Source organism: Ipomoea nil, unplaced genomic scaffold, assembly GCF_001879475.1.
Source record: "Ipomoea nil cultivar Tokyo-kokei standard unplaced genomic scaffold, Asagao_1.1 scaffold0876, whole genome shotgun sequence".
Taxonomy (NCBI): Eukaryota; Viridiplantae; Streptophyta; class Magnoliopsida; order Solanales; family Convolvulaceae; genus Ipomoea; species Ipomoea nil.
In genome coordinates this window covers 1,781,670-1,853,758 of record NW_017617304.1, presented here as the reverse complement: position 1 = coordinate 1,853,758, position 72,089 = coordinate 1,781,670, and the positions used below count along the sequence as shown (strand labels likewise).

General features: G+C 36.1%; 5 protein-coding genes across 6 annotated transcripts; 2 read left to right on the top strand and 3 right to left on the bottom strand.

Moving 5' to 3' along the window:
- Positions 1-4,401: 4,401 nt before the first annotated feature.
- On the bottom strand, positions 4,402-5,244 carry LOC109179064 (uncharacterized mitochondrial protein AtMg00310-like). Its single transcript, XM_019328634.1, has one exon. It carries the CDS (start codon positions 5,242-5,244, stop codon positions 4,402-4,404), a length of 843 nt encoding a protein of 280 aa, XP_019184179.1.
- Positions 5,245-6,619: 1,375 nt separating this feature from the next.
- On the bottom strand, positions 6,620-7,636 carry LOC109179063. The gene has a single exon (XM_019328633.1). It carries the CDS (start codon positions 7,634-7,636, stop codon positions 6,620-6,622), a length of 1,017 nt encoding a protein of 338 aa, XP_019184178.1.
- Positions 7,637-50,941: 43,305 nt separating this feature from the next.
- LOC109179098 (uncharacterized sugar kinase slr0537-like) lies at positions 50,942-56,193 on the top strand. Its single transcript, XM_019328663.1, has 5 exons — positions 50,942-51,599; positions 53,683-53,945; positions 54,235-54,352; positions 54,735-54,943; positions 55,629-56,193. The coding sequence occupies exons 1-5, from the start codon at positions 51,171-51,173 to the stop codon at positions 56,080-56,082; spliced, it is 1,473 nt and encodes a 490-aa protein (XP_019184208.1). The 5' UTR covers positions 50,942-51,170; the 3' UTR covers positions 56,083-56,193.
- A 4,607-nt stretch (positions 56,194-60,800) lies between these two features.
- On the top strand, positions 60,801-64,610 carry LOC109179099 (zinc finger CCCH domain-containing protein 56-like). Of its 2 annotated transcripts, XM_019328664.1 has the most exons (3): positions 60,801-61,352; positions 61,391-62,151; positions 64,218-64,610. In XM_019328664.1, the coding sequence occupies exons 1-3, from the start codon at positions 61,336-61,338 to the stop codon at positions 64,487-64,489; spliced, it is 1,050 nt and encodes a 349-aa protein (XP_019184209.1). In that variant the 5' UTR covers positions 60,801-61,335; the 3' UTR covers positions 64,490-64,610. The 2 variants fall into 2 exon arrangements, with proteins under 2 accessions (XP_019184209.1, XP_019184210.1); XM_019328665.1 differs by having other exon boundaries at positions 60,801-62,151.
- Positions 64,611-65,085: 475 nt separating this feature from the next.
- On the bottom strand, positions 65,086-69,404 carry LOC109179101. Its single transcript, XM_019328667.1, has 5 exons — positions 69,221-69,404; positions 68,196-68,331; positions 66,265-66,358; positions 65,590-65,670; positions 65,086-65,488 (listed from the first exon to the last, which is right to left on the bottom strand). Exons 1-5 carry the CDS (start codon positions 69,252-69,254, stop codon positions 65,351-65,353), a joined length of 483 nt encoding a protein of 160 aa, XP_019184212.1. The 5' UTR covers positions 69,255-69,404; the 3' UTR covers positions 65,086-65,350.
- Positions 69,405-72,089: the final 2,685 nt, after the last annotated feature.

Here is a 72,089-nt window from a genome sequence, read left to right as displayed (position 1 = left end):
GCTAACAATAAACACGGAAAAGCGAAATTTTCAAAAAAAAAAAGTATAAAATGACGTCGTTTTGCACCGAGGCGCACAATGCAATGTGCGCCCTGGTGCACGATATAAATTGCCAGGAAAAAAGAAAAAGAAAAAAAAAATGAAACCCCTATGACTAGTTGCCTTCAATTCAATATGCATACTTAATTTTAGTTTTGATTCGGTTTTACTTATCCAATTCAAAATCGTTCAGTTTTTTTTTTTTTTTTTGGTGGAAAAAAGACCCGTAGCAACGGAAGAAAAGAGCAAACTACCAAACTCTAGCTGCGCTTGCCCCGAAGGCGTCGGCTGCGAGAAGAGGATTTAAACTTAGCGGCGGATGATCCAACCAGGTGGTTCCCCACTATGCGTTTTGTCCCAAATTTGCCAGATGGTCAGCACATTTGTTCCCCTCCCGTAAAGTATGTATGAAGGTAACATGATCCATGCTAGCGACCAAGATTCGACAGTCTTTAAGCAAGGTTGATGAGCAATCTTCAACAATTTTATCTTCACTCATGGCAGCCACGAGAGCTTCTGAATCAAGTTCCATGACGACCCTTCTAACCCTCCTGTCCTTTGCCAGCTGTAGACCCTCCCTTAGGCCCCACATTTCTGCGACAAAGCTGTTCGAAACTCCAATATTGGTAAAGAACCCGAAAAGCCAACTTCCATTATGATCCCGAGCAAGGCCACCTGCACTTGCAAGGCTTGTGTTTCTCTTAGCAGCACCATCGGTGTTTATTTTAATCCACCCCGGTTCTGGGGGGTGCCAAGAGATCCATCTGAACTTCCCCACCTTGTTGCAGTACTTGGCGAACACGTCAACCGTGTCAGCGGCCAATAACCTCCATAGGAGCCGTGAAGTTGTTTTCGAAAATAAGAGTGTTACGAGCCTTCCAAATTTCCCAGCAAAAATAGATGAAGGTGACACCCCAAGGACCACCATTTATCCATTCTGTCGAGTTGCAGTTCTTCTTCAGCCAAGCATGCAGGTTCATGATCGTGTTATACCGGAAGGAAGCCGGGTGGTACGTCCTCCTCCAACACTCCTTAGCGACGTTGCAGTCTACTAGAATATGCACCATCGTTTCTTCAGCCCCTCCGCAAGCTTTGCAACTGGAATCTACGGTCAAACCCTTCCTCCCCCTTTCCATGTTGGTGAGAAGTCTGTCGTGCACCAAGAACCACAAGAAGAGCCGGCATCTAAAATCGATCAGTTTTGGTTTCAAATTATTATAAAAATGTTCGATTTTAGTTTTCAAATATATCATTTAACAAAAGAAAAGAAAATTGCTATATATTTGAATTATAAATCAAATTTTATTAATTGTGAACATGATGGCTGAAAATATTTTTTTAAACATGTAATAATCAAATAAGCAAAATTAGAATGAACTCATAGAGACTTTGTCTATTTCATTTTATGTGTCTATTTGGCAACAAGGATTGACTCAAGTTATTTATAATTTAGTTGTTTTTATTTGGTAATATTTAGTTTGGTGTTAATTTATACGGAGTAAAATTTATATATTTAGAAACTATATTAAAATTATAATTAATTTTTTTTAAAAAAATAAAATCGGTTTAGGTCCTTGTGGTCTCCCTTTGAATATTATATTACATCAGATGTTTCATTATTCTAACGTGTAGTATACATTATTTTAACACATAATGTATATTATTCTAATACGTAATATACATTATTTTAACATATAGTGTACATTTTCCAACATAACTTATTTGAATGTTATTCCCAACAATTATAACATATAATGTACATTACTTTTACTCATAATATTCACGACAATAATTTGAACCATGTTCCTCAGAATAATTTGCAGTTTATCATGACATGCAGATGAAGTACAGCTCCCATCAATTGTTCATTTATGCATGTGTATAATTATTCAACAAACATGGGCATGAAACTATCGAAAGTTTTTGTCGGATCGGGGTGTGGGGGTCCTTAGAATTGAGATTCAGCCTTTTGGAAAAATGAAACTATCGAAAGACAGTGGGGCCCATTGGTAAATATTATTTAATCACATGATAGAGATTAATTATATATTAAATATTTCATATTTTACTTTTAAAAACTTATTTTTAAAACTTTTTTTTTTAACTTAATCTAAGAAAAATGATAAACAAATGTAAAGACTATCTATGGATTAACTAATAAAATTTATGAATATGAATTATAAAACATACTTTAATTTACCCAAATCAGTAATTCATAAATAACTTAAAACCCTTATCATTGATTATTCATACATAATTCATAAGTATAAATTATTTAATCATGATCAATAATCAGTAACAAAAGTAATTAATATTACGTTTTTCTACTAAAATTCTCCCTAATATTTGCTCATGAAGTGTAATTATTGTATTGAATTATTTTGGGAAAATGACACTTTTTCCCCTTGAGTTATATACTTATAGCACTTTTTCCCCTCAATTATTTAGGTAAACACATTATCCCCTCAATTATTTAAAAAGTGGTGTTTTTCCCCCTGATATATTAAATTGACATTTCTACCCTTAAAGTAAACATTTTATTTATTTTACTTCTCCAACAAATTATTGCGTATACGTAGGGATGACCACGGTTCGGTTTGAACTGAACCGGACACTAAAGCAATCGAATTAAAAGTTTCCGGTTATGATTCAGATCTAGAACCCAATATTTAGATGTCAATTTATTAAAATTATGTATCAAAAAAATTAAATCTTGAACCGTGAACCGGCGGTTCCAGATCCGGTTCGCGATTTTGAACCGTCTTTATTTTAAAATTTAATTTTTTATTTTAAAATAGTCTAAATTGAACAATAAATGTATTTTATTTTTTCAATTCGGAACATGAACCGTCCGTTCCGATTCACGATTTTAATAAACTCTAAATATTGGGTTTCGATTCTAAATTGTAATTGGAATATTTCAATTTGGTTGCTATAGTGTTTGTTTGGTTTGAACCAAATTATGGTCATAATTTGTTGGAGAAAAAAAATAAATAAAATATTTATTTTAAGGGTAAATATGTCCATTTAACATTTTAGGGGGAAAAACAGTCACTTCAATAATTCAGGGGGAAAAAAATGCTATAGGTATATAACTCAGGGGGAAAAAGTGTCATTTTCCCAATTATTTTTTATAGTATTTGATTATTATGTAAGACTTTAATTACGAGTATTTATTAATTTGTGATCAAGTCGATATATTTAAGATAGTTTCCTTTTATACAAAGTACAAACATATTGATAATGTCGTGTGCGATAAAAAAATAATAATATCATAAAGTAGAAAAATAATGCAAAACTCATGACAGTCCAAAAAGTAAGTTAATTAGCAGTAATAAGATGGAAGCATGTAGGTGTATTATTAAATTCTGCACATTGGAAAGTGCAAACCACACAAAGTTCAAAATGTAATAGAAAAAGTTGATATGTAATCGTGCTTAAAGTGGGAAATTAATGCTCATTTACTCACTCAAAAGCAGAACAAGCACCACAAACCCCTTTAAGGTATATTCACATAATCACATGGTTCTAAAAAAAAAGTATATTCACGTTTTTTTTTTTTTTGAAAGGAAACTCGTAAAATTACTCAAAGCAAAACCGCAATACAAGGTGGTGGGATAGTCTCCCACACGGCAAGACCAGAGTGTGAACCTGTCACTCGAGCTAACACATGAGCTACACGGTTCGCTGACCTCCTGACATGGCGAACCCGGACATTCCCAATGTCAGTTGCAATGACTCTACATTGCTTAACTATCATACCAACATAAGACAAATCGAGATAGTTTGAATTAAAATTAATGCACAAATTCAAACAATCTAAATCAACAAAATAGACATTCATGGGACGATTCTTCAACCAAGATAGAGCCTCCTTGAATGCTAGGGCCTCGGCAAGATAAGCTTGTGTCACACCTGGTAACCTCCCGGCATAAGCTGCAATAAAACCACCGTTATGATCTCTTAGCACCACCCCAAACGTCGCAAAACCCCCATGTATTGCAGCATCTATATTACATTTTAATGCACCCTCTGGTGGCGCCACCAAACATGAGCAGTAACGTGTTGTTGATTCAAAAAAGAGGCTGCCAAACAATCCCATGCTCCTACCTCACTTGCAACATAATTATGAAGCTGCGTCATAGTCCATTGAATACCATTCCACACCACATCATTTCTAACCTTCCACATAACCCACAGCCTTGCCGCCATAAGCACTGCCTGCAATTCATCTTGATCATTCAAAAACAAGTCCACAAACCGTGCCACACTCCTACCATTCAATAAATTAGTGACACCCCATAGTTGAAGAGCCATAGGACAATCACATAAAATATGAGAAATGGTTTCCTCCCTAGCTGGTCACAGCGGACAACCACCCCCAATAAACACCCTCTTCTCTTTCAGAACCTCTTTCACAGGCAAGATCCCCCTTATGCACCGCCACAAGAATACCCTAACCTTCGGTGGCACCTTTAGCCGCCACAACTTATGCCAAGAGACAAGACTAGGCACATGCGTTAAAACACTGCTCTCGGTTAGGAGCCTGTACCCATGCTTCACCGTATATTGGCCCCGTATGTCGTTTCTCCAGTACCATACATCACATTTATCCAATGCCACCGGCGTAGCCAAGACCCTATCAACATCTGTAGGCAGCAAAAGATCCCTCAGCAAGTCTTGGTCCCATAAACCGTCATTAGACATGAGGTTAGACACCGTGACATATCTCAACTCCTCATAACATTCCGTGTCCAGCTTTGGATTCTCCACATCCGCCAACCAACAATCACCCCAAACGAATGTGTCCCTTCCATTCCCAATCCTTCTACCCACCCCATCCCTCAGCAGATTCTGTGCAGCCACAATGCTTCTCCATAAGTAGCTGGGATTATGACCCAATGAAGCCGAAAGAAAGCCCCCATTAGGGAAGTACTTTGCTTTGAAAACCCTGCATACAAGAGAGTTTAGAGAGGTGAGAATACGCCAACCCTGCTTAGCCAATAAAGCCACATTAAACTCATGCATTCTCTTGAACCCCATCCCCCCTAAGTGTTTCGGCTTGGCCAACCGTGCCCAACTTAACCAATGAATCCCCCTCCTATCGGACTCCCCACTCCCCCACCAAAAGTTACTCATAGTACTCTCAATAGCATTACAAGTCGCTCTGGGCAATAGAAAGACAGACATAGCAAAAATCGGCATTGATGATGCAACACTCTTCAACAAAACCTCCTTCCCCGCCTTGGACAGCAGTTTCTTTTGCCATGCAGAAACCCTATCCCTCACCCGTTGCTCTATATAGCGGAACACTGACCTCTTATCACGCCCCCAGAAAAGACGGCAACCCCAAGTAATTCCCAAAGTGCTGGACAATTTGGACACCAAAAATACCGGCCACATGATCCCTCATATGAATAGTTGTGTTATGATTAAACAAGATGCTGAACTTACCAAAATTGATAGCCTGACCTGAAGCTGCACAATAAGCCTGTAAGCAATTCTTAACCTCGATGGCTTCGGTCCCAATGGCTCTAAAAAAGAGCAAGCTATCATCCGCGAAGAATAAATGAGAGACAGATGGTGCCCCCCGAGCCACACGCACACCATGTATTGCTCCACTCGCCTCTACCTGCTGCAAGATCAAAGACAACCCTTCAGCACAAACTATAAACAAGTATGGCGATATCAGATCACCTTGCCTAATGCCCCTAGTGGGGACCACCGAACCTGCCTCAGCACCATTTAACAGAATATTATACCGAACGGAGCTAACACAAAGCATTACAAGGTCAACCCACCCACGGGCGAACCCTAATGCCAGCAACATACCCTCCAGATAACCCCACTCCATCCGATCGTAGGCTTTCGCCATATCCAGCTTCAAAGCAGCCCATCCCACAACACCCTCTCTTTTACGCCTTAGATAATGGCCAATCTCCCCCGCCACTAATATATTATCTGTTAACAACCTAGTAGGCACAAAAGCACTCTGACTGGGTGAAACAACCTGGTCCAACACCATTTTCATTCGGTTAGCAACAACTTTTGCAATGACCTTATAGGCCACGTTGCAAAGGGCTATAGGCCGGAGATCCACGACAGTCTCGGGGGTTTTCTTCTTCGGGATTAAAACCACATTAGTGTTGTTTAGAGCTGTTGGGAAATAACAGCCATCTATACAACTTATCACAAAATCCGTGAGGTCCCTACCAATTATAGACCAAAAACTTTGATAAAAGGAAGGGCACATACCATCCGGGCCCGGAGCTTTTTCCGGAGCCATTGAGAAAACCGCATCTTTTACTTCTTCAGGAATTACCGGCGCCATTAACCGGCCATTCATTTCATCCGTTACGCGGCCCTGTACCCGATGCAACAAATTTCCACTCGTAGCAGATGCATGAAAGATATCAGTATAATATCTTATTACTTCCGGGGCCATAGCCGTACCCTCGAGCCACACGCCCTCGGGGTCCCTCAACCTCCTTAACTCATTTATTCTGCGCCTACTCGAAGCAGATTTATGAAAGTATCGCGTGTTCCTATCGCCATCCTTAAGCCACAACTGATTTGCTCTCTATCTCCAATAAACCTCTTCCTGCGCTAACAAACCAGACAACTCCTTCTCTAACCGCACATAAAGGTTAACATCATGTTGCACACGGCTACTACGCAAGCGCTCCAGCTTTGCCCTCAGGCGCTGTATCCTCCACCCAAACTTCACAAAGTAATCCCCACCCCAACGGAACAAATCCACACCACACTGCTGTATACGTTGCATGAATGTCCTCCCTCTCGTCATAGCCCAGGACTGCTCTACCACCTGCCGACACTCCCCATCCAGTAACCAACCAGATTCAAACTTGAACCTCCTGATTACCTGACGGATAGGCCTTACTACTAGGTCTAGAATTATGGCGCTATGATCAGAGTTAATAGTAATGAGGTTCCTAACTATTGCCTCTGAAAACATAGCACACCACTCAGTCGTTGCCACAGCCCTGTCCAACCGTTCTTGCACCCAACGCTCCGTTCCCTTCCCCTTCTCCCAAGTGAACTCATGCCCTTCCATTCCCATATCATTAAGCCCGCAATCACGCAACGCTGCGTTGAAACCCCGAATTAACCTATCTGAATGTACACTGCCACCCCACTTCTCTGTATGACTCGCTAAGTCGTTAAAATCCCTAATGACTGCCCACGGTAGCCTTGATCGTACCTTAAGATCCCTTAATAAATCCCATGATAAATGTCTGTCAACTTGGTCAGGGAAACCATAAAAGCAGGTTAGGCGCCACGGCTCCTGCCCCGGAAGATTAACCAACACGTCAATATGGTTCCCCGAATACCCCAGCAACGTCGCCATGTCACGCTCCCTCCAAAACAATGCAAGGCCACCCCCCCTTCCGACCTTATCCACCACAAATAACCCTTCAAATCCCATCCTTATTCTCACCCTTTCCACCGCTGCTTTTATTGACTTAGTTTCTGAAATAAAAACAAACATAGGCAACTGCTTGGTAACCAAGCTCAGTAGCTCACGAACTGTCGGCTTGCTGCCCAACCCCCGACAGTTCCAGCTTAACACGCTCATCTTAGATGGCGGGCCTGACTTCCCAGACCCACCGAAATGTTGTTCACTGCTGCCTCAGTCATATCAGAATCCCCTAAACCGTTTTGACCACCCTGCACGGATTCCTCCCGACGCCGCTTCAACTCTCCGTGCAACACTACCGCATCTTCAGTTTGTTCGGGGGTCACATTTGGCACATATACCGTCCCTGCCACAAAAGCCGGCTCAGTGGGTAGATCAACCAATAACCACTAGGCCCCTACCTGCTGCTGCTGACGTCTACCACCAGCCCTCAACCAACCCCCATAGGGATAATCTGCGGGCAATATGTTCTCACTGTAAGCTTTCTTACAAAACTTCTCCGAGTGGCCAAGGAGACCGCAGCAGAAGCAAAATGTTGTCAACCTCTCATACTTGAACATTATCCACGTAAAAGATCCATCACGCTGCCGCACTTTCATCCGCCTCTTTAAGGGCTCGGCCACCTTCACAGCGACCCGAACTCTAAAGAAACTCCGCCAATTGCCTCCAAAATTGTTTTGATCTAGGGCTATGAAAGTGCCAACATGGTTCGCAATCTGCATCAGGAATTCTGTCGTTGCATGGCGGCCCGGCAGATCGTGAACCTGGAGCCAAAAATCTACCGTGTCCAACACAACCTCCTCCGGACGAATTTCGGACGTGATCTCCTTACAGACGAGTGTGTTATTTTCAAAAGACCACGGACCATCGTCGATTACCCGCTGCAAGCCTTACGATGTGGAAACTGGAACAGGAACAAGTTTTCATTAATTTGGAGGACTCTGACCCCCATCATAGGTTTCCACACGGATGCTATCACCTGCTGCATCTGTTCAAATTTTATCTGTCGCGTGGCTAAGAAATGCCCAACCAGATCATACCGTGTGGCACTACTACCCGCACCATCCTGGACTGGGGCATCCAAACCCCCATTCTCCTCCTCCTCCAGCGCAAGATCAGCCCAGCTCTTCTGTAATTGCTCGACATCCATGGACCCCGATGTAACACAAAGGGCAGAACGAAAAGGAATGACAAAAAACACTGGAAAAAAACCCTAGAAAAGACTAGGAGAAAACTCTCTAAGGAAACCTAGAGAGAGAGCCGCTTTTCTTTTAATTTGTTGTTAAAGTATATTCACGTTAATATATCCACACATGGTAAATTATATCGTGGATTATGATCCACCTTGTATGATAGATCTTAGTCTAAAACGATGCTATTTTATATTAAGTGTCAACTAATGCATTATGTCTAATAGCAATATCATGTACTATATATGTTCATAATATTTGTTATATATGTTCATAAACATAAATCTTAATTTTTTGAAAACATAAATCTTAATTTTTTGAAAACATAAAAATGGTTGAAATAGATTACTGCAACAAATCAAAAATAAAGTCTAGAGGGACAGAATCCCAATACAGAGAACTAACCTGTCGAGAGGCTCTAGCAGCTAAGGCATGAGCAATTGAATTAAAATGTCTAGCAACTAAGAGTAAAGAACAAACTGGAAACGAAGCCATAAGGTTTAAACAATCATCAAATGCCCACGCCCACGTATGACCCGGGTCTGGCTTCCGAGCGACTAATATAAAGGTGCAAGTTCAAACAATCCTTGTGTAAGGCAACGCTACCAACACCACGATCTTTCAACGATGAGAGAGCCTCTTTAATTTGCAAGCAAGGGATTCCGCCATGAGAGCATTGGTGCAAAATGGAAGACGATCGTTCATGGCTGTGATGAACTCACCTCCGGCCGAGAGCAGGACTGCACCAAAAGACACATCCTTTGCTGGAACGTAGCTAGCGTAAAAAAAGAAGCAAGGGGAACTAACTGCTGCTCTGGCATGCTGGAACGACAGTGTGGGGGTTGTCGGCTTTTGTCTAAGCTTCTCATTCGGTCGCATGATTAGCCTTCGCTCGTGGAACATCTAAACCCTCCAACCTAGTCGCCTTTTTGTTGCGTATAACACCCCCACACCTAGTAAGTAGCTAGGGAGAGGTGAATGCGGCATCTATGTGAACCACCATCCAATCCTCCTGCAGTTCCTCCCAAACTGTAGAATCATTACCCCATTAATGATGTTGGTACTGTAAAGATTATAAACTGTGCTTTATTGATGTAAAATAAAGAGCTATAAATAGTGTACAAGAGAGGGAGAATAGTAGGAGGTTGTAACAACTTGTTCAACACACCTATTCTACAGGAACATAACTACCACAAATATAAAGAGATAAAATGTCAGCCACACATATCCTTAACACGCCCCCGCAAGATTGAGGATCCGTCAGAGACTCCAATCTTGGAACGGAATAGAAGAAACAAAGAGCGGCCCAACGGCTTTGTGAGGAAGTCAGCTAGCTGAGCTGACGAAGGAATGTGCCGCACTACCAGTGAACCATTAGAGACTAAGTCACGAACAAAGAAATAGTCCAGCGCCAGATGCTTCATACGTGAATGGAAAACCGGATTTCTGCACACATATGTCGCACTAAGGTTGTCACAGAACATAACTGGTGGTTTCACTAGTTGCACCCGCAACTCGTGAAGCAGATTCTTTATCCACAAGACCTCTGCAGCAGCATTCGCCAAGGCTCGATATTCAGATTCCGTCGACGAGCGTGACACGGACTTCTGGCGGGTAGACTTCCAAGAAACAAGATTAGCACCAAGATATAACAAGTATGCGGTGGTGGAACGGTCATCGGTAGTGCAACCGCCCCAATCAGCATCTGTATAAACACTCAGTGACAGTGGTTGCCCAGTGCGGAGAAACAGCCCATGACAAACTGTTCCTTTTAGATAACGTAGCAACCGTTTGGCCGCCTGCCAATGCAGCTCTGTTGGTGAATGCATGAACTGCGAGAGACGATTAACTGCATAGGATACATCTGGCCTAGTGATGACCAAGTACTGCAATGCACCAAGGAGACGCCGAAATTGAGTGACATCCACCGCAACACTACCAGACTGCGCAGGTAGTAACTTGCCCATAGTAGCCAATGGTGTCGAAACAGACTTTGCACCATCCATCTTAAACCGAACCAGAAGATCTGTGATATATTGACTCTGAGACAGGAACATGCCATTAAGAGTCGAGACTACTTCAATACCCAAGAAATGATGCAAGGGACCCAGGTCCTTAAGAGCAAACTGAGCTGACAGAGTCCCAACAAACTTGTCAAGTCATGCAACATTGTTTCCTGTTAGGATAATATCATCGACATACACCAGGAAATAAACAATAATATCATTAGCAGAATAAACAAACAAAGACGCATCTGCCTGTGACTTCAAAACCCCACAACGCAACAAGAACTGGGAAAGTTCTAAGTACCAAGCCCTGGGAGCCTGTTTAAGACCATATAAGGCTTTGATCAGTTTGCATACATGAGATGGAAATGACGGATCAAAAAACCCGGGAGGCTGCTCCATAAACACCTCCCCGTGCAATGTTCCATTAAGGAACGCATTATTGAAATCTAGCTGGCGCAGACCCCAGCGATTACTCAAAGCAATGGTTAGAACAATACGGATCGTGACCGGTTTCATAACCGGACTATATGTCTCAAAATAAGCCCGTCCAGTAGTCTGCAAGAACCCCTTAGCGACAAGTCGCGCTTTAAAACGATCAACCGATCCATCCGATTTGCGCTTAACACGGAAGACCCATTTGCAGCCAATTGGAACAGCTGCGCCACGGGGAACCAATTGCCACATGTTGTTACGTTGCAGCGCTTCGAACTCCTCATCCATTGCTTTCCTCCACCGAGCGTCTTTAAGAGCCTGGGCGACGGCAGAAGGTTCTAAAGTGGGAGGCAAGGGATGGGAAGTGGCTTGATTAATGACATAATCGGAATATCGGGGATTAGGACGACGCTCCCGGGTGGAACGACGAACATTATGCAACGGTTGAGACGTGTCGGAGGTGGAGATAGGTTGTGAATCAGACACGGATTGGGCTGCAGGTTGATGATTGCTATAATATGCAAGCGCACAGAGTCAATCACAGTATAAATTCCTGGAGTATTCCAGGTTCGATCCCACGAAGAACACTATTAACTGTTATCTTGAATAATCAATTTTGATGATAAGGAAAAATACAAATAAATAGTATTAATGTAATTAAAAAGAATAATTATGAATCTAAAGTTAAGAAAAATTCCAATTAAGAAAAGACTAGGGATTTGGGGTTCACCTATTAGATAATTAACTAACTTTCCTAAGTATTGATTCTTCTGACTATAGTGATGATTGCTTCCAATATATCCTAATACTTCGTCGAGCTACTAGGTTGTGTCCAATTAACTGTGATCATCCGTCGATATCTCACCAACATTAATTAAACCCATTAAGCAACAATCAAATTTCACCACAAATACCTAAAGCTATGTCTAGTTTAGGTCAATTGTGTTTATCTTGCAAGTTCTAGGTTCATAATTCACCTGTCAGTTCTTCTTATGAACCCTAATATTAGAATTATGCAATGGCCAGTCACACAATCCACAATTAAAATACATAAAATAAATATAAACAAGTTCAATTATTAAATTGAAATTGAAAGAATCAACACATGAAAAATAGTCAATTAATCTAATCAAGGCTAATCCAAAACCCTAATTAAGAGTTCTAGCCAAGAATCATAATAAATGTATAAATTATTCAAGAGAATGCAAAGAATAGTAATTCAAGCCTAAGGAGATAGCTGCGGTTGAAGCTCAAAATTCCATTCGAAGAACCCTTTCTGCTGTAATTTCTCCTCGCCCAAGCTGCTGCGCACCCTGGACTTCCTTTTCTTCCTCCAATTCTTTTCTTCGTTCCCTTCGTTTTTTTGTTCTGCCGTTCCCCCTAAGTTAAAACAAAAACAACCCAAAATTAATAAAATCCCTTTCTTTTTCCTTTTTCTTACTGCTGCGCCAAACCTAAAAAGAAAACAAAACAAAATAATATAAAATAAAATAATTATAAACTAATGACATAATAACTCAATTAAACTTAAATATTAAAACACTTATTCAAAATAGAATGAATAAAACTAACAAATAAATTTAATAAAATAGATAAAATAGAACTCTTCTTTATATATTAATAAAAATGCAACATTAGCCTAATATTTATTAAAACTCATCTAAACTAGTCTAAACTAGTAACATATACTAAATATACTATTTATAATATAATTAACGCTAAAACTTAATTTATTTAATCAAATCACCAACTAAAATTACTCTAAATAATCCCTAGAAATTAAGCTTATCAAACTTCCCCACACTCAAGGTTTTGCTTGCCCCAAGCAAACTTATGCAATGAAATAAAACTACCAACCATAACCATGTCAACTAGGCATTCAATTCAAAGAAATTTGTGAACACATAATACTTCATGAGAGTTCAAAGTCATACGCACACAAGACAATAGAGAATAGTAGTCCTCACGGTTGTTCACTCAATCTATCACAAATATATGTATAAGAAAGGTACAAACCATCCCCTATTGAGAGTGCACTTGCCATAGGCTTGCTTGTCCACCAAAACTTCACTACCAACATTATATGAAGAACACGAGTCAAAAGGTCTTTATTTATGGGTTGTAATGGGGCCAAAGGTATGTGGTTTAAGAAAGAAAGGATATAAGGAAATACAAATAAAGTCCAAGGAATCAGTAGAGCCATAATTTCACCATATCAAGAGCGAGAACTTGTAAACCAATACAATGAACTCTACCAAAACAAACCATCGTTTCTTCATTCTTCCTCATCCTTTTCGCTATAAACTCCCAAAACAACTTCAAAGTCTCATTTTCCATTTTTTTCCTTTTTCTTTTTTTTTTCTCTTTTTTTTTTCTTTTTTTCTTTGGTAAAACCGAATAGATTGCTCCTCATTTTCACACAACCCTCAATGGTACTCTTCCCATAATCACCAAATTTCTATCATGCCTTCATTGCTCACAAAATCATTTTAAGAATAAAATGAGCACCAAAATTTGGACTATCAAGATTTTCAACCTATAATTTAGAACATATCATTTTGTTCTTTTTTTCATTTTCACATCCTTTGATCACAAACAATTCTTCACTCAAAGAAAACCAATTGTACAATCATCTTTCAACTCCAATCTCACCCATACTTCATCACTTTTGGTCATCTTGCACAGATAAATGAAATAATGACTTCTACTGACTCAAGGACGGGTTAAAAGGCTTCTTTTTATGAGCTAAGGTTCTTTGGAATTGGCTAATGAAGAAAAATGTCTTATATATTTTAAAGCTCAAAAATGGTTCACTAGGGGAAAATTAAAATGTATAAGGATGTGGTCATTTTTAAGGCTATAAGGCTAAATCCTAATGCCTAAATCATTCTCGTGTCAACATATAACATGTAGCTCTGAAATGGTATGAAGCAAGTTCTAGAAGTAACACCATCAAAGAGGGCAAATAAACACTCAAAATGAAAATAAGTTGCAGTGGGCAACCTCTAGGCTCAAAAGCTCACGGTGTGACAGAATTTGACTACTAACTCTATGCAAGCATACATATAGCCAAACACATTCATTGATATTATGCACTCCCAAAACACTAGAACTTATCTCCCAACAAACATAGTCATTAGATGGCAGTTTTTAAACTTAATTTTGCTGAAAAATTGCAGAAAAATGAAAGAAATGACGCTGAAAATCCCATAAAATGCAGAAAATTAGTGCAGAAAAATGCAGAATTTTACTGTAGCAAAATGCAGAAAAATAGAGAAAATGCAGAAAATTGCAAGGAAAATGCAGAAATTTTTTTTTGATATTGCCTATTTTGCATAAAACTTGCAGAAAGCATCCCCTAATCTTACTTTCCCTTCCCCACACTCAAACTCAACATTGTCCTCAATGTTAAATATAAAAGCAAGTATGAGAAAATAAAATAAACAGGAAACTTCCCTGTTAGTTGCCAGTTTCTTCCGGGGCTGCCTTTTGGTGAAGCAACCATGAATGGTCTCTTTTTCTCTCTTGCAATCGCTATGGCCTCATACGAACCAACTTTAGTGACCATGAAAGGACCAAACCATCTAGACTTCAACTTCTCTAGAAAAAACTTAAGACAAGAATTAGACCAACAAAACTTCTTGCCCTACATTGAATTCTCTCCAAAAATTATTTTTGTCATGCCAAGCTTTAGTCAATGTTCTCCACAATCTCTCTTCTTTTGCATGAAGTAAATGAGCATAAGAAAACATAAGAAAAGTATCATTGTTACTAAAAAATTCGTATTTGAACCGCAATGAAGGTGGTTTAAGTTCAAGTTGATGTGGTGTTCCACTAGGTGAATGCTTAACAAATTCTTCTTCTGAAGGCTTCTCAATAACATCAACAAAAAGACATGATTCATCAAAAGTTGGTAATTTTACAGCTTTAGATATAGAGAATTCCTCTTTTTCTTTACCTACTCTAAAAATCAATTTCCCTATCAATTAATACTCCTCCTGTCAACAAAAATGGCCTACCAAGTATAAGAGATGTATCTGTGTCACTACCCATATCAAGAATCAGGAAATCAGCAGGAAAATAAAATTTACCAACTTTTACCAAGATATCCTCCACTACTCCAAGCGGGTACTTGACTGATCTATCAGCAAGTTGAAGAGAGATTGTTGTTGGCTTCATTTCAGCTATTTCCAACTTATTGAAAAGATTTAAAGGCATAAGGTTAATACTGGCACCTAGATCACATAAGCATTTATCAATGACAGTATTACCAATAGCGCAAGGAATAGAAAAACTTCCTGGATCCATTAGCTTAGGAGGTAATTTGCTTTGCAAAACAGCACTACACTCCTCATTTAGGTGCACAGTAGCAAACTCTTCCAATTTCTTTTTATTAGACACAATTTCCTTAATGTACTTGGCATAAGATGGCATATTAGCAAGTGTTTCTGCAAAAGGAATATTAATCTGCAATTTTTTAAAAACCTCCAAAAATCTTTTAAAGTTATTGTCCTGGTTCCTCTTTTGTAACCTTTGTGGATATGGAATGGGGGGTACATAAGGTTTTACTATAGAGGAATTGAGGTTTTGATCACTAGAATTCTCTTTAGGCACTTGATCCTCTTCTTTATCACTCTCTTTCTCAACCCTCGTGGGTTCATTTTCTTTCATAATTTCATTCAATATCTTACCACTTCTTAATGTGACAGCCATAGCTCCTTCCCTAGGGTTTATTTCAGTGTTACTAGGAAACTTACCTCGATCTTTTTCTGCAACCAATTTAGCCAACTGACCAACTTGCACTTCTAAATTATGAATGGATGCTTGGTTAGACTGTGCAACCTTATCAATCTTTGCATCCATTTTCTTCATCATCGTGTCCTGGCTAGCCATGTATTGCATAAACATCTCCTCCAATTGAGGCTTCTTCTCCTGAGCAGGAAGTTGAGACTGTTGTGGTGCAGGTGGTTGCTGGAAAGGTCTGTATTGCTGATTCTGGAATCCTGATGGTCCTTGTTGCTGAAATCCGGGTGGTCCCATTGGTCTTGCATTACCATTACCTTGATCTCTCCATGAGAAGTTAGGGTGATTTCGCCAACCTGGATTATATGTATTAGAAAATGGATCATTTCTTGGTTGTTGCCTACCCATGTTGGATCCCATGTAATTAGCTTCCTCATAAGATGGTTGTGATGACTCTGCATTCATACAAACAGAAGAATTATGACCATATGTATTGCAAAAAGCACAAAATTCTCTATTCGAACTATCACGAGTCATCAACAAGGCAATCTGTTTAGTCAATTCAGCCATTTGTGTTGTCAACTCAGATTGTGTGCTAATTTCATGCACAACAGCTCTTCGACCTCTCATTGCCTTTTGTCGAGAATTAGTAGCTAAGCTCTCATAGATAGCTTCTAATTCATCACTATTTTTATCACCTGTGTATCCACCTGCAGCAGTATCTACAAGAGACTGACAATTAGGAGTTAAACCATCATAAAAGAATTGTGTCAACAATAACAATGGGAATTGATGGTGTGGACATTGGGTCAAAAGCAATTTAAAATGATCCCATGCTTCATGAAATAATTCACCCTCTCTTTGAGTGAAAGTGCATATCCTACTCCTATAGTCCATTGTCTTTTGAGATGAATAATATTTAAACATGAAAGCATTGTAAACATCATCCCAAACTCTTAAAGAACCCTCTGGTAAATTTAACAACCACTGCCTAGCATCTCCCCTCATGCAATATGGAAAACATTTCATTCTAAGCTCTTCTTCAGATAAATTATTTAAAGGTAAAGTTTGTACCGTACTATAGAGCTCTCGCATGAAACCCAAAGCATCTTCACTTCCCAAACCGTTAAAGGTAGGGAGCATATTCAGATGGAAAGTCTTGAGCTCATAATTTCTAGTTGCATCAGATAATTGAATGCAAGAAGGGTTAATAGCTATTACCGGTCTTTGGATGTCACGAAGACGTGGTTGAGCTACTTGATTTTGAGGAAGTGGAGCTATCGGTGGTACGGGGTCATCCAGTTGACCCACTCTATTATTTTCAGCCATTTCAAGCCGCCTTCGTACCCTGTTTTTTCTGCAAGTACGCTCAATTTCAAGATCAACAGGAAATAATTCCGCGTTTTTATGCCATAGTGAACGCCTTAAGTTCATAAATAGAATAAAATAAAAATAGAAAAACAAAAACTAAATAAAAATAAAAATAAAATAATAACGAACCTAAAACTAAAATAAATTTGAAAAGAAAAACTTAAAAGAAAACAGTTTAATAAAGTGTCCCCGGCAACGGCGCCAAAAACTTGATTGCTATAATCTGCAAGCGCACAGAGTCAATCACAGTATAAATTCCTGGAGTATTCCAGGGTCGATCCCACGAAGAACACTATTAACTGTTATCTTGAATAATCAATTTTGATGATAAGGAAAAATACAAATAAATAGTATTAATGTAATTAAAAAGAATAATTATGAATCTAAAGTTAAGAAAAATTCCAATTAAGAAAATACTAGGGATTTGGGGTTCACCTATTAGATAATTAACTAACTTTCCTAAGTATTGGTTCTTCTGACTATAGTGATGATTGCTTCCAATATATCCTAATACTCCGTCGAGCTACTAGGTTGTGTCCAATTAACTGTGATCATCCGTCGATATCTCACCAACATTAATTAAACCCATTAAGCAACAATCAAATTTCACCACAAATACCTAAAACTATGTCTAGTTTAGGTCAATTGTGTTTATCTTGCGAGTTCTAGGTTCATAATTCACCTGTCAGTTCTTCTTATGAACCCTAATATTAGAATTATGCAATGGCCAGTCACACAATCCACAATTAAAATACATAAAATAAATATAAACAAGTTCAATTATTAAATTGAAATTGAAAGAATCAACACATGAAAAATAGTCAATTAATCTAATCAAGGCTAATCCAAAACCCTAATTAAGAGTTCTAGCCAAGAATCATAATAAATGTATAAATTATTCAAGAGAATGCAAAGAATAGTAATTCAAGCCTAAGGAGATAGCTGCGGTTGAAGCTCAAAATTCCATTCGAAGAACCCTTTCTGCTGTAATTTCTCCTCGCCCAAGCTGCTGCGCACCCTGGACTTCCTTTTCTTCCTCCAATTCTTTTCTTCGTTCCCTTCGTTTTTTTGTTCTGCCGTTCCCCCTAAGTTAAAACAAAAACAACCCAAAATTAATAAAATCCCTTTCTTTTTCCTTTTTCTTACTGCTGCGCCAAACCTAAAAAGAAAACAAAACAAAATAATATAAAATAAAATAATTATAAACTAATGACATAATAACTCAATTAAACTTAAATATTAAAACACTTATTCAAAATAGAATGAATAAAACTAACAAATAAATTTAATAAAATAGATAAAATAGAACTCTTCTTTATATATTAATAAAAATGCAACATTAGCCTAATATTTATTAAAACTCATCTAAACTAGTCTAAACTAGTAACATATACTAAATATACTATTTATAATATAATTAACCCTAAAACTTAATTTATTTAATCAAATCACCAACTAAAATTACTCTAAATAATCTCTAGAAATTAAGCTTATCAGTTGACCATTTTCTGAGACTGTGGGAGACGACGAATTGGACGTATCTGACGGTGATGGTGTTGGAACTGGACTCTGAGCTGGAGTTGGAGCTGGTGTTGGAACGGGTGTTGGAACTGGTGTTGGAACTGGAGTTGGAACCGGTGTTGGGATTGGTGTTGGAACACCCACGGGCTCAACCTATGTAGACAAAGGAGACGACTTGCACAAAATAATGCGTGATTCTGAATCATGAGAATCAGAAGGTAAGCTGTTAGATGACTTTTGCAAATTGTTATAAGGAAACACATGGGGCACAAATCTCACATGCCTAGATACATAAATACGATTCGAACCAAAATCTAGACACTTATAACCGGATTGGCTGTTCGAGTAGCCAAGGAAAATACATGGACGTGACTTTGGTTGTAGTTTCTTGGTGTTATAGGGACGCAACCAGGGAAAACATAGGCAACCAAAGGATTGTAACTTGGCATAATTAGGCAATTGTTGAAACAAGACAGAAAACGGGGATTGGTTACCTAAAGTCGGAGTAGGGAGCCGATTAATAAGATATACGGCTGTCTGAAAGGCGTAGGTCCAGTATGAGGACGGCAAAGACGCGGAGTGAAGAAGAGACATGCCAGTTTCCACGACATGCCTGTGCCGTCGCTCGGCGACACCATTGAGCTCAGGAGTGTGTGGCGGGGTGGTGAAATGAGAGATACCGTGAGTATTAAAAAATGGCCCAAGTCTCATGAACTCGCCCCCATTATCTGAGTAAACAAAAACAATTGACAGGCTAAAATATTTTTCCACTAGCTGTTTGAACTGAATGAATATTGGAAACACATCCGATTTACGTTTCATGGGATACAGGCAAATGTACTTTGAGAAGTGGTGTACAAAAATGACATAATAGCGAAATTCATCAATAGAGTACTCAGTAGGTCCCCACACATCAGTATAAACAAGTTGCAAAGGTTTAGTGCTAACAAGTGTATTTTTAGAAAAAGGCAGTTTATGGCTTTTATGAACATTGCAGGAGGAACAATAAAAATTTCGCAGAGATGACATGGAGACTGGAACATTACAGCGTTGCAACACCTTATTCGACGGGTGGCCGAGTTGTTGGTGCCACTGAGACAAATGACTCAACTGCGTAGCATGAACTGTTGGGTGAGAGACAACTGGTCCAAAATATACACCATTAATGTTTACCCCCCGTAGCAGCAGAATCCCCGTTCGAAGTTCCTTAACCAAAAAATGAGAATCAAAGAATTCAACAGACACACGATTAGTCTTGCATAACTGGGAAACAGAAACTAAATTAGTGTGTAACTGTGGGACACGCAAGACATTATCTAGAGTGAGAACATTAGAAGGAGTGGGAATGACAAACTGGCCAATGTGGGATATTTGTAAGGAATTACCGTCACCCAGGCGTAGTTCATCCGATCAACTGTACTCGGTGAAAGTCTGCAGAGGAGCGAGGCTTGGTGTCACATGGTGCGACGCCCCACTATCAAACATCCAGGGAGGAGACGCCCCAGTCACAACATTAGCTGTAGGAGACATATACGGTTGCATAGGGACAACATTATGCTCTTTAAAAAATCTGGCTAGCTTGCGACATACCTTGGTTTCGTGACCTGTAAGATGACAAAGCTTACAAATAATACTGGAACGATTGTTACCCCATTGTTGCCAATTTTGTTAGTGGGCGCCATTATTATAGACATTATTGTGGGCCCTCCGGTTGGAAGCTGACTGCTGGTTAGACCATGGGGATGGCGAAGCACGGTGAGTCATATTGGCAGTAACCAATACCGATTGCCGCGTCTCATCCGCTGCCTTCAGCTGACATTCATGGTCAGTCAGCACGTCCGCCAATTCACCAAAGGAAATTGGCTTTTCACGAACACGGACGTCAGATATAATAGAGTTGTACTCCTCCCCTAACTGAGTTAATATATAAACAATTAGATCTTCATCCGAAACTGGACACTGAGCCAGCGCAAGATCATCAGCTAAGGCTCGCATGTCATTGAGGTAAAACATAATGGACCGAGACCCTCTCGGATTTTTCGTGAGCTTGGCCTTGAGGGATATGATACGTCCTCGAGAGGCACTGGCGTAACTAGCAATCAGACGTTGCCACGCATCGTGGGCTGTCGTAGCCGAGGAGATGAGGGGCTGTATGGTGTCAGTATAACTACCGAGAAGTGCACTAACAATGATCTGGTCTTGACGATACCAAATTAGATGGGCCAGGTTAACGGCAGTTTGAGCAGTATCACTGAATTTGGCGGGTTCCGTGGTGGTACCATCGATGTAACCCAGAAGATTAAACCTAATAAGTGTGGAATGGACTTGACGTCTCCACACTGGGAAATTCGTGGTATTGAGTTTAATGGGAAAGTTTGTAGGGGCATTTAGTTGGATTATATCGTTTGTGGCTGTAGTAGTGGAAGCCATGTGGGTAGAGAAAAAAAACTTCGTAGGAGATTCAAGGCTCTTGATACCATGTAAAGATTATAAACTGTGCTTTATTGATGTAAAATAATGAGCTATAAATAGTGTACAAGAGAGGGAGAATAGTAGGAGGTTGTAACAACTTGTTCAACACACCTATTCTACATGAACATAACTACCACAAATATAAAGAGATAAAATATCAGCCACACATATCCTTAACAGGTACTAAGGTGCTTCCTGCAAGCAAAAGCCTTCTTTATTTCCATCTTCTGCTCGAACAACCAATCCACCTTTTTGTGCCACTCCCACTCTTTTCCTTTGAACGCCATGTTGCGCCTCCATTTCCATATCCACTAAGCGGTCAAGGCAAATGTCTCACCCTAGTCTCTACCATTGTTGGTTCCTACCTTGCCCTCCATGTTCACTTGTAGCCAAGTGTCAAAGTTAAGCCCATAAAACTTGGTTCCTTCCTCATAAGGTAACAAGATATCTCAGATTTCAAATGCTTTTGTGCATATTCTAAATAGGTGGTTAGCATCGTCCTCCATGCTATTATAGTATGTGCACATAGCATCCGTCGTGAAACCCCTTCTTTTTCTCTTAGAGTTTGTCATCAATCTCTTGTGCTTAAGTAACTGAATGAAAACACATATTTTGTTCAACATCTTCAGCTTCCAAACATTTTCCTAGCCATCTTTCGGGTTACATTTGGGAGCCTTAATCGAGATGTTGTATGCTGAAGTAACCGAGAATTGTCCAGAACTTTCCTTATCCCAAAGGATGTCATCACTCTCTGAGGGATAGACGTCGAAATCATAGTATCTCAGCTCATTCTTTACATTGTCTGGAAACAACCTATCTAGAAGTTTCTAGTTCCATCCTCTCCAATGTATCCAATAGTCTGCCACCGCCTTGCCTTGATCACCATTAACATCATTCTCAGCTTCCTACAAAAGATTTTTATTATCTCTATGATCCATTTGTCTTGCCAGAACAATGTGTCTCGGCCAGTCCTCATGGCTTTTCTAATCCCTTCGCGTAGAATAGGTGCATCCTCTATCACATATACCTCTCCACAGGTTGGGCCCGCCATTCTTCCAAACAAAGCCATGATTAACGTTCTTCTCATGCAAATGTTTCGACACAATGGTCTCGACCCAAAGGATATCCTTCTCCTTCAAAATCCTCTAACCCATCTTGGCTAAAAATGCCATATTGGAGCTTGCGATTCCCAAGTCATTCATTGCTCTTTGGCATAATGACTTTCTTCCAATTGATCAGGTGGGTCCCCTTTCCCCAAAGAATGAATCTTCCTCTCCAGGTTGTTGCAACCCCCCCCCCCAAAGCGGTACATGGTCTGCATAGTGTAATACGGCATGGGTTTCAGCAAGTTCTACGCAAGGACCCTTCGACTAACAAGGGTGAGGTGATGAGCCTTCCATCCTTCCAGTTTGTTATCAACCTTACACATCAACAAAGAAAAAATGCTCTAGGTGACCCAGCCAAAACCGTTATCCAACCGCCCCACAAGAATAGGGTGGGCGGTTGGGAGGTTAACTAGTATAAAAAGACATGCTCTTGTCTTGTTAGGACATCTACTTCTTGGTCTGAATATTACATTTACCTTGAAATTCTCCTACGAATCATTATCAATACAAAAGTTGTCCCCGCAACCTATATTCATTACCCTTTCCTATTTATTCTCTATTAATCGGGTTTAGTAATTCGGGTTACCCCCAGTTAATTAAATGCATCATTGGTGCTCTTGTCGAGAGTTGACATACAAGCTCGAGCGTGCTCCATATTCCACTAGCTATGGCAAGCTCGAGCGTGCTCCATGAAAGTGGGTGCACTTGTAAGTGATTTTACCTGCACTTTTCACTTGCAAAGCTGCATCAGCTACTTGTACTTATAACACATTTACATGCACCAAAGTTTGAGTTATTTATGAAAATGCCACCGCGTCGTTTTTTTTAAATTACATCTGATTCATTGATCTGGACCACGTGGAGGGCGCTGAATGATTCTTATTTCTCTCTTGGGCGCTATTCACACCTGAGCGCGCCCCTATATATATATATATATATATATATATATATATATATATATATATATATATATATATAAAAGTTTTAGTGCGGGGTGCATGTTTCCCGTGCGGTTGTGCGGTGAGTAATGTGCGTGAGTTTTGTACTTAAGGTGTGTGAGACTTGTGCTTAAGGTGTGTGGGTGTGTACTTAATGTGAGTAGTTGTTGAAACTTAAGGTGCATGAGTTTTGTGCTTAAGGTGTGTGAGTTTTGTACTTAAGGTGTGTGAGTCTTGTGCTTAAAGTGCGTGAGTCTTGTGCTTAAGGTGCGTGAGTTTGTGCTTAATGTGAGTAGTTGTTGAAACTTAAAGATGCGTGTGTTTTTGTGTTTAAGGTGTGTGAGTTTTGTGCTTAAGGTGCGTAAGGGTTGTGTTTAAGATGCGTGAGTTTTGTGATTAAGGTGCGTGGATTTGTGTTGTGAAGGTATTTTGTTTGTGTGCTTAATATGCGTCAATTTAATCTCGCACCTATCCCTTCCATATATATATATATACTATAATAATAAGAGTCCAAGAGAGTGAATTAGGCTTATAATGGGTAGAAAAAATGGCGGTCAAATTTTTTAATCGAATTGCTCAGATTGATCATATTTTAATTTTTTCTTGAAATTTCCTAATTTATCCTTAATGAATATGATTATCGGTTAACTTTTCGTTAAATATTATCTTTTCTGTTAATTTCTGTTAGTTCACCGTTAACTTACTCATTGATTTCAATAAGAAAGGTCTTAGGTTCGAACCACATTCTCAATCAAAGTTGGCATAATTAGTACTCTATTTTACTCTTATTAAATTAAATTAAATAATAATTTAGTAGCTACAACAAAAAATAATACATATGCATTTCTTTAATTTAGAATTATGTGCCTACAATGCCTTTATTCAAAAAAAAGTATTCATTATCAATAAATTAAATAAGAGAAATAATTTCATCAGTTATGTTGTCTTTATTTTTCTCCAATATAAAAATTCTTTACATTCAAAATTCAAATTCATCAATTGATTATATTCGCTACATTGTCCTACAATGTCTTTATTAAAAAAAATTATTCATTATCAATAAATTAATTAAGAGAAATAATTTCATTAGTTATATTGTCTTTATTTTTCTCCAATGTAAAAATTCTTTACATTCAAATTCATCAATTGATTATATTCACCACATTGTCTATTATTTTTTTTGTGCACTATTTTTTAATTAAATATCAAAGTTATAATACAAAATAATGCTATATATTTATTTACCAAGTATTTTATTAAAACCATTAAAAATTAAAATAAAAAATTTAAATTAATAAAACCTTGAGGAATTTGTTGACAAAGAGAGTATTCAAATCACACAACAAATGGAAGTGAGAAACTACCTCACAATTTCTTTGTTTGACAATCCGCAGTTAGCGATTTGCATTAGCGGATTATATTAGTGGATTTGGCCAGCGAATTATATCAACGGTTGGTAAAAAGATATTTAAAAAATTAGCTGTTTAAGTTAACATTTAAAATGACCTAAGGGTATACATATTACATATAATAATAATAATAATAATAATAATAATAATAATAATAATAATAATAATAATAATAATAATAATAATAATTTTTTAAAAAAATATAGATGTGTTTTGGGAAATTCTTTTAAAAAACGTTATGAAAATATTGTAAATTGCAATGTTTGTATTTTCAGTGGTTTGCAACAAATTGTTGCTTCAAACTGTTGAATAACCAAAACACTTCTTTAGTCTTTCGATCTTTGGGTTACATCATATTTACCAATCGTCCAATATCTTTGGGTTACATTATAATTAAAATTTTAAATTTTTACTACATCTAAATTCCTTAAATTAGGAATTTCTTTATCCATAATAGTTATTCAACAATAATGGTTGAACTAAATGAACACTGAGCAAAACACCTAAAGGACTGGTACCGTTGATTCATTCATTGATTTTGTATATATGTGCATTCATTAAATATATTAGAACCCTTTGCAACAAAAATACATGGTTACTATTTTAAAAAAGTTTAGTAACAATTATAATGAATCTTATTATATTACAATGTATTCATATATTATGAATTACATATTTAAATAAACAAATTAGACATTAAATTACTTATGTTGAACTTGTCATATATAATCTTGCATTTATATACTTTCAAATATTTATTTAATTATAAACATTGGATAGAAAAAATGACTGTCAAATTATTAAATCAAATGAATAGTTCAGATTGTTCAGATTTTAATTTTTCATTGAGATTTCTCAATTTATCCTCCGTTAAATTTTCCATTAAGTACCGTTGATTCACCGTTAGTCTAATTCTAATATTTAAGTCTAATATAGAATTATAAATACAACATAATCTAATTCTAATATTAAAGTCTTAATAGAACTCTAACCACAAATCTTACCGCCGAAATCTCCTCAATCAATATTAGGGGGGTGTATTCAATCCAGACTTTTAAAGAGTTTTAAAGACTTTTAATGGCTTTCAAAGTTTGGGGGTATTCAATTTAGATTTTTAAAGACTCTTTAAAAGTCTACTGGTATTCGTTTCAGACTTTTATAGAGTCTGTAAAAGTCTACTGGTATTCAAATATTTATCAACTTTCATAGACTCCATCAGAATAGGATTTCTGTGGACTTTTTCTTTATTAATATAAATAGATGAAATCCGACCCTCCAACCCCAAACTTTTCAATTCTCTCTATAGACTTTTATCTCTATCTCAACCAGATAAACTTTTCATCAATGACTTTTATCTCTATCTCAACCAGATAAACTTTTCATCAATTTCTATCAAAATTTACGGTACGTTTCAAACTTTTGATAAAACTATAATTTATAATTTTTTTTATTTACGCAATTATATTTTTGCTGCTGTGAACAGCAAGTTTGCTGTTCGCAGCAGCGAACATGCTGTGAACAGCAAACTTGCTGTTCACAGCAAAAATCTGCTGCGAACAGAAACAGCAAGCTGCTGTTCGTAGCAGATTTTAATCTGCTTATACCTGTTCGCAGCAGATTTTAATATGCTTAAATTTGCTGTTGTTCGCAGCAGATTTTTAATATGCTTAAATCTTGTTGTTGTTTCCATCCGAAATCTTCTATAAATTTTTGTTGCAACCAATAGAATTAATATACTCAAATTTTTACAAATTCGTTTTATATAATTAACATAATTTTATGTTATTGTATGTTCATTAATTATTAATATATATATATATATATATATATATATATATATATATATATATATATATTTGTGTTAAGTTGAATTTTTTGAGAGATTCATATTTATTTTATAGTAATGGGGGATCAAGAAAGGAGTAAAGGTAAAAATAAAGTTAATGGAAATTATGCATTGTGGGCACCTGAGGAGAGTAATGAGTTGTTACAACTTATGGTTGATGCGATAAAAAATGGATGGCGTGATAGTAGTGGGGGTTTAAGCAAGTTAACTGTGGAGAAGAGGATACTTCCGGCTCTTAATGAAAAGCTTGGGTGCCAAAGATCATATGCACAATACCAAAGCAGATTGAAATGGTTCAAGAACCGTTTTAACAATTTTTCAGAGCTTATGCGTCATAATTCTGGATTTGGTTGGGATCCAATCACAAAGAGATTTACTGCTAGCGATGAGGTGTGGGAAGATTATTTCAAGGTTGACAAAGAGATTATTGCGTGCGTCATAAGAGCTTCTTTTTTTTTTTTTTTTTGCAATACATTAGTTTATTTATGGTTTATAAAAATATATTTTTGTAATAAAATTATAAATAATGTATTAATAAAAGTTATGAAATGTTTGTATGGGTGTATTCAATTTAAAGTTTTAATGACTTTTGTAGACTTTTTAATATGAAAAAGTTTTTAAAAGTCTATAAATGTTTGTCCTATGGATTTTTAAAGACTCTTACAAAGTTGATGAAAGTTTAAAAGATTCTATGAAAGTCTACAAAATCTCTACAAAAGTCATTTAAAATCCATCACTTTAAAAGTCTTTGAAACTCTTTAAAAGTCTTGATTGAATACACCCCCCTTAGTATATATTTAATATTTTATGCTTTGATTTTTATTTGCTCTCCCTTCCCGTATTTCGTTTCAACCATACCCATACAATTATTTTATTGACAATTATAATCAATCTTGACTATATTATCTTGCATTTGTAAACTTAGAATTATCAATTTAAATACGCAAATTCAACAATCAATTATCTATGCATGAACAATTCTAAAATAATCTTGTCTTGATATACTTTAAAATACTTATTTAAGAAAAATATTAGATATTATCTCAATCGCGCAATGCGCGTAAAAAAATTAGTATATATATAGGCACTTAGGCCGAGCTAATAGCTGCATCCATATAGGCATATGGGACCGGGGTGGCTGGACCTGGGGCTACCACTGCATCATATGGGATTGTGAGATACAGAACTGTAAGAGATATGATAGGGTGCAGCTGAAGGACAGAGCAGCACCTCCTTAATATTGCCAAAACTAGTGTTTAATGTAACACCACCTATGCTGTCTGCCACTTTCTGTGAAAAATACAACTATACAGGTAGGTGCTATCATTTTCTGGGTCATATACCATTACAATAAGGGACAAGAAATTAAACAAATTACATTGATTTATTGATCTACTTTAATTCCTAGATCATATCATATATAATATATACAATCAAATCATATTATATCTGTATAGAAATGAGAACAAAGAAAATATATTATATGGAAGCAATTGTTATATCATGTACCAAGGTTCTTCTTGTATTATAGATTCTGGTTCAAAAATTCTATATATACACTTAACATATTCTGTACATACATGCAGTTATGTGTCTATAAATAAATTTTTTTTTTTTTTTTTTTTTTTTTGAATACACATAATATGTTAACTACAAACACATAACATGGTAACTACAAACACATATTATGTTAAATGCAGACACATAATATATTAAAATATATTGTGTCTGTAGTTAACATATTATATATCTATAGTTACCATGTTATGTGTCTGTAATTAAGGATATCAAAGTGGGTCGTAGCTCACAGGTTAACATATGCGGGCCTCACGAGCTTGACCAATGCGAGTTGGCCAAAACACACACAAAACATTTGAGTTAATACCCAAAATCGTCCTCGACTATAGTGGTTTTTCTCAATTTCGTCCTAAACGACTTTGGTGACCTAATATCGTCCCAGACTTTTGTGTTTCGCTCAATTTAGTCCCAGACTTTTGTGTTTTTTCTCAATTTAGTCCCTCATTTGTTATTTTGTCCATTTGGTGTTAAATAAATAGGCAATTCAGTAATTTTAATATTGGCATCTCTTTACTCATAGACATGTGAACTGCGAAATCTTTTTTTTTTTTTACGAATTACTCCCAGAATTACTCCTAAAACTGCGAATATAAAATTTGATTTGCAGGTCCGAGAGTAATTCTGGGCGTAATTCGTACAAGAAAGAGGAATTTCGCACTTCACAAGTTGAAAGTAAAGAGAGATCAATATTGACGTTACTGAATTGTCCCTTTATTTAACACCAATTTGACGGAATAACAAATGGAGGACTAAATTGAGCGAAACACAAAAGTCTGGGACGATATTAGGTCACCAAAGTCGTTTAGGACGAAATTGAGAAAAACCACTATAGTCGATGACGATTTTGGGTATTTAAAAAGTTATAATTTTTTAATTTCTAAACACGGAAAAACTTAATATCATTTAGGTTAAATTATTAAAGTATAGAATAATACTATAATAACTTTTTTAAATAAAATTTTTGAAGTTGGCCTGCAAAGACTCGAAAAAAAAAATAAAAAAAATCGTGATGGGATGACCCACATTGACACCCTTATCTTTAGTTAAAAATTAAAATATTATGTGTCTTCAATTTATTTAACACAAATTATTAATTGCAAGTTCAAAATATGTCAACTGCAGACAAATAATTTGAAGATTATTTTGAACCAAGGTCTTCAATATTTTGAATCAGGGTCTTCAATGCAAGATAGACCATGATATATCGTGTTAAATTATTAAAGTATAGAATAATACTATAATAACTTTTTTAAATAAAATTTTTGAAGTTGGCCTGCAAAGACTCGAAAAAAAAAAAAAAAAAAAAAAAACTCGTGATGGGATGGCCCACATTGACACCCTTATCTTTAGTTAAAAATTAAAATATTATGTGTCTTCAATTTATTTAACACAAATTATTAATTGCAAGTTCAAAATATGTCAACTGCAAACAAATAATTTGAAGATTATTTTGAACCAAGGTCTTCAATATTTTGAATCAAGGTCTTCAATGCAAGATAGACCATGATCTATCGTATAATTTAACATATAGCAGGGTCCACAGGAATGAATGAAATAAAACCCAGAACAAACGATCAAACTGAATTTGATCAGTCGTTATATCGTGGACCGCGGTTAAAACAGCGCTGTTTCTTTAAGTAAAGAAACGGCGCGCCGTTGTAGTTAACGGAGCGTGCATATTTGGTGTATTAATTGTCAACTGACACTACAACATATCTAAACCGATACTGCCTCACGCATTATTTTATATATTATCAACTGAAATTGCAATTCAATTGAAGTGGAACTGTAGTTGTGTTGAAATGAAACTACAGTGTATATAAATTGACACTGCCTCACGTATTATTTTTATATTATCAACTGAAACTGCAATTGAATTGAAATGAAACTGTAGGTGTGTTGAAATGAAACTGCAGTGTATATAAAATGAAACTGAATAACATTTCACATTTTTTAGTGTATATTGTGTAATGAAGCTTTAGTTATATCGAAATAATTATGTAGTTGTGTTTTAATGAAACTATGGTGTATATAAAATAAAATTAAATAACATTTTCACATATTTGAGTGTTATAATATCGAATGAAACTGTAGTTATAATGAAATGAAACTGTAATTATATCGAAATAAAACTACAGTGTATACAAAATGAAATTGAATAACAGAGTTATTTTTTGCGGAATGACGCGAAACGGCACGAAACAAGTGACATTCTTTTTCATTAAATAAAACGACGTCATTTTGACGCGCGGTGCATAATCGATTATGCACCGCGGTGCATGATATAATTTGCCGAATTTGATGTGGTGGGATAAAAGATGAACAATTCAATAGGCCCAACTCGTACATATTAGTGCCCACATGTGCTTGGCCCTAGCCAAGTTGACCCAGTTAGTTATGGCCCATTAAGCCTAGTTGATATAGCTAGGGGTTATGCCATGGAACCGTGTTCACCATGGTCGTGAATACGGTTCCAACAGTGTTAGTGCACCGTTATCTTTTTTTTTTCCCTTAATTGATCGTGTGATTTTTTTTCTTCATTTTCACATTTCGCGGTTTCACTTTAATTTGAGGTGAGCAATGATTTCGGACATTCATAAATTATGAATCCATGCTTGCACATTCACTTTGGAGCCATGCCTACACATTCCCGTCCGAAATCATGGCTGCTCCTCTGTAGCGCAAGCTTCTTCAACATTCATAAATTATGAATTTTCTGTTATGAGATTATGAATTTTCTGTTATGAGATTATGAATTTACAGTACATTCATAATCTCATAACAGAAAATTTATAATCTGACCAAACGCGCGCCGTTAACACCACATTCGCGATTTTTTTTTTTTTTTTACGTAAAAACGGCACCGTTTGGACCCGTGTTCACCATTCATGGTGAACACATTTCCAGGGCATAATTTACCGCTTGAAAGTCAAGACAAATTATTATGTGGATCATGGTCCAAACAGTTTTGTGTAAAATATTAAAAAAATACATTTTTAATATAGTAAAAATATATTATTTGTGTACTGAATGTACATTATATAAAATAATGTACTTTTAGTACTCAATAATGTACTTTCTCTGAATACAAAGTACATTTTTAATATACTAAAAATACATTATTTGTGTACTGAATATTTATTATTTGATAGTATACAAAATAATGTTCTTTCAGTACTCAAAAAATGTACTTTATACGAGTAATATAAACACAAATAATGTACGTTTTACTTATGGTCCTCACATCTGAGTAGACATAATGATGGTAGAAGTCAAGGCTAGGCTATCAAAATAGGGCAAATTATTGTGTGGACCATGGCCGACACAACTGTGTGGACAACGGTCGAAAACAACGTCGTAAATATTATGAGTAAAAATAATGTACATTATGCTTTAAAATAATGTACATTATGTTTTAGAATAATGTACATTATGTTTTAGAATAATGTACATTATGTTTTAGAATAATGTACATTACGTGTTAGAATAATGAAACATCTAAGGTAATATAATGTACATTACGTTTTAAAATAATGTACATTATGCTTTAGAATAATGTACATTGTGATTTATAAAAATGTAATTACAATTGAGCGCGTGAAAAGATAAAATTAAATAAAACAATGTCATTTTTGAACCGTGGTCTATACAGCTATGTTGACCACCGTCCATGCAATAACTATTGATCAAAATAGGCCAACCTACGTAATCTAGCTCATATGGGTTGGACTATGATGGTGATGGGTAATAAAAGTCAGTCCTTTTTAATTAATGGGTTGCACTGTTATCAATCTGTTATCAATCGTTATATTGTGGACCAAGATGTACAGTGCACTATGGATCTTGGTCCAATACACAGAATTTATGCGTATAATATACAGAATTCATGTTTATAATACACGTAATTTATGTTCATAATACACACATATATAAATTTGATATAATAATTAATGAACATGAATTATGTATATTATAAACATGAATTCTGTGCATTATGAACATGAGTTATGTGTATCATATAGTTGAGGACACATAAACACTTAATATAATACACAGAATTCATGTTCATAATGTACATTATTCATATTCATTATATTATGTTATATGTATGTATATTATGAACATGAATTCTGTGTATTATAAACATAAATTATGTACATTATGAAGTCAAATTATTTGTATTGAATCAGAATTAACGGTACACTGTGGACCTTGGTCCACGATATAAATTGACCACTGTTATAAGATCGGCTTACATAATGACATGTTAGTGGGTTAAAGGTTCAATCCAATTACCCACTTTTCATAATTTAATTTAAATTTTAAAAGTATACATTTAATATTTACTAAAATAATGTTATATGTTAATACTAGTATTTGTCCCGTGCGATGCACGGAAAATATGTTATAAAAATATACCATGAGGTTTATTCATATATAAAATTTTTGTTATTTAATAATTATTATGTGCGAATTCCTATGATAAAATTATGAACATAAATATATTTACAATTAAAATAATATTTAAGGTGAGTGATTACTACAAATCTTAAACTATATTAAAAATTTAGTACATAGTATTTAATATTACAAATTTTTAAGAACTTAGTAAACTACAATAGTAATTGAATTACAATTTTAGAGTTACCACGGATCAAAATTTTTAGACCTTTGAGATTTCTAACTTTAGATGTAGCAACATACAATTGACCTTTAAAGACCGAAATCACAATCTTAGTTCGAACATTGATTTTTTCTTCCAAATACTATCGAATTAAGTGTGTAATCAATAAAAGATGAAAACTAATAATTCGAGAATATAATCTTAATGTTACTAAGCCTACTTCACGTCAATTAAGTTGGAGAGTGTTGTTGGATAGTATCCGATGAATCCACGAATAACGCATTTTTGTCTCCGTAGTCCTCAATATGCACATCAACAATCTTAAATATTAGGTCGCCTAGCTATGCCATATATTAATTTCAAACTTATGAACTTTGGGGTTGCATGCAATAAAAAGTATATTTTAAATATACTAAGGGTACATTATATATGTATGTAAGGTACTTTCAATATAAAAATAATGTATTTTTAATATATTAAAAATGTATTTGATATTCATGATCCATACAATTATGTGGACCATGTTCACACAATAATTTGTCAGTAGAAATTGAAATATAAATAAATATAATAATTAAATATATATATATATATATATATATATATATATATATATATATATATATATTAGAAACTGTCAGTGGAAATTATTATCATTATTATTATTGCAATTATTATTATTATTGTTATTGATATTATAATTAACAATATTATTATGGTCTAGTGAAAATTAAATGTTGATTATCACCATTTAATTTTCACAAGACCATATTGCTTTATTATATATAGGATAGGATAGGATAGGATGTAATATGAATATAAATCACTAATTTTCTAAATTAAAAATTCGTTATCAAGTCTTTAGAATACTACAAAAGGTTTCATAACGCATAAATAATGAGCATGTGGCTGGCTAGTTAGGATGAACGTGGTTGTTTAGATCAATGAATATATATATATATATATATATATATATATATATATATATATATATATATATATATAGAACACCCCCAAAACAACAGACCTAAAAACAAGTCTTAACACATGCAGATTAACAACAAAACACTAGCACAGCGGAAGATAGAAACATAACTGGATAAAAGGAATCCAAAACGGGGTGTTATGCCACGTATACCACACTTGGCATACGCTACGGCGACAATCTGCAAGTGTATCACTATCCCAAAAACAACAAACTAGAACAATCTAAAGACATTGGCACACAGGCCTCAACAACACTGTCTAAAGATACAGGTGCTAAGCTACCGGCTCCAGACATCGCGCTCGACTATGCATCACCTGAAAGATACAAAGATAAACATCGGGGCGACGCCCGGTCAGCGAAAGATGCTGGTAACCCACCAATACCGTTAAGTATCATAAATAGGTAGATATAAGATATAAAAACCATTTTCGAAACGGAATACATATATATAAGTCAAAAGCCAAGATCAAAAAGACAACACAAGACTCACCACTCACTAGGATAACACCGGGAACACATCCCAACCACAAAGATTAACACACACAAGGATAAAGACACACCCACCGGCAACACATGCCAAAACACCACACCACAAGCCTCCGTGACTACACACGTCACGAGAGAAGAGAACTCACCACAACAACGGCTTCACAAGCCCTCGTGACATCACCCATCACGAGTTGATATGCATTCCTTATGCCCTGTTCCAACCTTATGGCTACCCCCAACCTTGTACCTTCGGTGCCAACCATTACCTCCAGAAAACTCCTGTACAGCCAAGTCCAACCTTATTTCTCCAGGACCGTCGTCCCCCACCTATAACCACCAATGAAAACCCACCAATTCACGGCAACACATGCCCGGATAACACAATGTTATCCCCCAAACACGTGGACTCAGCCACAACTCCATGAAATCACGTCACGGCCACCACGAGGACCGCTGCAATACCTTGGTGACTAGCGTCCCATACCACGAGGACCACTACTCACACGAAACAAGCAACGGATTGCAAAAGAGGTATGAAACATACTCAATCAAGAGACAGGTCACCACCCATCGACATCAACGACGCTAGCATTAAGATAATAACTAGCAAGCTCAACAACGAGGAAACTCAAGATAGTTCCGAGGAACACACAAGACACCACACGGTTCAACGAAACACAATGTTGAACACTTAGCACGATTCACAACACCAAAGATCCTGCATGGATACCTACCATAAAGCTCTAGACCTACGAAACATCAAGACGACGCTCAAATAGTTCCACCAAAGAACAACGGAAGGCCAAAAGATCAAAGACCGAGACAAACGAATCACGGGGAACAAATCCCATCACAACGCCAACCATGTACCCGCGGGTGGACCCACGGGTAGTGCCCCACCCGTGGTCCCGCCCGCGGGAACATCATCCCACAAGGCCATGTACCCGCGGGTAGGCCGACGGGTGGTGCCCCGCCCGCCGTTCCGCCCACGGGAACACTCCTGTTCCACAACAAATCCCTTCGGGGATTTTCTCCTTCCAACACAAATTCAAGTCCAAAACAGGCCAAATCTCACCAAGCACAACAAAATGACTTGAACCAAGGAAAATGCCAAGCAATGGCACAAAGGAAACCTAAACACAAGCTCTAGATATGCAATATCACAAGATAAATGCATAAACTCTCACATTTTATATCAAAACACAAGTAGAAGCCAAGAAATCATATATAGGTAAGCAAAATAGGTTTTGTAGAGCATGGGTTACCTCTTGAAGACCAAAAGACTCTTCTTACACTACAACAAGCTCTCCACTAAGCTCACTAGCCAAACCCACTTCAAGATCAAACCAAAAGATCATAAAGATCCAACCTTTAAGAAAAAGACAACTAAGATGGAACCCAAAAGACTAGACAAACTTAGATCTTACCCTTCTAGATGCCAAAATAGAGGAAAGGTTGAATCTTGGAAGCAAAACTTGGAATCTTGACAAAGGCTTCTTTTGGCTTGAAGAACAAGCTACTCTTCTATTCTATAGAGAAGGTAGAGATATTTTCTAGGAATTGTAAGGGAATGAAATGAAGAAGTCTTCTAGGTTTAGGTTACAAAACTAGCTCTTGGTGAAAAGACAAGGATACCCTTACTAACTCTTAGAAAGTGTAAGGAACAAGGGAACTCCTCTCAAAGCACAAGGTACAACACAACTTAAAGATTGACTAGTCAAATACTAGTCCTTGAGTATCAAAAATCAGGATTTTAGGAATCAATTCCTCAAAAGAAATAAAATTAATTACTCAATTAATTCATGGTTTGGAGTGTGGATTTTTGGGGTGTCACTATATATATATATATGAGACAAGTCTTTTCTTCTAAAGGGTATATTTGTCAAGGTGAAAATTTGTTGAGTGTTTTTTTTTTCCTTAAAGGCATATTCGTTAAGTTCGAAATTGTGAAATAAGTCTTTTATCCTAAAAAGGCATATTCGCCAAGGTGGAGATTGCTGAGTTTGTCTCATCTCATATAAGAAATATATGAAATTTGTCTCATATAACAAATATGAGTATGCCTTATATAAGGTATAGGAGTGGGGCATATTGGGTCGGGTCCATTGTATTGGGATAGATGTCCATAAATACATTGGTTATATCTCTAGGTGTAGTATCATCACCATCACAATTACTAAAAGAATAGTTTCAGGCCTGTGGACGTAGACACATTGCCGAACCACATAAATCTTGTCTTCTTTACTTTCTGTCATTATTATTGTTTCTTTTTCTGGTTAATCTCAACAAATTGGTATTAGAGCACTATTGAGATGTCCAGTTCAAGTGCAAGGGTATCAAAGTTTGATGAAATATGAAATTTCGGGTTATGACACTCTAGGGTAAATGATTTGTTGGCACAACAGGCCTTCTAAAAATCTTGAAGGCGCAAAAGCCAACTAATTTAGCAGAGGCTTATTAGGGGGATTGGAAGGAATGCGCGACATGAACCATTCAGTTATGCCTCGCGGATGAAGTTGTGTATCACGTTATGACCCTAGAAACTCCAAAAGAAATTTGGGATAAATTGGAGACTCAGTTCATGGAAAAACCTCTAACAAACAACACACTGTATCTAAATCAAAGGCTTTATGAGCTTAAGATGCAAGAGGGTTCAAACTTGGTGCATCATATTTATGTTTTTAGCTAGATAATCTCAGATTTGACCAGACTTGATGTCATTGAAGATGAAGACAATGCGATGATCTTGCTTTGATCACTGTTTCTTTCCTTTGAATATCTGGTCACTACTTTTACATGTGGGAGAGTCATGATAAAATTCAGTGAGATCTGTACAGCCTACTGGCTCATAAACAACGCATGGAAAATTATATAGAGGGCTCTGTTGGTAACAGTTTATATGCTAAAGGGAGTCAGGATCATGAAAGGAAGCAAGAGAGGGATAATTCTGGAAAGGGAAACTCTAGGTCTATGTCTAGAAATAGCAAGGAAATTTGATGCTACAAGTGTAAGGAGATGGGCACATGAAAAGAGATTGTCCAAAGTTGAAGAAGAAGGAGGCTACAAACGTGGTACATGCTAATGACTCAAATAACAGTGAAGGTGATGGTCTAGCAGTTACTAGTCACAAGATTGAACATTGTTTGGATTTGTCGGGTGTTTCTAGATGCTAAATGAGCATGTGAGGGGTGCTGTAGCGATGGGGTGGGGTGATGACCTAGCATGAGTCACGATCGGTATAGTAGGTAAACGGCTGAGGGCGAACGGCTTGGGATGAAGCAATTCGTAAGAATGCACCGGAAAAACACTAGATGGTGCGTGGTGCATGTGGCTGGCTAGTTAGGATGAGCATGAGCCGCGGTCGGTATGGCAGGTCTATGGTTGAGGGCGAACGGCTTGGGATGAAGCAGTTCCTGAGCATGCACCAAGGGTAGGGGTGGAAATAGGTCGAGCCGAGCTGAGCTTTAGAAAATTAGGCCAAGGCATGTTACCGAAATCAAAAGCCTAGGCCTGCGCCTAAGCCTGAGCCTGAGCCTGTAGGCTTTTTGTTAGGCTCAAGCCAGAGCCTACAATTGGCATAGCCTGACCTGAAACCTTTTTAAAAGCCTATTTAATATTTACGTCATTAAAAATGTTTCAAAGTTCAAAGTAAGTCTTACTTTGAGCTTACTAAAGCCTACGTGTTAAAGCTTATATACATATATGCACCGCCGCACCTAAGGACATCGCCGCACTTAAACCTTACTCCACACACACACACACACACACACACACACACACACACACACACACACACACACACACACACACACACACACACACACACACACATATATATATATATATATATATAAGGTGCGAATCCAATGAGAGCTCCATATTAAATGAGATTATGAAATCACATCCTATCCATTAATACATTTGTAATGGAAGGATAAGAATGAATGAGATATATAGTGTAAATAAGGCCATAATTAAATCTGAAGGGTCAAAAAGGTAATTATATTAATGTGTTAATTTTGATTAGAATTAGATTGGAATCTTTGACATAATAATTGACCACATAATTAATGGAAATAAGTAGTAATCCATTCTTGTTAGTAGATGTAGCATTCAAATCATGAAAATAGTGAGGAGAAGCACAGGAACAATCCAGAGGTTGTGGATGATGAGTAATAACACAGGTATGTTCTGGTGTTTTGATTTTTAGTTCGCTAGATCATGTCGGCCTGTGCATTTTGGTTCTGCGGCGTGTGCATAAGAGCATTTAACGCATTTGTATTTGGATTTGGTTGATGTGTTGTGAGCTATTTATATGAAACGCTAACGCGTAGGAATCGGGGGGTTCTTGTTTCTGATTTTAATTAAAAAGAAGAATGCTTAAGCCGTTGGGTAATGGGTATAGTGTTGGTGTGTGTATGTGTTTAAATTGGCATGTGCAGTTTGTAGAGTAAAGGGGTTTGGAGTTTTATTGTCCTTAATGTTGTATCCAAAATTATTATTATTAGGGGTGTGCGTGGAATGATATTGATATTTCATTTTGAATGAATTAAGACGGTATGAGTATTATTTGGTTGCTTTGCTATGCAATGTATTTTTTATACACGTTGGTGTGTGCGTTAATGAGGGAAACTGTGTGCAACGAGTTGGGATAAGGCAGGAGAAAGTTTTGTTTTGCCCCAACGGTTTTTCTTGTAGAAAATTATTATTAGATGTGTGCATAATGCATTGTTTTTATACGTTGTGTTTTTTATTTTTAAAGAAAAAGAAGGCAAGAGGGGTATTCCGTTAACTTTTGGTCGAACATATTTGAATAGTTAGGGTGGTGTGTTCGTACATGTATTTCAGCGTGTAGATGATACTAGGTTCAAGATTGACATGGGAGGTGGAAATAGATGTTTTTTTTATCTTGTTGTGTGATTCACTACATTTGAAGTGTGAGCGTTACCATGGTATGGTGAATGCAAATTGTAGGGTAAAGAGGTTTGCAACTTCCGTTAATTCATTTTGGTACACAAAATGCACACGCCTATACAGAGCTACGCATCGACTATCTGGTCCTATTACTTTGCACACGCACAGAAAATGGCTACTCGCGACTATGGAAGCCGACAACCAAATAATATTTAGGTATACCATGCTAAAAAAACCTTGCCACGGTGAAATGCACAGGCCTACATACATCTACGCACAAACAAGTATCAACACATCCACGATGAAAAAAATTGCATCCCGGAACAAAATAAACCAAAACATTAGACCCCTGAGATAAAATGAAAATGGAAATACGATTAAAAGTCATGCTCACGCTAAGTAAAAAAATCTAATAACCAAACACAAAAACAGATACATTATAATACTAACGTCACGCCAAAATCACTCGTTCAAGAACAACGCACAAACTGATGTACGTCTACACATACACCATCATAATATTACATTAGAAACAACAACAAAATAAAAAGTACCACAATAGTACATTCAGCAACGTGCACACGCTAATATGTTATAACGCACACACGGTAAAAAACAATGGCCTTAAAAAACAGTACAAAAGCACATACCTATGTAATTACCATCCATTTGCAATGTCTGAAATGTTGTGGATTACAACCGAGTGTACTCACGTTATTACTTCGTCAGCTATCTATTCAAATTAATACATGCTAAAGATGATCCCACAGTACAAAAGCACATATCATGCTAAAGCACATACCTATGTAGTTACCATCCATTAATATGATCTCACATATCATGCTAAAGATCACACTTTAATTCTAATCATAATTAATCATTATACTACAATGACTATTTAATCCTTCTCTTTTAAAAATGTCTTTAATTAGATTATATTTCTCTTTCAATCTCAACCATCAATAGAAAATGTTTTAATGGGTGTGATGAGATCTCATGATCTCATTTAACATAGGGGTCTCATTGGATCGAATATATATATATATATATATATATATATATATATATATATATATATATATATATATATATATATATATATATATACTAATAAGAGCCAAGAGAGTTAGACCTATAATGGGTAGAAAATGTGTCCGTCACAGATTTTAATCAAATGAATGGCTCAGATTAATCAAAAAATTGATCAGATTTAAATTTAACAATGAAATTTACTTAAATACCCACACACCGTTAGTCCATCCGTTAAAATTTTTAATTAACCGTTAGTTTGCCGTTAAGTCAATCCCATCCTTAGTTGACCGTGAGTCCTCTATAATAGTTATTATCCTTAGTTGATCTCCACAGCCGACTCACCCGTCTTCACCTCCTCCGAAGCCATTCAAAGAAAAATAACATAATTCAGAAGCTCAGCCGATCAGACTGTCGATATCGATTCCTCGAGAGGATCGATCGGCGATCCAGCAATTTATGTATGCCTCTCTATTCGTTCATGGTCAAGAGGCCTAAGAACTTTAACCCTAACACTGCCGATCTAAACAAAGCAACGCCAGACAACACAGAAGAGACTGAACAACGTATGCATCTCTATTTGTTCATGGTCAAGAGGCCTAAGAACTTTAACCCTAACACTGCCGATCTAAACAAAGCAACGCGAGACAACACAGAAGAGACTGAACAACGTTGAATCAAATCATCCTCTGTTTTATCCTATGCAATTTTATCTGAAAAGGTTAGTTTTTTTTTTTAAATATTAAAATAATAAAAAATCCCATCTTGTTTTTCCCCTTTCTCATTCGTTGATTAAACTTCATTCTTGGCAATTTCTGTTGTTGTGTGCCCTAAGATTCTGTGATTACTTGGAGGAATCTGAATAACATTTTAAAGTTTTGATCTCGCTTTGCCTGCATAATTTTTTTTGTTCTGATGCTAGGCTTATATTCATTTAATCTAAAATTGATTTGATTTTACTCTTTTACAAGTATCAGTCATGTATGATCTGAAGCTAATTGTTTGATAAATTGTCAATTAAATTTTTTTTTTTTTTTTGTATGTTAGAAGGTTCATCCCGTGGCAATATTGTGACTGACGTGTTGTTACTAAAAGATTTTTTTTTTTTTACCATGATGCTACCCCTTTTTTAATTTTTATATTTTAAGTTGATTCATAGCACTGTAAGTCTCAGTTTTACAGAATGTTGTCTGTGCATATTAAGTATGATAAGTTTTCCCTTATGGAGTGCCTCACACTGCTTTGAATAGATTGTGGAGCTCTGGACCAAGAGAAACTTTAGGTGTGATTGTGGAAATTCAAAATTTGGGGAAATCTTCTGTAAGCTTCTTGCAAGCAAAGACGTAGAAAATCCACAGAACTTGAGATAATGCCCAATATTTTATATAGTATTGGCAAATGGCTTATACTGCTCATTCTACATTATACTGCTCATTCTACTGAAATGTACCTCTTTTAGTTTTAATTAAATGATGGGATTGTAGAATTAGTTCTGTTTCATTCTCTAGCTCTGGCTGCTTATGTTCACTCATTACTATGGGATCTGACAAGTTGTTAGTACACAGGTGGAACAGCCTTTAATGGTGTTGCAGAAGAGCTTAAGAAGTTAACTACTTGTGTTGCTCATGTTCTTCCTGTTTCTGATGATGGTGGAAGTACAGCTGAGATTGTCCGAGTTCTTGGTAAGTGTTTTTTAAAATTTATTATTTTGTGTTTTACCATAACCCTTGATTTCTTGACAGTAAATCTTTGTATTAGTATGAAAGTACTCATCACTGTAAGTAATTTCACATTATGTTCATCCTTGTTTTTCTGCGGATAACCGACGTTCTGAACCACTTTGGCTAAGATTAGGAGTATGTAGTCGGTGAATTATTATGTCTGATAATATATGTAGCTATTACCTTGCGCCCCAAAAATGGAAAAGAATGGGAAAAATTTGTTTAGATGTTCTGAACCATTTTTTTTTTTTTAATGTTTAAACTGCTTTGGTAAGATAATTGACATTGCCAATAATGACTATATGGTGAATAGGTATGATATTGGGGAAGGGAACCATAACCTTTGGAAAGGCGTCTCAAAACCTTACAGGGAAACTATACGAGCTTTCTTGGCTTAAGGTCAAGACCAGGTTCGTAGTTGTTTTATCAACCTTATCTCTCAATTGCAGCTATTCTTGGACTTTGCCTTCCCTGTCATTCTTTTAAATGTAAAATCTGTAATTAGCTTTGGAATTGTTAACATTTCTTGGATTAAACTGATGAAACTTCACTTTTTTACAATCTGATGATTTTCTTCATTGCTATGATCTTTTAGTATTGGAGTCAGATCATATTTTCTATAACTTTGGATGATTGTGTACACAATACGGTGTATTGAAATTCAAGTTTAGGCTCTCTTTGGCCGATACCATGGGCATATAGAATGAACCATTGTTTTATATAGTATTTCTTTTTAAGGTTAGTATAGTGTAAAAGAATTGGTATGAATAATACCTGTAATAATCTATTAGATTAAATTATTGCTCTTTAAATTTGGTAGCATGAAAAGGATTAGAAATATATCAGTCTACATACATCATAGAAGGACATATGGAGTTTATATTTCAAAAGAAATTATTTCATAATCACTCAATCAGAATAAGTCATTCTGCAAAGCTTATTAGAGAGAAAAAAAATAAAGTAGAAATACAACTGCATAACTAACAGGATAATAATTGGCATAGCCTGACTGAGGATTAGCATAATTTCCATTATAACCTGCAACTGTTGAAAACAAAATCCTGTCAAGCAAGTTTAGCAATGCCTTAATTGTTCATGACATTAAAACTTATGCATGTAAGTACAAAATTCTGATAATTAACATGCATTTGATTGATGCAATTGATTCCGGGGCAGTAATCCCAGGTCCTATACTCAAATTTCTTACTGATGAGAGAATTTGCTTTGTCGGTTTTTTCTGTTTTTAGTTATGACCATTTTTTGAATTTTTCATTTTTTTAGCATCTCTCTTTATGGAGTCAGGGCGTTCTGGAATTGCTGAATCTATTCAAAAAAACTATAGAAATCCAGATCCTGAAAATGTTAATCTCCACAAATGAGTCTGAAAGGATACTGTAGGACTGTAATTTAGATATCACTTCAAGCAAATGAAAAGCTGTATACTGTAGGACTGTAATTTAGATATCACTTCAAGCAATCAAGCATCAAAATAAAAATTCCCATGGTAATTAGAATAGCAAAGCCACCCACACTGGCAAATGGTTTCCTTATTATAAATCTCATTTTTTTAATCTTCTAAACATACATCTGTAAGCAAATTTAGTATTAGTTTACCACTTACCAGCTTCTCTTTGCCAAGGGCCTCTGATTTCACCTTCTTGTCGTTGTTCTTCAATGACAGTTCCCAATCTTGTAGATTATTCAATAGCCCCTCAAAACCCTGCTTAACAAGTATGCTGCTCAAGCTAATATAAAGTCAAAATGGCTAATAACAAGTATGCTGCTCAATGCTAAGACCAGAATCCACGCAATTGACAATGTTGACACCACACTGGCTCCAATTGAACAAGTTTATACACCATTCGATGAGTTTTATCAATGCATGAAAACTTCTACAGAAATGTGTAAGTTTATTTTTTACTATATCATTATAACAATATCTATTCTAACCATATATATTCTTATTTTTTTTATCCTCTATTGACAGCAACCATAGCAATCGTTATTGACAAGCTACCAAAAGAATTTGTCTCAACAGCTAATGGAAATAAAAAAAATCAATGACTTCATTCTTGTGGATGAAAAGTAAGTCCCCCAGTCCATTTATACTCTTAAGTTATATATACTTACGAGATATAGTTCCATAAGTTATATTGCCTTTAAAATACCCAATGTTAAAAAAAAAAAAAAAAAAAAAAAAAAAAAAAAAAAAAAAAAACCAGGTTGAAGCCAATCATATTAAATACTTGGGGAGGATTTGTTGACAAAGAGGGTATTCAAATAACTCAAGAAATTGAAGCAGGAAACTACCCTGTAATATCTTTGGATTACATCGCAGTGGTTCACTTTAAAGGTAAATCATATTTCATTATTAATAAGATTTAAAATGTATAAATTTTTTTTTTAAATACCTAATCTTATATTATCTCACTCCTTGAATAAACTAGGCATTTCTCTATCCACAAGAACTCATTCAACAATACTGGTTGAACCAAAGGTACCTAGAGCAGAACACCTAAAAGAATGGTATACTTCTATACTTGTAATTATTTATGTACATGCGAAATATATCATTATCTTGCGTAGCTATATTGAAAAACACAATATTACAAATGTCTATGTAGGGCGAAAGAACATCGTGACACACTTGACGCATTGAAAAGATGTCGAGACTACAACAATGCTGCAATCAAACTTGCAAATCCAGAAAAAGAAGAAATTAAAAAAATATCTACTGTTCCACCATCAATTAATCCCGTAAGTAAAATACTTATTGAGCATGCTTTAAATATATTTACTCAAAACTAATATAAATTAACAATCACTTTCATTTTATAGTCTCGACCTGCTTGGATTAAGGGCAAAATCAGCATTAACCTTGACAACAACAGCACTTGGTATATAGGATGTAGCCATTGTTTAAAAAAGGTTTATGCACAAAGTGACCAGCAATTTAACTGTATGCATTGTGGTGAAAAGAGAGCGGTGGGTACTCCAAGGTTAGTATGAATTCAACAAACCAATTTAACAAAAAATACACACACACACACACACAAAGGATTAAATACTATACTCATTCATACCAATTCCAAAAATACGAACTACAAAATGCACAGGTGCAAATTGGATGTGGAAATTGTTGATGAAACTGGGCACATTGCGGCGTCAGTATTCGGACTACTTGCAGAGTCATTGTTGTTACATTCAAGTAAACAAGTTATGGAACTAGAACAAGAGGTACTATTCATGAACCTTCTACAAATATATTAATATTTCGTTTAATTCTGTCACATGAGAATATATGGCACACATCTCACAATGAATGGAACATGTAGGGAAAAAAACTACCACTCCTAAATATCAACAAGCGCCTACAAGATCAAGAGTTCGTTGTACAACTAAGATCTCAGGCATATACGCAACAAGGCAGATCCACTTCTTCCTACAGTATAATCTCATTGCATGATGCTTCCCACTATGATATTACAACTAACACAATTGAGCATGGCGCACTACCAAATCAAAAGAAGAGGATGTGTACTGAAGGTGAAGATCAAGAGAATGACAATGCCTCCCTCAAGAGAATTAAGAAGGCTTAGAGAAATTTATTAAACCAAATGTAGATTTTATTTAGACTATTATTTTTAGATTTAGACTAGCATTATTTACACTATTATTTTTAGACTAGCATTATTTACACTATTATTTTTAGACTATGTATTTAGAAAATTACAACCAATTATTTTAGTGACAATTATAATCAATCATAATTGCATTATCTTACATTCGTAAGTTTAGATTATCTATTTAAATAAGCAAATTCAACATTTGATTATCTATATGTATGACCATATGACCAACTCTAATATAATCTTGCATTGATATACTTAAAGTACTTCATAAAAATATAAACATTGGGCATTATCTCAATCGCGCAATGCGCGTGAAAAACTAATATATATATATATATATATATATATATATATATATATATATATATATATATATATATATTAGTGTTGCAAATATTGCGCCTAGGCGCTAGGCGGTCGGCCTCCTAAGCGCCCTACGCGCCCGCCTAGGCGCTCTAGGCGGTCCCAGGCGCCTAGCGATTTTTTCAATATTGAAATATATATATATATATATATATATATATATATATATATATATATATATATATATATTCTCAAACCTATATCTATCTATACTCCTTTGAAAGACATGCATAGCATGATGAGTCCCGCTATAGAAAAGGGAACTTTCATGTACTACACTGCTATTATTATATGAAGTGAGGAAAACTTATGTTTTGGAGGCTTTCGTTAGGACTATGTCCTTTCTGATGATATTATGAAAGTTATGAGAAAGAGAAAGGTCTGGTCGAAAAATCCCGGGCGATTACGATAGAAGTAGCTTGGTCGAAAAATCCCGGGCTGCTAGGTTGGATACTACCCGTTGGGCTTGTAATCCTAGTTAGCGGGTGTGCACACTGAAAGTACGATACCTGATTCCAAAGAAAGAAAGAAAAGAAAGAGAAAAAGAGTTATGAGTTTGTGGGCGAGATGAGTATTAGGCCGACTGATATTTGCCGTGCCTGGATAGGTCCGTTCACGAATTGTGAAGTTCCTACCTCCCCACTGTTTGATATGATGAGTGAAAGGATATATACCCTGGGTTCAAGTTCCCTATACGTCTGAGTTCCCGTTTTATAGTCGGGTCGGGGTCAAGCAGTTCGGGTCCTGGTCTACGGGTCAAACCTTATGCCTATAAAAAGGGCTTTAGCCCTTCAAGTTAAAAGACTCCACCATGCTCTCTCTCTCTCTCTCTCTCTCTCTCTACACTTAATAAAAGAAGCTCACTTGCTCCATCTTCTCTCTACTATATTGTTCATACATTTCATATACACATGCATACATACGGTACACATCTTGCATACTCTCTACGAGTACAACCGAGAATTAGTACTATCAATTAGAAAGATGAGAAAAATGATAATCATGAGATATGACGAGTTTGATTGAGGTCCTCCTGTACTAAAGTAATATTATTATGTTTTGAGAGCGAGAGTATCTATATAAATGATATTTATATTTACCGAACTTCGTTTGTTGCATTGCATATGACTTACTATGATTACATGGAAAGTAAAGTATCCATTTTTGCCTTTGAGCACTAGCATGAAAGTATAGACTTGCATTGCACTTATCTCTTTCGCATATTATCCATCTTGGAGTATCCTTGTATACGTATGAAGTCAATGGCATCTCTGTATGCGAGTTGTATCGTAGATCCTATCATATGTTATAAGCAAGAGCATGAGTTGTGCGTGGATATGTATTTGTATATGTATATGCATATGTTTGCAAGTATAGAGGCTTATATGTGAATTATCCTTACTTGTGATTTATTGTTTGATCGTTATGTTTACCTATGTTTTTACACGATATATGTGAATGTCAACCATTTTTCAAAATCTATATCTATATTATGTTACAGGATTAATTGGTCTTATACTTAGCATTTTTATGCTAATAGGTTATTTTTCTATGTTTTCTTATAACCCTTTTCAGGTTGACTTGACACATATGAGAGCGCGCATCCAGTGTCGTAGTGTGTAGCTCTAGAGTATAATAGATGTTAGCCTTAGTTATCCCTCCTTCCTTTTAGTACTCATGTTAGTTGTTGATGTAGCTAGACTGCAGCGTTTTGTTGGTGCGTAGACACCGGGGTTCGCATACCCCTTTCTTTATGTTTTGAGCTCATGACTCTAGATTTGTGGATGTTTTAGCCTGTGCAGCTACACGGGGGTGGGTAGCTGTGGCGATGACACACTCTCATGGGTTATTTTGGGATTATATATCTTAGTTTCATCTTTATTCCTTTCTTTTACCTTATTTAGACTGCTTATATCTAGGCTCTAATGTATAGAAAAATGGGGTGTTATAGACTTGGCGGATTTCGAAGGTGGTTCGTTGGTTTGGCACTCAGGGGCTCAAAGGTAGTCAGCCTCGCCCACTGAGGGCTTAGTAAAATTCGAAAGCAAGTAAGGGCAGGAAGAGGGGAGAGCAAAAAGTAAAGTTTCATTCAAAAGGCTAAGAGGGACAGTCAGTTACATTCAAAAGGGAAAGGGAAGACTTCTAAGTAGCTACTCTAACTGGCTGATAGGCCAACAATCCCCTCCGTTGGTCCAGAGGAGGCGTTAGTCAGAGCAACGGCAGTCGGGGTCGAGCGGCGCCTTTGTAGTTGGTCGGCCAGCTCAACTTTGTCTTTCCCATCCAGATCCAAGAGCGCTAATTCCGGAGCCTCAGCCAGAGCGCTTTGGTTGGCGGCTGAGCCCAAGTACTCGGCATCCAGTGGGATCTGCTGGCCACCTTCTTGTCCAGTCGCCTGATGGTCCAGGTCGACTGCTCCCTGGTCGTGTGTGGGGGTAGCTGGGGTTGTAGGGTTGTCATTCAAGGAAGCTGAGAGCCCGTAGCGATAAGGACTGAAGTCGCTATATCTCTTCCGCATGACGACGTAGATCTCATTTTGAATGTCCGCCATCCCGAGATTGTAGTCCTCAGTACGGGCGTCTACCAGATAGGCTTGAACGGCCGCCGTAGCCAGCCATTCTAGGGCGATCCCTTCAGCGTTGGCACGAGCATGTTCTGCCACCTCCCTTTGGAAGTTAGCCGATTCCTTGTAGGCGGTCTGCAGCTCCATTTCCATCTGCTCATTCTTCCTTTGCTCCGCTTCCAGAGCTGAGGCAGTCTGTCCAAGCTTTAGGTTCAGCTCATTCGTCTGCTTGGCGTGTTCATCCCGGATGGCATGGAGGTCCTTCAGCTCGGTCATCATGACCTTTTGACGACGGCGGAGCGCAAGTTGGCACATGAGTGCCTGTAGGAAAACAAGATGCATAGTGAATCAGTCTAAGTATCAAAAGGCGGGCAGTCAGTTTGAAAGCTCATGAAGTTATCTGGTAGGTGTGATGGACAACCCCATCCAGTAGCAATTCAGCATCGACCCCCTCTATGGACACCAAGTCCTTGGAGAAGATAAAGATAAAGTCCACTCATGTACTAAGAATTGATACGCACTACTGTTATATGCATAACCAATAAAGATAAAGTCCACCGTTTTAGGACCTATCTTTATTTTCTAAGGTGTTGGCACCAAAACTTTGGCAAAACACCTCCACACTTTTAGGTACTAGTAGGAAGGTTTCATACCGTTCCACAGCTCATAAGGAGTCTTATCGAGCTTCTTGTGAGGAACCTTATTTAAAAGGTAATTGCTTGTCAAAACTACATCACTCCACATACTTTGAGGTAAGCCTGAACTTATCAACATCGCATTCATCATCTCTTTCAATGTGCGATTTTTCCGTTCAACAACACTGTTCAATGGAGGTGAGTAAGGTGTCATACACTCATGTATTATACCTACACTTGCGCAGAAGTCACCAATAGGTACTTCGTACTCACCACCGCGTGTCGTATGCTATCATCGATAAATGTGATAAAATATTTATTACCACCGCGCGTTTGTATTGATCTAAAATCACATACATCGCTATTGATTAACTCAAGTGGTTCTATTTTCATTTCAATCGATTTAAAATGAATTTTTGTTTGTTTTGCCTCAACGCAAATCTTACATTTGTGCTTATCATTAATTTGAAATGCAAGAATATGGTCCAAGTTAATTAACCTACGTATAAAATTAAAATTAACATGACCTAGTCCACTATGCCACAAACACGAATACTCAAGTAAATAGACTGAATTAATAACGCTTTTATTAATCACGGTTATTACATCGAACTTAAAAAGCCCATATAGTACATAACCCTTGCCTATATACATTCTTGATTTCGACAAAACAACTTTGTCTGACTCAAACACTAAGCGAAAGTCGTTCTTGTTCAACAATGAAGAAACTAAGTTCTTCCATAGCGTACGAGAATACTGACTAGAATTCCACATTCATACCTTCTCACTATTAGTTGTCTCGAAGGTAGTAAACAACTCATGGTTGGAACACATATGTAGGGTCGCACCCGTATCAATGAACCATTCCTTTTGGTTCGAACCAGGCTTAGCTTACCTTGGTCACCATTGCCGAGAGGATGATTTCAGACTCATTCTTAGGTGATTGTGGGATTCCTTTTGGTTCGAACCAGGCTTAGCTTACCTTGGTCACCATTGCCGAGAGGATGATTTCAGACTCATTCTTAGGTGCTTTACAATCAGGCCACAATAGAAGCATTTTCCGTGGAATTGCTGATCCAATCAGGCCACAATAGAAGCATTTTCCGTGGAATTGCTGATCATAATTCTTGAAGTCTTTTCTGCCTAGAGGCAACAAATGGATACTAAGTTCCACTTGTGATCATAATTCTTGAAGTCCTTTCTGCCTAGAGGCAACAAATGGATACTAAGTTCCACTTGAAAGGCTTCCGACAAATATCTTTGCCTTAGCGTCATCACTCTTATACTTCGGGTCCAAAGACTCCTATAGGTCTTTAGCATTAAACTTCGGGTCGGGTGAGAGAGAAACTTTATGCTATATAATTCAACATACCTCTAAAAGGCTATTGTATATATAGTGGTGCAAACCCACTTTCCAAACCAATGTGGGACCAACGCTTTTACAAAGCCTTTCCACCTCAATTTTCCAAATCAAATGGGGTATACTTTGAGAATCCATTTCTCATTCACTCATTACCCGTTTTGAGCGTACTATATATCAATCTCTTCGTCCCACTACGAAGAACCCGAATCCACTTTGACTCGACCCAAATTAGAAATGGACTGCACATATATTTATACCATAGAATAACCACTTAAATGTCATTTTATGCTAAAAATTCCAACTGCATATATGTAGAGAAAATAATGAATAAATTGTAAATTTAATGATATGAGAATATAACTTATAACATATTTTTTAAAGTGAAAGAATAGTGCAAGAATAAGATTAGCCTAAAGCTTTATGTCAGGTAAAAAGAAGTACGATGCTGATGAATAAATTAAAAAATTAATGAGAGTTTTTTAATAATTGATGTATATATAAATATTATATAATATATGTATGCTGTTTGCGTTGTTGAACACTGACCAGGAATTCAGTAAACAAAATCGGATAGCCTCCTCTGACCATATATCCAACCTTGCTCCTTTCCTTGAGACAATAGGACCTCTGCTATGGAGATTTTGATGGAGTTACGTGTTTCTCCATCCTCAATCCATCCCTGAACATTCATGCAGGAGATTCTTTTCTATTGTTTTTTTTCTTTTAATTTCTTTTTCGGTCAATTATAGGAAGAAAAATCATGTCTTTCTCTATCCTCTCATCCTCGTGTTTCTCTCTTCCCAATCCCGACGTTTCATCTCCGCCCTCCACTGTTTCTCCCCTTTTAAAGAAACCCCATTTCCATCCCTGTCCCAAATCCAAAAAATTTCCTAATTATTTCTCGCTTTCCGTTAATTGTATTACTTTTTCTTATTCTATGTCGACCGGTGGTAAAGATGCCCTTCTGTGTAGAGTGGCGTCGTCGCCGTCTCCCTCCTTCCGGTGCAATTCCGATGAGGGAAGCGGGGACCATGTTTCCTGCGCAAATGAAGCAGATGGGGCTGAAGATTCTGAAGATGACGAGCATGGAGGAGTAATGGTTCATGATGTGGATGAGGAAGAAGACAACAGTAGTCCCACTTCTGTTCTGTCAATGAGATGGGATGTCTTGGGCCTTGGCCAAGCTATGGTGATTTTCTACTACTCCTTTGTGTATTAGATTGCCTTTTCTGCTAATTCATATCCTCTTTCTTCCCTTGAATCCCTTTGCAAGCTTAGAATTTGGTTGAATTGATGAAAATTTGTGGGCACTGGGCAGGGGAAGGAGATGCTGTTGAACAATTTGTGTATGTCTGTTTTCTGTTTTGTTGTTTATGCATCCTTGCAGTTCATAAGTCCCATTGCTGGAAATACTTCCAAGTTCCCAAATTTCCCAACTAAATGGCACAAGTGCACAACATAACACTATTACCCCATTATGCCAAAGTTTATAACTAGTAGTAGCCAAGACCCAACTTTACTTTCTTATTTTCGAGAGTCGTGTCACATGGTGGTGGACTTGGTTCTTACCGGCGTCCGCCTAACAATTTCCCTTCCGTGCTCGAACCCGTGACCGGGCTCTAATACCATTTGTTAGAATCAAACGCTTACCACTATGCCAAAAACTATAGGTCGCACCGAAGGTGAAACTTTATTTTCTTATACCACAACACATTTTCAAGAGCCTAGGTGCAATACTTGGCCCTTTACCACCTCCGCCCAACAATCCCCTAGCCACATGGTGCTGGACTTGGCCCTTACCGGCCTAAGCCCAACAATTTTGGGCCAATATTTCTGTCATTTTGAGTTTTTATGTAAGCTAAAGTGTCATTTTCTTTTTCATGGTTAGTTTACTTGGGGTGTGTTTGGTTCGCACATGGGAATCTGAATCGGAATGGATATCAAATACTTGGTAATGGTAATAGGTTTTAGTGAAAGTATTTTGCATGTTTGGTAGTATGGTGGAATGGGAATCAAGGTTGTCAAGGCGGACTTTCTAGGCGAGATGCCACCAACTGCCTAGTTGACTAGTCGACTAGGCGATCGCCTAGGTGATGACTAGGCGATGAGTATTAAATAAATAAAATATATAAAATATATACATATATATTGAAAATATCTTGTCTTGGACAGCCTATTTACTTAAAGTTGCCTTTAGTAGATGAATAGTTTTTCCTAGAATAATGAGAAGTTTAGTATTTATTGTATATATTGGAAATATCTGTCTTGGGAAGCCTTTTTGAACCCTATTTACTTCAAGTCATCTTTGAGAAAATGAATAGTTTTTCCTAGAGTAGTGAGAAGTCTAGTATTTATTGATAACATGTCAGGGTGAGGTAGTGTGCTTTGCTCGGAATAGGAGGACGACGCTGGAGCTCGAACCGCGCCGCCATCGGAGCCTCTGCGCGCCGCTGCCGTGCCGCTGCTCCAACGCCATGCGCCGGCGCGTGAGGCAGATTCCGGCGTCTTCTCCGGCTGAAAATTACACCGGTCAACTCGCCTTAGTGTGTAGGTTCTGTCCATGTATGTTTTGTGGGGTTTTGGGTTGTATTTTGCACTTAGGCGAGGCGAGCGGACTAGGCGCAAGGCTGTGACTGCCCAGACGCCTAGGCGACGCCTTGATAACCCTGATGGGAATGATTGTCAATAATGCTGTTTGGTTATGTATGATTCTATAATGGGAATAAAGATTTTAAAAATACAAGAACACAAAATCAAGACAATTGATTATAATATAAAGACATCCAAAACACCAATATGAACAAAAAATTAAAACAAAAATCTAAAAGCACTAATCAAAGGGGATGAGAAAGAATAAGGGAATGAAAGGGGATGATACCCTTATTTTATTTGGGTATGAGTTTTTCAATTGATGGGTATTTGAAACCCATAGTAGTGTTCTAAAAACCCATAAACCAAACAATACCAATCACTTTGATACTCATTCCTTAGAGCTAAACCTGTCAACTAAACACACCCTTAGTTCTATTAATGAGAAGAATGAATGGTTGAAGTTAAAAACCATTCTTCGAGAGTTGGCAATGACATTTATAGAACCTGCTTAGTATTTAGAAAACCTTCCAGGTCTTTGTTATGTCTTTCCAAATCATATTTTCCTGACAGCTGATGACTTTGTCTTTCCAAACATCAATTGAGATATTCCCAACCATTGAGGTCGTAGCTAGTGCTGTTAACCTTCCAGCTTCTTAAATATTGCCCCTTCACTATGGTAGGTTGATTTCTCCGGCATGGTTGATGATGACTTTCTCGAGAAACTTGGGTTAGAGAAGGGTACAAGGAAGGTTGTGAACCATGAGGAGAGGGGTAAAATCCTGCGTGCAATGGACGGGTGCAGTTATAAGGCTGCAGCTGGTGGATCTCTTTCCAATAGCCTGGTGGCCTTGGCCAGGCTCGGTGGTCAGCCTATTGGAGGCCCGGCCTTGAGTATAGCTATGGCAGGCAGTGTTGGAAGTGATCCACTGGGCGAATTCTACAGGTAGCAGCATCCTCCTTCTCTTTATTCCCTTTCTTTTCTTTCCTTCCTTCCTTGGGTATAGAGAGCCATTGGAGGGTTGAGCAGTGTGTGCTCTTCCTATTATAATTTATGCGGTACAAGAGAATTTTATTAAAATTGGTAGTTTTTTTGCATTCATGAAGTTTCTTTTAAGATCGGTACTGCTATATGCCTATATCCTTCTTGCGAATGAACTAGTAATAAATCTCTGGTGTTGAAACTTATGAGAGATGAATATCAATTTAATGAGCTTCGAAACCATTTTGTATAGATCCAAGCTACGGCGAGCAAATGTGAATTTCTTGTCTGCACCAGTCAAAGATGGAACGACAGGGACAGTGATTGTTCTTACCACACCAGATGCTCAACGGACAATGCTTGCTTATCAGGTAAGTAAGTTACTATACTGACTTATGTTTGTAACTTCATTGCTTCGGCTCCAAGAACATCTCTTTTTAAATACACACATACAAATGGATCATTTTACTAAAAATATGTAAACCTTAAAAAAGTGCCATCAAATTGGCTAAACGCTTTCTTGTTTTTGTCCAAAACTTTTGATGGAGATGGCATTTTTCTTTTTTGTTGCTAGGATATTTGAAATTCTTCAACCTTTAAAGCTTATTCGGTTGCACTCCTTTTGAGAAGAATCCCTATATTTTTCAATTTATATAACCCAATGTAACATTTGATTAATTGCATGAATCAATCAAACAAATCTTCTACTCACTGTAATGATCTTACCTGTTCTGTTCATGCTATTGGTATTAGGGTACATCTTCGACCATTACATACGAGCCCTTCTTGGCTAGAGCAATTTCAAGAACAAAGATATTAGTTGTAGAGGGATATCTATTTGAGCTTCCTGATACAATCAAAACAATTGCAAAAGCATGTGAGGATGCCCGCAGGTTTGGTGCATTGGTTGCCATCACAGCATCAGACGTGTCGTGCATCGAGAGACACTACGATGATTTCTGGTAAGCCTTCAGTTTAAGATTTTTCATTTTTATTTGTGCACATATTGTTAAGAGCCCCACATTGAAAAAATAAAAGAGAACATAGTGTTTATAAGGTCATGGGTTAGACCAACTAATTCTGTCCACTTTGGTGGTGTTGAGCATATAGCCATTAATGTGCAATCCAACTATCAGCTTAGGCTTTTAGTTGAGATGGAGCACATGCTTCAATTTGGTATCAGAGCCAGACCAAAGGTCAAGCGACTACGGTCCACGTGTTGCTTGGAACCTAGCATATAGCCATTAATGTGCAATCCAACTATCAACTTAGGCTTTTAGTTGAGATGGAGCACATGCTTCAATTGGTGGCGTCTAAAGCTTTCATTTCAAAGGGAGGGGGTCAACCGGGAGTCTCACATCTAAAGCTTTCATTTCAAAGGGAGGGGGGGTCAACCGGGAGTCTCACATTGACTAGCTAATTGATTGAATTTAATCTTTTAGTGTGGTTTGACCCTATGTGCATTACAGTCCAATTGAGTGACTTTGGCCCTACCTTAGATTATAACAAATACAAAGGGTGAAAAGTGAATTGCAAAGATAAGAAGGGTGATTGAGGAAAATTTAAGAACACTAGATGAATCAATGATATACAATGTAGATGAATTCAGATTATGAAGTGGATCAAATATATTTGTTATTTTGGCAGGGAGATCATCGCAAACTATGCAGACATTGTCTTCACAAATAGCGATGAAGCCAGAGCTTTCTGTCATTTTCGGTCAAACGAAAGCCCCGATTCTGCTGCAAGGTACCTAAGCCATTTTGTTCCGTTAGTATCAGTTACAGATGGTGCAAGAGGGTCTTACATTGGCGTAAAAGGGGAAGCTGTTTATGTTCCTCCTTCCCCATGCATGCCATTAGATACGTGTGGTGCAGGCGATGCTTATGCATCTGGTATTTTGTATGGTATACTTCGTGGTGTATCCGACTTGAAGGACGTGGGTACACTTGCAGCTAAGGTCGCGTCTGTAGTTGTAGGGCAGCAAGGAACCAGGCTTAGGGTACAGGATGCCAGTGAATTGGCAGAAATGTTTGAACACCAGCTTAATAATTCCTCGATTTGGTCTGATATTGCTTCTGACCAAATCTCTAGCTTGTAACAATTAACTCAACTCATGCTTATTGTAGTCAGACTCTTCAAATATCTGTAAACTAGACTCATTCTAATTATTTTCAGTGTTGATAGTTATTATTATTATTTTTTTGGATAATAGTGTTGATAGTTATTATTGTTCACTGGACTACTGACTACAAATATCTGTAACCTCTCCCCATGTCAGGCATGATAACATCAGGGCCGGTTTTTAGATTTTGGTGGTCTGTTCTGGTAAATAAATGAGGCCTTACCAAAATCACAATCTTTAAAATCAATACCGTATTTTTTAATATAATAATAATAATAATAATAATAATAATAATAATAATAATAATAATAAGAAGGTGATAAAATGTTGTTGTGCATAAAGAAAAAAACAAAAAATATATTATAAATTAAATTACAATAATAATAATAATAGTGTGCACAAACTTGCAATGCAAAATGATTAAAAAAGGAAGAAAAAAAAACATATTATGGAATAATAATAATAATAATAATAATAATAATAATAATAATAATAATAATAATAATAATAATAATAAGAGAAAATTGTATTTTTCGTCCCTAAGTTATAGGGTAATTGTAGAATTCGTCCCTGAGTGTTGGTCATGCTCAATTTTCGTCCCTAAGTTATCATTGGTGTTGCACTTTTCATCCCTGAGTTATAGAGTAATTGTAGAATTTGTCCCCGAGTGTTGTTTATGCTCACTTTGCGTCCCTAAGTTATCATTTGCGTTGCACTTTTCGTCCCTGAGTTATACTAAAATTGCAATTTACGTCCCTAATCACTACTACATAAATGGTATACTACGTCACTTAATAGACGGATGTTTTTTAAATAACCACCATCTTATATATTTTGTTATACTACGTCATTTAATAGACAACGGGTTTTTAAATAACCATCGTATATAACTTAATTAATTTTTTTTTATGTCATACACTTTAAATAACCACCGGCGGTTTTTTTACACATGCATACACGACAGTTTTCGAAGTGTCGCGTGTGTAAGTGACTGCCGTTGTAAATATACATTTTCTACAACGGTTTTGGAAATCGTTGTGTATGTTAACTATATACGGTGGTTAAAAAAACTGCCGTGTATGTCAACTATATAGGTAGTTATTTAAACAACCGTTGTCTATTAAGTGACGTGGTATAAGTGTATAACACAATATATTAGACAACGGTTATTTAAAAAGTGGCGTAGAATAACATTTATGTAGTAGTGATTATGGGCAAAATTTGTAATTTTAGTATAACTCAGGGACGAAAAGTGCAACGTCAATGATAACTTAGGGACGAAAAGTGAACATGACCAACACTTAGGGACGAATCCTACAATTACCTTATAACTCAGGGCCGAAAAGTGCAACGCCAATGATAACTTAGGGACAAAAAGTGAGCATGACCAACACTTAGGGACGAATTCTATAATTACCCTATAACTTAGGGTTGAAAAGTGCAATTTTCCCTAATAATAATAATAATAATAATAATAATAATAATTTTAAAAAAGGGAGATGGTCAAAGTTGGAGCAACACTCAAGTGTAAAAAATAAATATTGGACCCAAGCTTCGAACATCTGACCTCCAAGTTAAAATATAATAAGCACAAATTCCTACCATTTCACCATAGAGCCTTTTAAATTTAATTGAAAATTTTTTATTTTTATTTCTAAACTAGCTAGGTAAAAATTAAATATTGGACCTAAGTTTTGAACCTTTGACCTCCAAGTTAAAATATAATTAACACATGTTCTTACCATTCCTCCATGAAAATATTTAAATTTAATTGAAAACTTGTAGTTTTTATTTCTAAACTAGCTAGGTAAAAATTAAATATTGGGCCCTCTAAAATTTGGGGGCCCTGTGCGGTGGCCCAGCTTGCACAGCTTAAAGTCCGGCCCTGACAACGGCAAATTATGTTGTGCATCCGTATGCACCATGCATGTTGCATACGGATGCAAAAACGACGTCGTTTTATTAAAAACGCGCGTCTCCCCTTAAAAAAAAAGTTCAGGTTCGATTCTCAGCAACAACATATGAACTAAAATTTCAGAATTGATGAACTATAATTCCAGAATTGATGAACTATAATTCCATAATCGATGAACTATAATTCCAGAATCTAGGAACTAAAATTTCAGAATCTAATCTATGAACTAAAAATTCCAGAATGAATGAACTAAAATTCCAGAATCTATGAACTAAAATTTCAGAATTGATGAACTACAATTCCAGAATCGATGAACTACAATTCCATAATCTATGAACTATAATTCCATAATCTATGAACTAAAATTTCAGAATGAATGAAGAACATAATGTTGTTGCTGGGAATTGAACCTGAATTTTTTTTTTTTTAAGGGGGGACGCGCGTTTTTAATAAAACGACGTTGTTTTTGCATCCGTATGCACCATGCATGGTGCATACGGATGCACAGCATAACTACTCCCTGACAACACCAAATTTGGTCCATATGGGTGAGGGCATTTTTCATTTGTCTTTCTACTTGTAATGCTTCAGTCTAAAAATGTTTCACCTTCATTTTGCATGTCCCATATGTAAGGTATTTTTAGGGTTTTTGGTAGGAATGACAAATTGACAATATGGGTTAGGTGACTTAGGTCCAACAACATTTCTTGGTTCAGGCACAACCCACAGCAAATTTTACTTTAGAATGGTTCATGTAGCAGTGTGAATTATGAAGAATGTATCATTCTAGTTGTACTTTAGTTTCATTTAACAATATTGTTTTGATTTTTAGTTTCATTTTTCACACACGCTAGTTTTATTATAACAACACTAAATTATTATTTTAATTCTATTACAATTTCATTTGACAATCATGATCTACATAGAGTTGTGTGGACCATGGTCCATTGTATAACTGTGTATAAGGATGTCATTAGTCCTAGACACTTTTAGGGGTGTTTGGTTCAAGTTATATAACATAACCAAGGGAATGTGAGGTTTGGAATGTCACATTCCCATGTTTGGTTCATGTTATCTTACTTTTCTAAGGGAATGCAACTTTCCTTAAGGAATGTAATATACCCTCCACATAGGATTTTTAAGGGAATGTGATTCCCTTACAAATCTTAGGTAATCTAACATTCCCATGCACATTTGCTATTTTGCTATTTTAATTATAATATTATGAAATATATGTTTTATGTTAGCTTATTATACATATCATATTTAATTATTTTTGTAATTATCTATTTATTTTATTTCTTATTACGTCGTGTTATATTATGAAGTAATTTTGTTTATCAAGTTCAAGCTCTTAGTTAATTATTTTTAAATCATGTACTTATATTTGTTACCATTGCCTTATTTAATTAATTTATTTTATTTTTGAAGTTAGTCTATTGAAATACATTAACATATGTTGAGGGTATTAAAGTAAAAAAAAAAAAAAAAATTAGTATAACACAAAAGATAACCCCTAAATCAAACAGGTTTATATTATATACCTCAGTTTTAACCAAACACATGAATCTAATATTCCCAATAATCTAACATTCCTAACAATCTAACATTACATTATTCCTCATGTAGGGAGCTGGAGTTGGAGGATGCAACTTTTGATCGATGATGTTGAAAGGTGGATGAAAGTATGAAACTTTTGATGAAGTTGAAGGGTGGATGATATTATCTTTTCTAGACCGTTAAAATTCATCTTTAATTTTCTAGCTAGTTAGTTGGGGAAGGAAGAAAGGTTAAATGAAATTTTTTTGTTAGCTTGATTTTTGGAGAGTACAGTATTACAAAATTGAAAATATAAGTATTACTTTTCAGTACACCTCCATAATGAAGGTGTAGTGTAAAGAAAAAGTGTACTTTTCGTGGAACCAATTAGGAAGGGGTGTCGCGAAAATATTATTAAAGTAATAATATAACTTTTCACGATATCATCCTAGGTTGGTACCGCGAAAAATATATTATTATAATAATAATACTAGTATTTTTTATGCGCGATGTACAAAAAATAGGTGCCCAATATTAATATTTTATATTAAAATTTTAAATTTATTTAGATTTTAGATATTTAATAATAATAATAATAATAATAATAATAATAATAATAATGTAAAACATTTCTATAAATTTAATATTTATATTTTAAGAAATAAGTAACATATAATCCCAATATATAATGTGTATATTATTATTATTATTATTATTATTATTATTATTATTATTGAAAATAAGAAAATATATGGTGGATGGACATGCATGATATCAATAGTGGAAAAGATAACGGAAGTTATAACAATAGGGGGTATATTTGTCCAAAATATTGTATAGTACAACATTTATAGCATAATATATCATAAAATTTAACCGGAAAAACAGACATAAATGAAGGGTATAACCTTCATCCACACTTATTATGTTTTTAGATTAGTTTCCGCACATCCATTTCGTAACTGATTTGGTCTTTCGTAATTACTGAATTGGTCATCAGTCAGTTTGATGGATGACCAAATTGGTTACGACATTAATAGTTGATGATTTAATTGGTTAAAATTGATAGTTCAGGACCGATTTGGTAATTGTGACATAGTCGATGAACCATAACAGTCATTAATTTTTATTTTTATTATATGGGTTCAAAGAAAAATGTTTATATCAAGAATTTGAAAGTGGGAATAAAATTCCGAAGTAGAAATAGGAGTTTACATAGTACTCGGTAATTTAGTTGGTTGAAGTAGTTTCATTATCTCCGTGCTAGGATTGGATTACCACCTTTTAATAAAACAAGGATTGGATTACCATAATCATTTCCTAAATCCTTTCCCTTCTCAGGGTTTTCTTTCCAATTACATTTGTTAGATTCTCATTTCTCCGGATTATTACAACTATATTTCGTCTACAACCGCTACTGTCGCTGTATTTATTGCTATTACCACTTCTTGTTAACTTTTTATTTATTTATTTATGTTCTCTGCATTTCGCTTCTTCAGGGTTTGTGGTTTCTTGAAATTTTAAAAAATTTGGATTTTTGAATTATGTTTTTGTTCAGGGTCTCGGAGTTTCGAAGTTTGAAATTAGGGTTACTTTCTTGTTAGAAGGGTGAGGATGTAGTAACTAGTAAGCTTGGTTCTTGGCCGAATTTCTGTAATTTAGAAATAAAGTTGGATTTTGGAGTTGAAGTGTTCAGTTTAGTTCAGTTCAGGTCAGCGTATAGCAAGAGGTTGGATTTTTGCTTCTATAGATGGATAGTGTGTTGTAGTTTATGTATGTGCGTGTATATTTCTCCTGCATAAGTTGGTTTTGAAAACTTGGTGTGGTTTTTGTGTTCATGGATTTCATTGGGGAAGCAGTTGCGGGTGGAAATGTGCTCTCCGGCTCTGATGCCGTCGAGATGAGTGGTGGGTTTGACAATTGGGGGATTCCTGGCTCGATGGACCAGGGTGTTTGGGCTACTGAGGATGACTATAATGCCTGGAACCCGGGTTCCTCTCTTGAAACCCCTCCAAACAAGAGATCCCGCAACTCACAGGGCGGAGACGCTCATGTTATAGTCCCTACTCGATCCAAGGCAATTGGGAAGATGTTTTTCAAGACTAAACTGTGTTGCAAGTTTCGAGCTGGTGTCTGCCCTTATATTACTAATTGTAACTTTGCTCATGGAATAGAAGAGCTCCGCAAACCTCCTCCTAATTGGCAAGAGATTATTGCTGCTCACGAGAGTGAACTTGGAGGAGGAGTGGTGGTGGAACCACCCAGAGAGGAGCACCAGATTCCAACCATGAGTTCTCCCGATTTACGTGGTGAGACCCAGAGGTCTTACAAAGGAAGGCACTGCAAGAAGTTCTACACCGAAGAAGGTTGCCCGTATGGAGATAGCTGTGCCTTCCTTCACGATGAACAATCTCGAGCTCGTGAAAGTGTTGCGATAAGTGTGACTCCAAGTGCTGGTCCCGGATTTGGTAACAGCGCAACCGTGGCAAACCAAAAGCCTTCCAACTGGAAGACTAGAATTTGTAATAAGTGGGAAACAACAGGCTATTGCCCATTTGGCAGCAAGTGCCATTTTGCTCATGGAGCAGAAGGTAAGGCTAAATCTTTCTTATTTTTGGCATAATTCATCATTTCAATTGTTATCGCGAGAATGCTAAACTATGATGATTAGCAGCTATTCAGAGCTTTCCTTTCGTTTTCATATCAAATGTTTCATTAATTTATCTCTTTCATTTAATTGGAAACTGTCTCTTTGTATTCTAAAGGTAACAATCAACATGTGTAAATTATTCTAAAATGCCCATGAAGTTACCCCAAGTAGTTTAGTCTTTTGCTAGAATATATAGGACAGTTAATGTGTAGAATACACCATACTTAGGTGGGCATTTATTTAGTTAAGTTTATTATTATTTGTGTTTATTCCACATTAGTCCTCAACTTTAACAACCATCCCACTTTTAGTCCAAAATGCCCTTAAATATATGTTGGTGAAGTTTCCACAAAGTAAGGTCTCTTTTGGTATTTAGGATTAAAAGTGAAATATTTTTTAAAGTTGAGGACTAAAATTGGAACAAATCAAATTCAATGGCCAATAAATAAAAATACCACTATAGTCAACAAACCAAAAGTGGAATTTCATTTCACCTAATGTTTCTACTCATATCAGTTTGGCTGATGATTATGCTAATAAGTCATGTTTGAGATTGTCTCTTTTACCTGTATGTACATAATGGATTGCATGATATTTTACAAACAAATTAGTCCTGCTATCTAATTGTATTATATCTTATTACATTGTTATTTTGTAACCACGATTCAAAAGTCTGAGCAGGTTAGCATGGAACAGGCCAACAGGGTTCCTTTTTTCCTTTTACCTTTTATATTTTCTTGATAGTTAAAGCATAGAATAAGGCTTATCTTTGAGATGGTACACTGAAATCTATAGTTACAAGTAGAAAGGGGAGTGATGAGGCAAGTTTGAAACCTCATCAACACACTTCTGTGACCTGAAATATGAAAAGATGGCAAGTACTAGTATTTTAGCTTAATCGTAAACTGCTCACCTTTCATGGCATTAGTCCTAGGTTCATATATATATATATATATATATATATATATAGAGAGAGAGAGAGAGAGAGAGAGAGAGAGAGAGTCGCGTTCTGGTGCGAATGGCGTGCCCATGAGCGAAATGCGAACCAATCAGCGCGCGCCACGTGTCCAGATGTAGGTGCACATATAATTATAACTAGGTACACCTAGGTGAAAGTCGATGCACTTGTAGGTGAAAGTAGGTGAAAGTAGGTGCACCTGATCAATGAATGTTAACGAGGCAAAATTACATGCACTTGTAGGTGAAAGTAGGTGCACTTGTAGGTGAAAGTAGGTGCACCCAATCAATGAATGTTGACATGTGGCGCGCGCTGATTGGTTCGTATTTCGCACCTGGGTGGCCATTCGCACGAGATCGCACCCCTATATATATATATGGGGGGAAAACAGTATTTTAGGAAACTAGAGCCAGCGTTGTTCATAACGGATGGTAGTGAATTTGGAGTAATGGTTCCATGATTTCAAAAACCTGTAGCAACAAATTTCATGAATCCATTTTTTCTTTTACACTAATTTTCAGGTATAAGAATGCTTCTAAGATTTGTATCAGCTATTGTTTCTCTATCTCTAGTTCAACTTCCGTTTCAGATAAGGTCAATTTTTGTGTGGTAATGGCTGCTAAACTAGGCTAGGCAGTATCTGTAAGTTACAGAAGTGGTTTTTATGATCCTCTTTTTTTTGGGTCAGACCACGAGGTGTCCTGAGCAGGCTCTAACGGTAGGAGACACCTTTAAGCCCGTACCATACTCAGACTAATCCCCGTTCGCACCGGGTCGGCCCAATTAAGGCCTAAGGGGCAAAGTGCTGGCCAGATTGGTTTTTCATACGAGAGGGGGTTTGAACTCCCGACCTCTCTTAAGGGACGAGAGTGAACTGCCACTCACGCCAACCAAGCTGGTTTTTTATGATCCTCTTTTTCAGGGTTCTGTAAAAAGTCTCAAGGATACTGTAGATTCCATTTCATTTTTCGAGCTTGACAAGACCTTAATGTTGGAAGTTTACATTATTGTTTGCATTAACTGTTATGTGTGTTGGCAACTTGTGACAGAACTGCACAAGTTCGGGGGAGGTCTTGCAGAGGGCGAAGGCAAAGATTCTGCACCAACTCCTTCAAATATAAATCAGGGAGGGGCAACAGAAAACACGGCAGCAGTGTCAACCATATCGGCCCCCCACGGAGATGTTTATCATTTGGGTTCGGGTGTTCCAATACAAAGGTCGTCCTGCAGCATGAGGACCGGAGAAAGACCCATTCAGAAATGGAAAGGACCCGATAAAATTAGTAAAATTTATGGTGACTGGATTGATGACATTGAATAACAATCAGGTTGATGTTGTAACTTAGGCTACATATTTCAGGCACTGTTTGCTGTTTGTTGTATGGTAGAGGCTTTGCTTTTTAAACGGCTAAAATATAGATTCTATTGCTCCGCTTTGAAAAGTGAAAAGTGAAAACCCCCACTCCAAGTCTCCAACCATCCCATGAACTAGCATGCTGCGATGCACTCCCGCATAGACTTAACTCAGTATTTGAGTGTATAGACTTAAAGTCGGTATTTGAGTCTACTTTGCATTATGAATTTTGATCCAAAAATAACATTCAAATTCTGTACTTGTAGTTGACACATCATGTACCTATAATTAACTGTTTTTTTAATCTGTAAACAAATTGAAGGCACATTAATGATTATTAAAGACATAAATTGTTAATTGCAAAACACAATATATTAACTATCTTATGTATAACATATTTTGTATCTTTAATTAACAATTTGTATAATTATCATGTTATACAAATTTTGTATTTTGTATAATTGCACATTCATGTTATTTGCCTTCAATTTATTTACAAGTACAAAAATTATATTAACTATAAGTACAAAATGTATTAACTGTAAGCACATTATTTTTGGACAAAAGTTCACAATGCAATATGAACCACGCTCAATGGTATAACAATTGGTGTTTGTGTATGGGGCTTAATCACACTTCAACAATCCAATGCCCTATTACTACATTAAAATAATTCAAGACATCATGTTTTACTCAAGTTCATGTATCAATCAAATATTAATATGCTGTTCCACTTAATTAAAAATTTATATTATTCCACAGCGTTTGCCCGACTGACTGGATCAACAAATCACCATTCCCAGAGACGAGCAAGCTGGCTGGCTGCTCTTACATAGTGGCTTCTTCTGGATCAGTCTCAAGGGGCACCGGGGGCATGGTTTTGCCACCTCTCATCAGCCGGGAAGACACATTGTCAATAGCAGAATTGAGTTGGTGTATCTTTTCATTCAAGGTTTCCCTAGTTCTCTGCATTTCATGAACAAGTGCGAGAATATATAAAATTAGAAGCATGGAAGGTGGAAAACACCAATTATGAAAGTTCAAAAGTATCATATGCCTGTAACTACCTCTAAACCATCGTCATAGTATATTGGTCGCCTTGCCCTCCGGAAACCATATTCATTCTCATTTAGGATTGTTCTTCTTATCTAGACAAAGAACAATAAGAGGAAGAACATAACTACAATATTAAATATTTGCCAAAATGACTTAAAAGGCAGCAAAACAAACAAATCTATTTTTCACACCCCCTAATTGACTATGGATTATTGAAGTGCTTCCAGTTTCATTAGTTTATAGCTTACATTCTATATCACTCTTCTTACCTTCTCAAGTTATATGCAGTCTTAATTCCATAGCAGTCTGCCTTTAAAGGAGGAAAGTACGTTTACTTTTCTACTTCTACATATTTTAGTCTTCCTTTGACGGAAGGGAGTAGTCCCTTGTAAAACAGAACTTTGCGAACTTTGTATAAATATGAGGACACCTTGGCAAAACTCAAAAGCCATGACTCCATTAAACACTTGCCTAAATCTATTCAAAGAAATAATGAATAGATTTCTTATTACAAAGCATAATCACAATGGGGACACAAGATATCACTGGATAGTCATGATAAGCGTATCTATGACCTATTTAACCTAGAAATGAAATAGCCCATCTTTCAAGGATATACAGGAATTAAAAAGACATTATTTTTAGGTCAGACACTAAGGGGGAACCAAGGAGAAATATATAATCACCTGTGGGGCAAAAACATAGCCAAGTGCTCCAAAAATTGCACCTCCCAACAGAAATCCAGCAATAAAATCACCTTCACCTCCACCTCTCTGATCACTAAATAAAAAATAAAATAAAATAAATAAATAAAAAGAGAAACAATTACAAGTAAAATAAATAAAATGACAGTTAAATAGAAATGAATAAACTGTAGCACTACATAGGTAATTTTCGGAGTATCTGCTAATTAAAAAATATGAGCTGTCATTTTGTTGCATGTGTTTTTGTATTAGTCAGGAAATTAAGAAACTACATCATAATCAACTAAAACAGTTCTTATTTGTAATATTGAACAAAATATTAAAATATCACAGTTAAAAGAAATTATGTTCAACATTAAGAGGCTATAAGGGTGTCAAACTATTGGGGATTTCTATAGCCCATGAGATTGAGGTACAGGCCAACATGATCTTGAGAGAATCTCTTCCCAATTCCAAGTAGGATGGATGCATTTGCTATGGACACAGAAAGACAGCTCCACTCTTAGAAAGGGAAAAGTTATTAACTGAAGTTTACTGTAGGCAGGCTCCAAACAGACCAAACTACAACATTAAATGAACTTGAGACATAGGCAGCCCAATACCAGAGTGCAGAAGTGATAGGAGGCGTTAATTTCTATAACTTTAAATATTAAGTGTTGAGAAATAGAAGTAGAGTAGTAGACATACAACTATGGGTAATTTTTTTGAATAAATTTGGGTTTCACAAAGGAGCAGTTTATTTTAGACCGTACACTACACCGATAAGCAACCAATTGAATGCTTGAGAAACCCATTCACACAAGTTGATACCATCTCTTGTATAATGACAGTCTAGTGAGAATGAAGAGTTGGAGAATGTGAAAATGCGTACAATTTAAGTTTCTCACAAGAAGAGAAAATGCCAGTCAGCCAGTGACACTATTTGTGAAGCTACTTTAAACACATCGTCACATAAGGTTAGGGGCAATAGCACTATCTTTTGTAAGTTCTTACTTCAAATCCTTTTTATCCTTTCTTTCTAGAAGGTGGGAGAACTATATCAATCTGTTTAACTAATGCACCAAGGAGGTGTCATGAAAGCAAAGGTAGGGTAGTTTGCACCTTTCTTCCCCAAACTGTAAGTGATATGGAAGGTGCTAACTAACTAAACAAATCTGTAAATCAAAACTGAACCCACCCCTCACCTTTCTCTTGTTCATCTGCCTTCTAAAACCATAGTTCCTTTCCATGCAATCCATATAAACCATGGTGAAGTAGTCACAAGTGTCAAAATATGAAACCCTTAACAGGAGCTGGAACAACACAAGTAATGCCACGCGCTAAAGAAAGCAATATCCATAGTTCTTATGGAAAGAATGAAAAAGACAATCAAGATCCATTCAATGATTTTTACAAGGAAACACAAGCAAGTATGAGATTACTTTCTTTCTCACACTCACAAATTGTCTTCTCTTGGAATTGCAATTCATGCTACATGTTGCACAAAACATAAAACTTTCTAATGGGGCGAGGACACAAGGTAGCCTATTCATTATTCATGCCTAGAATGAGGCATCTACAAAATTCTCTAAGACAAAGTGCCAAACATCAAGATCAGGCAAGATAGCAAGAATATAAATATAAAGCATAAATAAGACTGAATCCCTCAGTAGCAATCTGCAACATAATTATATAACTCTTTTTTACCTAGATTGCAGGTATGTAATAAATGTATAAAATTTGAACTCAATCACCAACAAAAATTTTCTTCAACAATTCTGGAATCGAATAACAGAGTGACCTACGTCAGGAAAAGAGTTTTCCTATTTAAAACATTAAGACTGAAGCTAAACAAGTTGATGATTTCATTCCACTCCATGCATCATTCAATATTCTTCAATCTATATGAGCTACATGGATTATGAATAACATACTTGTAGCGTGCACGAATAGAGAAGTTGTTATTCGTTCTCTGATGAACCAATTTCCTCTGATTTATCAATACTGGTGTCCTGACAAATGAAGAGGACTTAGCAGACCAAGCTTCATATTTCTTGAGATGAGTTGGACCTATAAGAAGAGAAACATTATTACTCACTCTATAATATAAAAATTCTTGATATGAAAGGCAGAAAGCTTGTATAACACTATAACTACAGAGTTTGTGTATAAAGCTAAGATGCTAGTCGATGAAATCTAGTTCATAGAGACTCATCTAGTCAACAGCTTATGAGTCAAAACCTCAGATTAAAGTGGCTGTTTGCATTGGCTACTCTAAAATTAAAAAGATGCTTGTTCAAAAATATGAAGTAAATTAGAGCAATTTATTATGCCAGAGGGACAGAGGGTGTGCATCTCTCAGTTCATAGGAAGGTGAAATATAAAATCTAAATGTCTAAGCAGTAAATGATTTCAGTAAAAGTATAACCAGGCCTGCTTTGTCTATAAGTCACAAACAAAAAACTCCAGATTCACAGTCAGCATATCATCAAAACAATTCCGATGAGAATCCATTTTTATTTTCATCTTTTCCTTGTTATAATAAATTTTAAAGTCGGATGGGTTCAATTAGTCATACAAGCACAGGTCTGGTAAAACAAACAAGAGCAATGAAATCTCTAACAGCATACTACAAACACAATTTAGGTCAAATTCGCCCTAAAGACATGAATGAACACCCATAGTTATCGACATGGAATTTGCACCGGCCCACGTTTCGGCCTATTACATTGCAAATGAGCCTCAACAATGGTGAGAAATGAACTATGGTGAAGCAAATAATAAGATATGAGTCCAAATGCAACCTGCGACGAATTCTCCCTTCCCGCCCCCATAATCGTAATGAGAACTATTCCACGCTACAAATCATTATAGAACTGAAAGCTCAATCAACAAACAGCCATAAAGAAGAAATACACACGCATAGAGATATAGTGCAATTGGAACTACATAGAGTTACCTGAGAGAGTTGAAAAGGCTAAGCCAGTCGCCATGGGAGCTAGCAATCGGAGCTGAGGCTGAAGGACAGAAAGAGATTTGAGAGCTTATCGTGAAACTTCCGTCGGAGTGACAACCTTATGCCCTTGTGTACTCTGCTGAAATCTCAAGAAATTTTGCTTCGAATGTATCGGAAAAATAATAATAATTAAAAAATTTTCAAAAATAAACTATATAAAAACCAAAGCATAAAAGCCAAGAGCATCATCAATACTTCACTTTTTTCAAAAATAAAAATAAAATTTGTCCAAAACGGATAAGCGATTTAAAAGTTATGCCTTAAATTAAAAATAATAATAAATAAATCGGGCGCCTAGGGGCAGAAAGCGTCTTTTTCAACATTGGATAATATTAATATTTTTTGAGTTAATAACTAAAATATTTTTTTTTGGATATATCCATTTGAATGACATGTATATGAATACTAGTTTTGTACGCGCATTGCGCGATTGGGATAATGCCCAATGTTTTTTTTTATTTTTTAAAATAAGTACTTTAAAGTATATTAAGGCAGGATTATATTGAAATTGTTCATGCATAGATAATTGAAGGTTGGATTTGCGTATTTAAATAGGTAATTCTTCTCCCAAAGGTTGAGTCCCCAACCCCAAGGCCCCCCCTCACACTCCGACCCGACAGAGCATTGTGGGAAGTTGTAAATCACGGTGATTCAATGGTTCAGCAGACAGGGCTAAATCACGGTGATTCAATGGTTCAGCAGACAGGGCTAAATGCTGATACGCACAAGGAATCTGCCCACTTTGGACATAATTTCCGCATTGCCGCTGCCGAGGTTCAAACCTTGGTCTCTTCTCCCAAATACTACCCACTAAACCATTGAGCTAAGCCCGTGCGGGTTAAATAGGTAATTCTAAGTTTACAAATGCAAGATAATATAGTCAAGATTGATTATAATTGTCAATAAAATAATTGTATAGGTATGGTTGAAACCAAATACGGGACATAAGAGAAAACAAATAAAAATTAAGGCATAAAATATTAAATATATACTAATATTGTTTGAGGAGATTCTGACATTAGGATTTGTGGTTAAGTTCTATTAATGGTGTAGTTATAATTCTATATTAGACTTTAATATTAGAATTAGACTAACGGTGAATTAACAGAAAAGTTAAATGGATAATCATATAATTAAGGATAAATTATAAAGGTGAAGGAAAATGATGTTTTATATTGTTTGGTTGGATGGAAAACATTTTCCATTGGAAAATGTTTTCCTTGAGAATGAGGAAAACAAATTCCTAGCTCATACTAGGTATTTTGTTTTCCATGGAAAAAGTTTTCCATGGAAAACTAATATGACTATTTTACCCTCATCATTCTTTATTAATTACTCTCATTATTATTATATTATTATTGTTGTGTAGGGTTATATTTGTCATTGTAATCATTATTCTTTACCATTCCAAACTCAACCAAACAATGGAACTCATATTCCCAGTAATTTCTTTTCCACCAACCAAACAATGGAATCTATTTTCTTGGAATTTATTTTCCATGGAATTTCAATTTCACTTCCCTTCAAATATTTTCCAGCGAACCAAACGATTCATTTGATTTAATATGAACCATTCATTTGATTTAATAATTTGGCGGTCATTTTTTCTACCCAATGTTAATAATTAAATAAATTCGCTGGTCAAATCTGCTAGAATAATCCGCTAACGCTAACCTCTAACTGCTGATTGTCAAACAAGGACATTGCGAGGTAGTTCTCACTTCAATTTGTTGTGTGATTTAAATACTCTCTTTGTCACAAAATCTCTCAAATAGTTAATATGGTTGGCTTTATTAATTATATATTTTTTTAATTTTTTCATGGTATTAATAAAATACTTGGTAAATAAATATACAACATTATTTTGTATTATAACTTTGATATTTAATTAGAAAAGTAGTGCACAAAAAAGATAATAGATAATGTAGTAAATATAATCAATTGATGAATTTGAATGTAAAATTTTTTACATTTGAGAAAAATAAAGACAATATAACTAATGAAAATATTTCTTTTAATTAATTTATTGATAATTAATAATTTTTTTTCACTGAATAAAGACATTGTAAGGATAATGTAGCGAATATAATCAATTAATAAATTTGAATATAAAGAATTTTTATATTGAAGAAAAATAAAGACAATATAACTAATAAAATTATTTCTATTATTTAATTTATTGATAATGAATAATTTTTTTTTTTGAATAAAGACATTGTGGACACATAATTCTAAATTAAAGAAATGCATATGTATTATTTTTCGTTGTAACTACTAAATTATTATTTATATAATTTAATAAGAGTAAAATAGAGTACTAATTATGCCAACTTTGATTGGGGTGAGGTTCGTACCTAAGACCTTTTTTTATTGAAATCAATGAGTAAGTTAACGGTGAACTAACGGCGATTCTTAAAATTTTAACGGAATTAGTAACGGTGTGTGGGTATTTTAGGAAATTTTAGTGTAAAATTTAAATCTGATCAATCTTTTAATCAATCTGAGCCATACATTTGATTAAAATCTGTGACCGCCATTTTTTCTACCCATTATAGGCCTACCTCTCTTGGGCTCTTATTAGTATAGTAGATATAATTTTTACTTTGAATTCTAATATATGTGAGATTTCAATATGTGATATCCGGACCGAATTTGTATTATGATATACGGAGTAACATAACTAAAAATATCCGAACTAATAATCTATTGAGTTCAATCAAAATCTAAAACATTGTATAGAGTTTAATAATGTCTAATTTTAAAGTGTAAGCAAATAAGTTATGTTAAAATAAGTAAAGTAAGTAGAAAAAAT

What these genes read in the sequence shown, in the direction of transcription:
- LOC109179064 (XM_019328634.1), bottom strand. Translation starts at nt 5,244, where the DNA reads ATGCCGATTTTTGCTATGTCTGTCTTTCTATTGCCCAGAGCGACTTGT.
- LOC109179063 (XM_019328633.1), bottom strand. Translation starts at nt 7,636, where the DNA reads ATGAGCGTGTTAAGCTGGAACTGTCGGGGGTTGGGCAGCAAGCCGACA.
- LOC109179098 (XM_019328663.1), top strand. Translation starts at nt 51,171, where the DNA reads ATGTCTTTCTCTATCCTCTCATCCTCGTGTTTCTCTCTTCCCAATCCC. An exon ending in TGGGCCTTGGCCAAGCTATG is followed by an intron (nt 51,600 to 53,682) that starts GTGATTTTCTAC and finishes TCACTATGGTAG; the next exon opens with GTTGATTTCTCCGGCATGGT. An exon ending in AGACACTACGATGATTTCTG is followed by an intron (nt 54,944 to 55,628) that starts GTAAGCCTTCAG and finishes TTATTTTGGCAG; the next exon opens with GGAGATCATCGCAAACTATG.
- LOC109179099 (XM_019328664.1), top strand. An exon ending in TTTTGCTCATGGAGCAGAAG is followed by an intron (nt 62,152 to 64,217) that starts GTAAGGCTAAAT and finishes AACTTGTGACAG; the next exon opens with AACTGCACAAGTTCGGGGGA.
- LOC109179101 (XM_019328667.1), bottom strand. Translation starts at nt 69,254, where the DNA reads ATGGCGACTGGCTTAGCCTTTTCAACTCTCTCAG. An exon ending in TCTATTCGTGCACGCTACAA is followed by an intron (nt 66,359 to 68,195) that starts GTATGTTATTCA and finishes TTTTTTATTTAG; the next exon opens with TGATCAGAGAGGTGGAGGTG. An exon ending in GCTATGTTTTTGCCCCACAG is followed by an intron (nt 65,671 to 66,264) that starts GTGATTATATAT and finishes TTCTTTGTCTAG; the next exon opens with ATAAGAAGAACAATCCTAAA.